The sequence below is a fragment of the Rhodnius prolixus genome, unplaced genomic scaffold, assembly GCF_049639745.1.
Source record: "Rhodnius prolixus isolate KJV_2025 unplaced genomic scaffold, Rpr scaffold_19, whole genome shotgun sequence".
NCBI classification, from domain to species: domain Eukaryota; kingdom Metazoa; phylum Arthropoda; class Insecta; order Hemiptera; family Reduviidae; genus Rhodnius; species Rhodnius prolixus.
Window position 1 is genome coordinate 2017198 of NW_027411584.1, and position 72089 is coordinate 2089286.

The 72089-nt window shown below is 32.3% G+C and overlaps 5 protein-coding genes and 1 long non-coding RNA gene across 8 annotated transcripts in view; 5 read left to right on the plus strand and 1 right to left on the minus strand.

Moving 5' to 3' along the window:
• LOC141448332 (kanadaptin) overlaps window positions 1–3166 on the plus strand; it is a 5547-nt gene extending 2381 nt beyond the window's left edge. For both annotated transcript variants that reach the window (XM_074116666.1, XM_074116665.1), the window contains 5 exons: window positions 759–919; window positions 1007–1189; window positions 1993–2239; window positions 2774–2865; window positions 2953–3166. In XM_074116666.1, the coding sequence (XP_073972767.1) occupies window positions 759–919; window positions 1007–1189; window positions 1993–2239; window positions 2774–2865; window positions 2953–3066 (797 nt within the window). In that variant the 3' untranslated portion in view covers window positions 3067–3166. The remainder of the gene's footprint in view (window positions 1–758; window positions 920–1006; window positions 1190–1992; window positions 2240–2773; window positions 2866–2952) is intronic.
• Window positions 3167–5989: 2823 nt separating this feature from the next.
• On the plus strand, window positions 5990–19276 carry LOC141448333 (homeobox protein PKNOX2-like). Of its 2 annotated transcripts, none has more exons than XM_074116668.1 (9): window positions 5990–6386; window positions 7573–7701; window positions 7793–7964; window positions 8505–8744; window positions 10145–10358; window positions 10726–10862; window positions 10953–11094; window positions 11573–11701; window positions 19140–19276. In XM_074116668.1, exons 1-9 carry the CDS (start codon window positions 6367–6369, stop codon window positions 19145–19147), a joined length of 1191 nt encoding a protein of 396 aa, XP_073972769.1. In that variant the 5' UTR covers window positions 5990–6366; the 3' UTR covers window positions 19148–19276. The 2 variants fall into 2 exon arrangements, with proteins under 2 accessions (XP_073972769.1, XP_073972768.1); XM_074116667.1 differs by lacking the exon at window positions 19140–19276 and adding an exon at window positions 12503–12738.
• A 2967-nt stretch (window positions 19277–22243) lies between these two features.
• LOC141448334 (serine/threonine-protein kinase pelle-like) lies at window positions 22244–24599 on the plus strand. Its single transcript, XM_074116669.1, has 2 exons — window positions 22244–22441; window positions 22522–24599. The coding sequence occupies exon 2, from the start codon at window positions 22545–22547 to the stop codon at window positions 24384–24386; it is 1842 nt and encodes a 613-aa protein (XP_073972770.1). The 5' UTR covers window positions 22244–22441; window positions 22522–22544; the 3' UTR covers window positions 24387–24599.
• A 1380-nt stretch (window positions 24600–25979) lies between these two features.
• PPP1R15 (Protein phosphatase 1 regulatory subunit 15) lies at window positions 25980–30300 on the plus strand. The gene is made up of 3 exons (XM_074116670.1): window positions 25980–27286; window positions 27456–27587; window positions 29625–30300. The coding sequence occupies exons 1-3, from the start codon at window positions 26513–26515 to the stop codon at window positions 29889–29891; spliced, it is 1173 nt and encodes a 390-aa protein (XP_073972771.1). The 5' UTR covers window positions 25980–26512; the 3' UTR covers window positions 29892–30300.
• An 11035-nt stretch (window positions 30301–41335) lies between these two features.
• On the minus strand, window positions 41336–51315 carry LOC141448336 (uncharacterized). Its single transcript, XM_074116671.1, has 3 exons — window positions 51154–51315; window positions 45611–45736; window positions 41336–41691 (listed from the first exon to the last, which is right to left on the minus strand). The coding sequence occupies exons 2-3, from the start codon at window positions 45732–45734 to the stop codon at window positions 41381–41383; spliced, it is 435 nt and encodes a 144-aa protein (XP_073972772.1). The 5' UTR covers window positions 45735–45736; window positions 51154–51315; the 3' UTR covers window positions 41336–41380.
• LOC141448337 (uncharacterized) lies at window positions 41691–47283 on the plus strand. The gene is made up of 2 exons (XR_012454964.1): window positions 41691–42401; window positions 44996–47283. It is a non-coding gene; the product is annotated as an uncharacterized lncRNA (long non-coding RNA).
• Window positions 51316–72089: the final 20774 nt, after the last annotated feature.

The following is a 72089-nucleotide window of genomic DNA, read 5'->3' on the forward strand; positions in this document are numbered from 1 at the left end:
ATTTAAAAATTAATTCTTAAGATAAATATAGTTTACTTGCAGTGCTCTTCTTTTATCTCCAAACTGTATCAATGTGGGACATAATATGACACTGGGACGCGATAGGCCAGAACGTATCTCCAAAGTGTGTCACCCAGGGTGGGAATCTTCCGATTTGTTCCCTACAATTTCTAAGAAAGAAATGGGAGAGAAAAGTCCCTTTAAACCATCTTGATTGCATTGCAATCCCTACCCACAATATGAGATCTTCTGTTTTTGGAGGCCAGAATGTAAACAGAGGTGCACGGTTTTATATTTTCAGTAGACAGAAAACTGAGTTAAGAATTACTACTTGGTCACAAGACTCAGCCTCCTTAGGGAACCCTGACACAGAAATGATATTGTGTGGCTCCACTTTGTCGGAAGAAGTATGAAAAGAGAAATGAAACTAGTTTAAACTTAAGGGATAAAACTTTGTTACCGAATGTTTGTTTGGTTTCGAACGAGATCACTTTAACAGACAAAGAGATCGTTATTTTTTTTGCATCAGTCTTGATGGGAATTGATGAAAGGTAAAATCAGGTTGCTCTATTGGCCCTTCGATCGAAGGCCAACAACCTTTGAAAGTTCTCAATATAAGTAGTAAGTTGATGTGTGCTATTGTTTACTAAGTTTTGTTTGAAGTTAAAACTGATCTGTGCAAAAAGAAATCGTTATTCTCAAGTTGAGTATTTTAAGGTATGACTGGCTCCGTAATAAAGAACTATTTCAAATTTCAGAAGCCAAAAAACAACAAAAACGTAACTGGGAAGAAAATGATTATTACGATAGCGATGAAGATAGTTTTCTGGATAGAACTGGTGATCTGGACAAGAAGAGGGAAAAACGAATGAGAAAAGCAGGAAAAATTCAAGATACTGTGGAAACATATGACTCTTTGGTAAAATTTCTTTTGAATTTTTTTTTTTGTTTATTATTGTTATTTAAAAAAAATTCAGTAAAGTGAAATCTAAAACTTGTTTTACAGATGGGAAAACATAAGATTGTTTTGGAAAAATTAGAAACAGCTGAAAGAAAATTAAATCATCTTCTGGAAGATATGGAAGTGGCCAATGTTGAACAATCAGAAGAAGATATGGATGAGTTAGATGCTTATATGAAGACATTGAAGCAGAAAAAACCTCAAAAAATGGATATCAAAGTTGCTAAGGTGTAGTATGCATAGATTATGTAGGATACCCAATGAAGATATTTTTATTATAACCGCATTTAAATACTATAAGAGACGAAACGCATGCACAAATTAAATGTTGATAGAAAGAAGTGGGCCAAACTTCTTGACTTCGCTGATAAACCATCTCAATAAAGTATAATATTTTTTTCTATCGTAAATTTGAAACATCCAAATTATCTAACTTACATGAAGGCTGGGATCCCCCTTTGGAGACTTCTTGCTCGAACACTTTTTCCTCACCTTAAATGTGAAGTAATAAGAGTATGGGAGAACAGTCCACTTATCGTGGATGCGCTTATCTAAGAGTTCCATTCATCCCGGATTCACCAGAAGAGTTCTAAAGCTTTGGGTCCCGAATTCCCCACTAATTTCGTCAGAGTTAAAAATTTATTATGTTAAAATTGATCTACTAATTCAATTTTAATCGAACAAGTTTTGGAAGCGTTTATTTGCATTTAAGAATTTTTGATCGAATAGTTTAAAGTTTATACTTTTAATTATACTTACGTATGATTTGAATTCAGTTACTTGGGATTTTTTGTCATAGTCAACATTTCTATACATAAACTAAAGCGTGTAATGTCTTAGTTTGGGCTTAGGAAAACCAGGCCCCCACTGTTATACAATAGATCATAATTTGAGGTCCTACACAGAAAAAATATACTCTTTTGAACCCTTAGTTAACAATACTGTAACCTCAAGTGGTAGTCCCACTTAGTGGAATTTGTAATTTCAGATATTCGCACAGTTAACCTCTCCACTTTATGTTTTAAAAACAGGACAGCGTAAATAAATTGCAAGAAGAAGAAGCACATTTAAGAAAATTGATCAACATTACGAAACCAGCAAACATTCCTGAGCTAATACTAAGAAAAAATCCCACAATTGAAGAGGTATCTTCTTCAGAAATTACTGTAGCTGAAGATGTTAGCAGTGTTGAAGAAGAAGTGAACAGAGCACAAGAGGTTAAATCTGTGAAGGAAGTTGTAAAAGAAGACCAAGCTGTTTCTAAAGAAAGCTCTAGAAGTAAGTTAATTTTATTACTTCTCTTGAAGGAAGGTTAAGCTTTGAAAGTAGGTCCTCTTGCATCTGTAAGTTAGTAATGCTTTTGACGTCCAATGGTTACGTCGCAGTAGTAGATACTGGAACTGATTAAACGCCCCTTGACGCAGTCGCACGGGGATTAGATCTGGAGCTGAAAATATAATTGAATCTTTCTTGAAAAACATCTGACTTGTAGAAATGAGTGAATAATTTGAGTGTTTAGTGAATATAAATTAACTTCATTATAACTTTTGGGCAACAAGTACATATATTCATTTTTGTCATTTCAATTTTGTATTGATTCCTACAAATCATTGTATGAACAATAATCTTTAAAAAGTGTAAAGGCTTAAAGTAGGTAATATTTACCCACATTTATATGTAACAGTAGTGATTTTTTAAAACGACCAAAATGTCGGTCTCGAAACATATAATGAAAAATGGAGAAATAAAAGAAATTTGCATCAATAGAGCTATTTCTAGTAAGAGCTATATTTATTTCTAATTCTATTTCAGTTATTGGACCAACTTTTCCTAGCAATTCGAAGTTAAAAACAGAAACAAACTCTAAAAAAAGTGAAAAATCTAAAAAGAAAAGTAAGAAAGAAGTAAGTAGAAATTTTTGTATTCATGATGTCATTGTATTAAAGCGGATATTGCTTATGTAAGTGATTCTAATTTAAAACACATTTCAGCAGGAAGATCAGAATTTCGTTGAAGATGATGTTTACAGTAATTGTGTGTGGAAACCACCGCCTGGTCAGACAGGCGACGGGCGTACTGCATTGAATGAAAAATATGGTTATTAATGAGAAAGTGTTTTGTTATTTTTGTATTTATTTGTTGGCTGTTATTATTTTAGTAATACATAGTTAAAAAAAAGGAAGTTGTTTTCAACCCAATGATATATATATTTGCTTAATTAAGCAATAATTAACCTGCTAATTTCGCAGTGTAGAATCAAGAGAATAGAGTAGTTGTAGTCAGTGTAGATTAGTTTGCAGTACTGATGGAAGAAGTCAAAATTTCGTCAATCTTTTACTCAGATTAGGAGCTGACAGATGAACTTTGCTGTAAATAGAGAAAGAAAAAAAGAAGCTATATAACAGGTGTGGCCAAACTTTTATCCCTTAGGGGCTACTTATTCTGAAAAATTTAGTCTGCGGGCGACTTTAAATATGGGCAAACTATTTTAGAATTTTTCATTGATATTTTACTAAATACGAGTAATTAACAAGAATTTCAATTAAAAAAATATGACAAATAAAGAAAACAAATATATATTTTTTTTTTTTTGAGATGAAATACTTACTAACTTAAAAAAAAAAGTAGGTACATTGTAAATAAGCAAACGAATAACAATGTTTAATTGGACGATACCTAACATTGCATAATAGCAGCAAGTTTTTCAAAATTTGGCTCATATGAACTTAAGGCAATTCTCAAACATGATTCCAAATGTTGATTTGTTAATTGCGATCGATGTTTTGTTTTGATCGCATTCATAAATGAAAATGCGGATTCACATAAATATGTTGATCCAAAGAAGGCATTAAAACGTGCAACAATTGTCCGAATATTTGGATATTTATCTTTATTTAACAGTTTACAAAAATTACAATCTGAAACCAGTGACTTAAGTTCTACATATGTCCCATTTAATATTTATTATTTCTTTTCAAAGCCTGCTAAATTTGTAGTACCGAGAAAGTTGTTTAGTTTCTGAGCTACACTTTCAACATCGATGTTGTCATTAAATGGGCAAGACAAAAAAAAAAGCAATATCTTCAAGTTCACTTAATGTTAGAACTTCTTTCAAATTCTTTTAGAAGCAGTGCAATAATATCGGCATATTTGTTATAAGTAAGATTCTTTTTATTTTTAGACTCATCAGCCAGATTTTGATAATGCTTTAAATCACGACGTTTTAATTGCATTGCAAGCATATTAAGTTTCACTTTAAATGATTTCAAAATGCTTATCATATCTGTTACTGTTTCACCTTTACCCTGTAGTTGCAGATTTAATTGGTGTAATTTTTCAGTAACATCGCAGAAAAAAGCAAGATCAAGAAGTCATTCTTCATCATTTAATTGTGGATATGAATCACCTTTAGTTCGTAAATATGAGCATATTTGTGGCAGAAGTTCTCTAAATCTTGTTAAAATTCATTTGCATTGTTCATCGGGATAAATACAAACATTATGGGTTCATTGCACAGACGGTCTATTATTGTAAGAATAAATTATCGAATTAAGGTTTTCAAACATTAATTTAAGTGAAAGCAAGTTGTTCAACTTTAGCTTCGCGGGCTACTTTAAAATGTTTTGCGGTCGACGTGTTCGCCACCCCTGCTGTATAAGATGCACTAAGTAGTATACAGATGGTACCAAGTACTGAAGCAATGCAGTAAGTGAAACATGGATAGTTCCTACCGTGATTTAAATTTGTACATTCTATAAAAAGAAAATGGGTGGTTATTGACATTTTTTTAAATCACCTTTCTCTAAAATAAAAACCTTTGTGACTGAGAATTTGAATTAATGGAGAGCAAATATGATTAGGTCTTAAGTGTTAATTTTATTCCTAAAAGATTAGGATTGTCAACGTTCAAAAACAAGTTTAAAAAAAAAAAGTCTATCTTCAGTACTTTGAACGCAAGGTGTTTTTAGAAACAAATCTTAAATGAGGAAATGTACAAAATAAAACAATGAAGAAAAATCTGACCAAGGGACAGTTTCCCTGCGTTCTTTTGGGCTGGAGGGAAACTTACAAAATACAGATCCATTCAATTAGCTTTTTACGGGTCAGGGCAAAGGCCACTCGTAATCCGTGTTGACTTATAACTTTTAATCAGCTGCTATAGGCCTCTAAATATCTTCACCTAGGAAAAGGGCCCTGTTAACATTGTGACAGAAGAGGAGTAACGGCATTTTATATCTTGTGGTCGCAAGGATACTCTGTAGGTACATGCTCTAAACATTTAAGATTTGCAAAAGAATGAGAAGTAATAATCCTTGATGAAGTTAAATTTTACATATTTTCTTCTGATGGTAATGTAAATTTAAGAAAAAATAAAGCAAATTCTAAATTTGAAAATTGATGCAACTTTTAACAAAAAGTTTGTACACTCTATGTCAAACTCTTAAATCAAAAAGTGTAATTTGGCAGAAAGGATAGCATACAAAATGGGACGAACAATGTAAACAATTTGATTATCAGGATACTTTTGTAACTCTGACAATCGGAAGCAAAATCAGAGTTGTCATAACTGAAAGTCCTCTAGTAATAGTTACGTTTATGGTAATCTGATCTTAACTTCCAGAACATTCTCGAATTGATCAAAATACAATACGAATTTAAGAGCCAAGTAAAGAGAAATATACTTTTTTGCCAGAACTTTATTACTGTAAATTAATTTATGTAAAATAAGAGTAGAAAACATATATAATTCTACATGGTTCCCTTTCCCTGCACAAACATATTAAATGGAAAATCCATAATTACCAAAAACATATTCACTTGTTAAAAGTTAACCTTATTCGTTGTTACAATATATTATTTATTTGGTTACATTTTAACAGTGGTTCAATTAATAAATTGCCCATGTTTTTGCATTATTAATTGTTATACTTAATTAAATAAGTTGTTTGGATGCCGCCAAAGATAATAACAGATGAGCCGGGGTGCATATGACGTAAGGAAGTGCACCACAGCTCTATCTGGGAGGACAGCTCCGCCATTGATTGACGTGACTTAGACTGTGGCTTGTGTGGTAGAATTAAGTATTGGTGTATTATAATTATGATTAAAGTTTACTATTGAGTTTAGTTTTTTTATCAACAACTAAACTATTTTTATCGGAGATTCCATTGTGAATTGAAAATTCTAACTATCCTCCCTTTTGATTACTGTAAGGAAACAATGCAATTATTATTTATAATAAATTGAGGGAGTTACCCACATTAGTTCACTAAATAACCAGTGCTTCGGTAATGCAGTAATTATTCACGTTGTGGTAACTTCTCTTTTTTTAATTATTAATAATTTTGTTTAAATTGGTTACTGCATAATGATTACTGGAGTACTTTTATGCACAAAAGCTCAATATGAGGGACACTAAAGTAACGTAAGTTAAATTTTTTAAACTTATAATTCAATATATCTTGAAAACTAATAAATAACCAATCTTAAAGTTGATAAGTGTACATTTGTAGTAAATTATAAAATATGCATGGACTAAACAATGCAAAACTATAGCTCTGCATGATGCAAAGTACGTAATTGACCCTTTTTCTAAAAATGATAAATAGCAGCTAATACTTTTGTTTTAATTCTTACTTTAATAATCTTTACAATGAGAATAAAAAATGAAAATCCCTTTTTTCAATTTTTATTGCTTTAATGACTTCTTATAATGAACTAACCTTTACTTTACATTAGTTAGTGCATTAACTGTTAATATTTAAAAAAATCTTTTTTACACAATTGAAGATGAGTTTTAACACTTCTTTAATAATTCCCTTTTATAAATAGTTTTAAAGTATGGTTTTCTTTCTTAATACTTTTACATGAATTTTGCCCAGTATCTGAAGCCATTGAGTGCTGATTAAGTACTAATATAAGTTAGTATGGCAGTGCCTAAGTCCAAAATGCATAATTTTTTCCAAATTAATTCTTTTGTATTAACTCTGAAAAAACAATAACTTTAAAGAAACATAGAAAAAGTTTTTTAAATTAATGACCTCATCTTATCTAGAAATAATTGAACTTTTTAAATTTCTGCAGAATTATAACTATTGAATTTTGCCCAGATTTTCACTGTCCAACTCTTCCCGACTCGTAGTCAGTTTCTTGTTACTTTTTTCTTTTTAATAGAAGAAGAAAATATGTTCTCAGAATGTGTTATATACAGTGTAGAGATGAGAATATTAATAAAGCATTCTTAATAAGGAGTTGCCATGAGTTTACCAATCGACCTCTGTGATGTAATGGATGCAAATCCGAAACCGATCAGAAATATAAAAAAAAAAACTTGCTATGACGTATTAAACCAGCGATATTATCCAGCACAGAGGATCTAACCACATTTTAAAAACAGGAGTTTTGATAATTTTTCCAAATTTATCAAAAAATTCTTATCCTTGATAAAAGTTATTTTATGTCGAAAGTTGTTTTACGTTAAAAATAAAAATAGCTTTTGTTCACTCAAAATACTGTACTCCTTGTACTTCTCACAACTTAAGAGAAATATCTGCTCTCTGCTTGGATGATAAACAAGCGTACAATAATTTTTCATCTAATCGTTTTTGCAGATGGGCTGAGATGCAGGAAAATAGCATTGCAATGGTTTCCTATCCGGACAATATTGTTGGAACGCAGGCTGGGAATAATATTGGCCAGGATCAAGCAGTGTTTGAAGCGGATAAACGAGCCGTTTATAAGTTTGTGTTCAAACTTCATTAAGTTTCATTTTAAAAATATAAATATTTCTGCATCTTACAATTGTTTTATTTTTTTTCCGTTCTGTTTTAGGCATCCTCTGTTTCCTTTGCTTGCGTTACTTTTTGAAAGATGTGAACAAGCCACACAGCTAGCAGAAACACCAAATTCTGAAAGTTTCAATATGGATATCCAAGCGTTTGTACAACACCAGGAACGAGATCGAAAACCATTTCTAGTCAACGATGCTGAAATTGACGGATTGGTAAAAACTATTCTTGCAAATATTTAATCAACTTGTAACTGATTCCTAGTTCTAATAAAAACTTCATTGTTTAATATTGTTTAATTGCATAATTGCTGAACATTCAGCCATAGTTATTCGTAGAAAAATTGGAAAGAAATTTTGTTATCAAAGTTGCGTTTGTTTGCTAAAATACTCGTACATCTAATTAATCAAGACTAATAAAAGCAATGTTTTCTTTTTACGAAAAACATTCTGGGTAGGCTCAGCTTTCATAAAGGGAAGCTAAACCCTCATGGTATTCATGCTGTACTCATGGTTGACTACTTATGGTTACTTTTATGGAATTCTAGGAAAGTCCAATAAAGGGCGATCCTGGGGAAATTCGGTGGGTAGTTTCCTCTTTAAATACATGATAGCAAAACATCCATTATTTAGTGAGAGAAAGTAAAAAAAATTAAAGTAAATTTACCTTATAGCAAATAGGCCATTAAAATATAGAACCAAAGAATATTTAATTAATGGAGAATCTATTTCTTTGATTATATTTATTTATTGCAGATGATAAAAGCTATTCAAGTATTGAGAATCCATTTATTGGAATTAGAAAAAGTACAAGAATTATGTAAAGATTTTTGTAATCGTTATATAACAGCGTTGAAAGGGAAAATGCAGAGTGAGAATTTACTAAGATCAGACTATGCAGCCGGCTATCTAGAGAACAATAACAATAACAGCAGTCATTCAAGTGATAGTAACAGTCCGACTGTCTTCACTCCTCATTCACCACATAATCTTCAGGTATGTTGGCGTTGCGTTTTGTGTTATATTATCTTAGTCACTTGACTTGGAATTAGACATTAAATTCTTCCCTTAACTGGTGTGTATTGAAAGTTCTTTAGTTACAGTGCATAGAACTTAACAGAATTTCAACTTTAACTTTTCTCTTTTTTTTAAGCATGAGGTTAAACATTTTTAAAACCTCTATTCATCTTTTCAATATATTCATCAAATTTCTGGTTAAATTGAAAAGACTTAAACGTTAAAAATTGTACACTGTTACTTACTTTTTTAGCTTTCCTTTTTTCTTCTATTATGTCTTGATTTGTTAGGTTAGGTTTTGAAAACTCGTCTTTTACTCGACCATTAGCCGTGTCATCCATCAGCGATTAATGTACTCTTACGTAGTACATCTCTGTATACGTCTGATTTAAAATTTAATAGAAAATTTTTATTGTATTAAAAAACCATTTTTAACCATTCTAAATTAATAGTTTTTGATCTTAAATTACTGTAAACGAAGTGTTTGTATTATCTATTATAGTTTTCCTTTGACAGTAAAAAAAAATAGAATAAGATATGGTATAAAGGAAGGAAAAAAGATGCTGAAATCTTGTGAGGCTTTATATGTTTTGGTTTAGAACGTAAAAGGTTAATATAATAAATAAAATAATTACATTGGACGAGAAATGCTTCGACATTTTCTAAACGTTCTATTGATTTTCAAACTTCGTGGCCGCAAGCAGCATGTGCTCAGTCAGTGGTGGAATTTTGAAAAGAGAGAAAAAAAATGAAGATACTTTCACGCCTGTAACGTTGTAAACGTTATTATCATGGTAGCGCTGCGCAGTAGGCAGACCGCAAATAATTGCAGAAGAACTTGAAGAAAAGTAGCAAACAAAATACAAGAAAGTTCCTTCGTGAAAGAGACTTTTGGTGAATGCGTTTAAATTGCTGTATATCATCCAAACTTCTTGCGCTGGTCTATGTAGTTCAGCTATACTAAAGCACTGAAGTCGAAGAAGGTTTAAAAGAAGCTGATTTGAGCTGTTAGAAACTTGTCCTGAACGTTTCTCTCAACAGTGAACAGTACAGGTCTTCGTCTTGGCCCAGATGTACAACGGAGAAAGTTCACTCTTTGATAGTTCACTCTTCAATCTTGTCTCCTATCACCAGACAGAAGTGGAAGAATGATCTCTATCTAATTTGCTGTATCTTTTGCTTACTAAATTTTAGCAATAATACCTTGTCGAAAGGTCCGCATTAAACAAGTTTCCTACTTTTTTTTCGTATCTGTATTTAATTATAATTTTAATGTAATTTTGGAGGAAGTTAAAATAGTCGTCGGGGTATTACTCAGTATGTTTTGTTTTTGAAAGAAGGTAGAAAAGAGTATGATTCTATGTGATTAGTTGTGATAGGTGTCGCCGGTGGGTTGGAGCGGTTTGATGGGTGCTGGAGGGACAACAGGAGGAACTCCTCAACAGCCAGCGATAGTGGCCGTCCAGCATCCGACTGCACCTCTGTCTCCAGTTTGTCCTCCGTCACCTGCAGCCATCCACGGCAGTACGCCACTGTCGCAGATAGGCGCCAACCCTTGTCCACCTCCCTCACACGACAGTTCCATACTACAAGGTAATAACTTGAAGAGGTAGTTAGACATTCTTTTGTTCTTCTAAGATTATCGAAGGTCCAATGCGGAATTGAGTTACACAACTCCAATTCATTATCTTCGACCTTTTTGATCTCTGGCAACTTTTTATAACTTTCCTTGTTTATCTTAGTACAACAATAAAACTCAATATAGACGATAAAGCTGCATGCTGAAGGTTAGGAAGGTATTTGAACATAGAAATTGACTTAAAATTAGCTGTATAAGAGTAAACATTGAGAAACCAAATTGCTCCATAAAAATTAGTTTACTGGAAACCATTCAGCTCCAGTTACTTAATCAAAAAAAAGTTGTTAGCATAACTTTCTTAACGTATCTTAACTTTATCAGGTTCATTATCTGCGACAAGCGGAGGTTCTTGTGATGAAGACGATGACCCACTTGGAAGTAGGAAAAAACAGAAACGAGGTGTTTTGCCAAAACAAGCCACCAGTATAATGCGTTCTTGGCTCTTTCAACATTTAGTTGTTAGTTATTCTTTTGGCTGTTTTTTTAAAATTATATCATTTATTTTAACTTTTATTGTTAAAATTTTATATAATCAAATGTTTTTGCAGCACCCATATCCAACTGAAGATGAAAAAAGACAGATAGCCGCGCAAACTGATCTAACGCTACTTCAAGTTAATAATTGGTTTATAAACGCAAGACGTAGAATATTGCAGCCTATGTTAGATGCTTCAACTCCCTCCGATTCAGGTTTGTTTATTTTATTTTTGTGCTGGAAGGATTGTATTTTTGTAAGGGAGCGGGAAAGGAGGAATAAAAACGGGTGAACACAAAATGTTAATTTAAGGAAAACTAGTTCTATTTATTTACAATAAGAAAAGAACACATACAAATAAAATAAAACAGTACAAAAGTGATAAGTAAACATAAAACAAACTCATAAAATAAATCCTCAATCATAAAATAAATTAAACGTAAATCAACTCTTTTAATTGTAATACAACTCAAAAATAATACTTTTCACTTACACGTAATCAGCTGACTCGGTAGAGTAGTGGGATTAGGAGCTACGCAAGCGACGAGATCACTCTCACACACACAACGGCACGGGCCCTACTACTGGCCCTACTCGTTCTCCGCATACCCCACTCCTCTACCTGAGCCGGCCGTCCCCACTCCTCTCTCTGACAATTTGACTAATCATTAACGTTTCTTCTCAACTTTACAGGTAATGGTGCTAATACTAAACAGAGCAATGCTAATAAAAAGAACAAATCCTGCAATGGTACTAAAACCTCAACTCATCGCTATTGGTCAGATAGTATGTCAAGAATTTCGTCTGTAGACAGTACTCAAGGTATGTGAACGTTCGGTTTTATTGTTGAATACGGTGAAGGTTTTCAAAATCGCAGTGGTCCTGTACAGTTACATCAATAATAAGATATAATTTGTTGTTTTACTTTTTAAGCTTCAGGATTTTTAGGGCTGAGGTCTTTAAAATTGACTTTCTCAGTTTGGTCAAATGTTTTGGTGCAGATACTTGCGCACTTCAGTGGACTATACGGTATGAAAAGGAAGAGTCCATTTGGATCCAAATGAAGGGCATTTCCCGCATCGTATCTGTTAGAGGTAGCTCCGTGTCGCTGAAGTTTGGTGAATAGGGAAAAGAACTAATACACTAAAGACCAAATTTCATAATATAAAGGAAATTGACCAAGCCACACTGGAAACCAGGACCCTACGATAATCTTCGCTTACTCTACTTCTGCCATCTACTCTCTCTCTCTCTCAGATTCTATTTCGGGGGAGTTTCTCAACGCATTCTATTTTCTACCTTAACCTGGTAAACAGCTTTTTTCGGATACTCGTGTTACGCGGCCACAGCTGTTGACTGATTTTTTAATCCTCTTCGTGAAGATTTTAACATAGTGTTCATATCCCCTCCCTTCTTCTCATGCTTGACACACTTTTCTTAAATACTGAATTTCCATAGATTTTTTTTCTTTGAATGATTTAATTAATTTGTCAGTTAAGCTCCAAGAGCCACAGGTTTCAAGTTGAAACGGGAAGAACACTGTAGCTTAATGAAGTCTGATTTATGTCTCTGGATTTACTTACTTTTGTGTGTGTTTCCCCCCCCCCCGCTATCTTTTCACAGATGGCAGTGGTGACGACTGGGAAAGCGGATGTGAAGCGGAAGGAAGCGATAGTACGACTGTTGTTCATCACAGTGAAGAAGAATCTCAACACTGACTAACTCTATTCCGCTACACTATTTTTAATTGATATTGCTGTTATATATTACATTTTATTTGATTAAATCTCATGTTTTTTTTATATATATATATGTTCATTATGATTAATTTTTAAATCAGAAAAAGCAATAAATGAATCTATGTCAAAGATCAGTTGATAAAAAGTCTCTTTCTCTCTCTCCCCATTTTTTGGGACCTTAGCTTTTTTGGGCTAAAATGTATTCTTTATTTTTGCCATTCAATAATAATAATCAGTATTACGTTTAAAAATAATTTGTCCGTTTCTTAAAATTAAACACCAAAATGTTTTGCGATTAAAAAACAAAAACAAATCAAAATTCCGATCAATAAAATTTGTAAATAAAATAGTAATTATAAAATTAAGTTCAGTAAAATGATTTAAAAATTAAAATAAAATGAATGAAGCAAATTCCATGACGCATTTATAAAAAAATAATTGATTGTAAATTTTTTTTTAATTGTCTTTCTTTAATATTATATGAACTAGTTATTATAAAACAAAAATATGATATATGATATAATGTGCAACAAAAAATATATTAAGAATTATAAATATATGTATAAAAATTACGTATTATTTGCCTTTAATATGTAATATTAATAACGATAAATGTTATTTTTAAGCTAATGATGATGGTGTCTTCCTCTAGTTTATTGACTGATACTTTTTTTTAATTTTATTTCTTGAGTTATTTTATTTTTAAATAAAAGAAAAATAAGTAGAGTGTAAAACAAAAAATACATCTTACATTTAACTATTATTGTGAAGTGGTTCATAGATCATCATATTATTATTAGTATTTTATTTTTATTTTTAAACTTCTCTAAAATAGGAATTTTAAAATTGAGAGAACAAATAGTGTGTTTGGAGTGTTTACAATCTGTCATTGGTCAATAAAAAAAAAAAAAAAAATGGTTACTTCACCTCTATTCAATCGTAGGGAATGGTTAAAAAATTTGTTGTAAAATTTCTGAGGTTTATCTTGAAATGTAGATAAGATGCCTGCAATAAACGGGAACATTTTACTATATGCTTAAATTGGTTAAATAATGAAATATCAACTTGAAATTATAGTTTCTATTATAAGAGAAGTTTTAAAATATCTTGCTTTATTTGACGCTCTTTCTGTAACTTGAAAAAAAGAAAATCGTATTTGAGGAAAATAGAGAAGAAAATATTTCGCAATAGTAGATTGCTAATTATTGCCTTATTAAAGAAAAAGAAATAAAATAATAAACATTTTTAGAGCAAAAAAAAAAAAATTAATTATTTATAAAGTAATTTGCAAAACATATTTGGAATGTTGCAATTTTTATGTCCGCTATTTAAACATTAAGGAAAGTAAAAAAATTTAAAAAAATAATTTTCTAAAGATTAAGACAAAAAAAAATTGGGAAATTTATGTAAAAGTAATATTTATTCGTATTTAATGGCTTTTTAATTAAGGGAACATACATAGGGTGCGTTCCACTAAACGACCACAACGACCAAAACATCAGGCGTTCCAACTTGGCAACCGCGGTCGTTGTGGTCGTGGCGAAAACGTCACTAATTACGTCACTATTTTCGCTCACACGAAGCCCACAACGCCCCATCTATAGAAGCTGGGTCGAAGTGGTCGTTCAGAAATATGGCGCAATTTTTAAAACAAAATATGGCGACCGAAAAAAATTATCTCATGTAAATAATAGAATGTGTTTCTCGAAAGTCTACAAAAATAAATAAATAAATAAATAATTACTTATCCCTTTACACATTAAATCACTGAATAACACAAAATCATTTACCTGAAATAACTTTTAAATTCTTCATCTGAATAAAGATCAATTACACTGATAGCTAATAATACGTGGCCTAAGTTTTCGCTTTTTATCATTGCGATTTTGTAAAATTGCATTCCACTCTTCATCGGAACTATATAAAGAACTTTCTAAAGCATTATTAATAAATACCCAACTGTTGCCACAGACATTTTAATTTTATTTAAACGTAAATTTTATAAATACTCCACTAAAATGTAATATAAAAAATTGAATTATACAGGGTGTCCCAAGCTATATGGATAACGACTTTTTCTCGGAAACTAAGATAGCTAGAAAAAAAACTAAAAAATACGTGTTCCCTTAGTTTTTTTGTTAGGAATCCAAATTTACTTTGTAAATTTTTTTCGGTGCCTCCAGAAGCGAGATACAGGCACCAACTTCATTTTTTTAAAGAAAAATTTACTCGAACGGTTTTTTTCTGTGAGCGATATTTTACAAGTTATAAATGAAAACATGATTCTTATAAGAAATGTCAACATGATAATATTTTAACGGTTTTTTGATTAAATAAGATGAAAAGTACTATTTTATTATACATTTTACTCCTCATTAATATTACAGATCATACTCGAAATGACTTCCACCATTAGAGATGCATAGACACGCTCTTTCCTGCCAATTGCCCCTTACTGCCAAAGAAATAGATTCGGCTTTAACCGAGTAACAGGCATCTATTATTCTCTGCTTTAGTTCATCTACAGATGCAATCCCGGCTTGATTTTGATACACCCAGATTTAGAAATGCTTTTAGATAAGCAGAAATAAGGAAAGAAAGAAAAAAGTTATGAATAATCACCTTGTTTTTCAGGTATCCCCAAAGGAAGTAGTCCATAGGTGTCTAATTCGGTGAACGAGGTGGCCACTGAATTCTTCCCGTGTCGATATAACACTATCAGGCATGTAAAGAGCTATCTCGATAGGCAATTTGATGGGCGTGTTATATCGACACGGGGGGCGATTCAGTGGCCACCTCGTTCACTGGATTTGACACCTATGGACTATATTTCCTTTGGGGATACCTGAAAAACAAGGTGATTATTCATAACTGCTTACCTAAAAGCATTTCTAAATCTGGGTGTATCAAAATCAAGCCGGGATTGCATCTGTAGATGAACTAAAGCAGAGAATAATAGATGCCTGTAACTCGGTTAAAGCCGAATCTATTTCTTTGGCAGTAAGGGACAATTGGCAGGAAATAGCATGTCTATGCATCTCTAATGGTGGAGGCCATTTCGAGCATGATCTGTAATATTAATGAGGAGTAAAATTTATAATAAAATAGTACTTTTCTTCTTATTCTATCAAAAAACCGTTATAATATTATCATTTTGACATTTCTTATAAGAATCATGTTTTCATTCATAACTTGCAAAATATCGTTCACAGAAAAAAACCGTTCAAGTAAATTTTTCTTTAAAAAAACAGAGGAATCTATTTCTGAAATAAAAACCGCACCTCCCCATTTGAAAAAATGAAGTTGGTGCCTGTATCTCGCTTCTGGAAGCACCGAAAAAAATTTACAAATTAAATTTGGATTTCTAACAAAAAACTAAGGGAACACGTATTTTTTAGTTTTTTTCTAGCTATCTTAGTTTCCGAGAAAAAGTCGTTACCCATATAGCTTGGGACACCCTGTATATATTCTTTTAATATAAGTCAACTTTACCAATAATTAATAAAGTTTATTATAACTGCTTATAAACGGGGTTAAAATTAAAAAACAGCCTCTTCTAGCTTCTTGACTTATTTTCGAGGCCGCCATATGTAATGTTTACATGAACGGTTAAAACGCCCACAGTCCATTCCACTTGGGTTTTCGATCGCAACGCTCGCAAGCAAATGGAACGGGCAAAATCGCGGTCGTGAGCGTGGTCGTTGTGGTCGCTTAGTGGAACGCACCCATAGTTGACTAATCCATTTATATAAATACTTCTTTTTTTTTATGTTTATTTAATTTTTGTTTTTCTCTTTGCATTTTTCAAAATGGTTTAATAAAAAAATAGTTATAATAAAATAGTGAACATTAATTGGAAAAGATCTGAAAAATCATTTTTAGATTGAAATCTCACTGAAAAGGTTTGAGTTTTTGAACCTTGGATATCAAATAAATAAATAAATAAATAAAAAAGTCAGGAAACACATCTGACGGTAGGCTAAGTTGGAGAGTATTTGCCAAATACATTTTTTTCCCGTCATAATTTTGGTCGCTTTGTACTTTTTTCCCCTGTTACAATTAAAAGTTTTTCTAAAATCTTTTTTCGAGGTTATTAGATTCTTAAGTGTAGGAACTTATACTTAATTTTCTGAAATGGAAATCAGAGATGGATTCTTCATTGATAGCTGAATTTAAATTCTATTAATGTTCCTTTTCCCAAGAATTATCTTGTATAAATGTTTCAAAACTTATTGGAAACCAAAGATAAGTTTTTTGAAATACTTATTAACCAGTTTTGTTAAAATAGTACTCTTTTAATAAACATGTTTTAAGATTTCTTATAAATATTACAATAGTTTTAAGTGTTATTTATTACTGATAAAATTGGATTTTCAAAATATTAATAAGTAATTCTAATCAAGTTTTAGTAATTCTCTCCAACTGCCCATAAATTCAATAGAATACATAAAAAATAGTTTAGGATCAATTATTTTAATATTTTTTTAAACTTTAAATAGTACAAGATTTAATACAAATAATGAAGTTTGCTCTATTTATGACGAAATAACTCAATAGTTTCTCAATTTTTGCTAAATATCTATTGTTTAAATTTTTAAACCCATCAGCCTTAAATTTTGCTTACTTATTTCCCATTATACAATATAAATGTAGGGGAAGATGGCGATGAAGTTGAAGGATACTTTCACTATTTCACAGGCTGCATTTTGAAACTTGAGGGAAGAAAAAAGTTTTGAAACGGGAGTTTGTAGGGGTTGTGTAAGGTATTTTTTTTTTTTTTGTATCTCGCTAAGCCGAGCCATGTAGGGTAGGTTATCAGGGATGAAAAAGGGAAGAGAGGTATTCTGCAATGGAGGTCCATCGATTAATCTTAAAAGGATCGAATGGTTTTTCTGTTTTTTTTTTAACGCTTTATTTAAAGATGCTTTGGAACTGTTCCACTGCTCCGTAACACGACCTGATCCATGACTGTCTCGTCTGGACCCTATTGTAACTTTTCAAGGTTTCCCCAAAAACAGTAGTCAAACAGTAGTTGCCGTGCAGAACTCCCTGAGCCTAGGTGTGGGAACTTGGAGGTTTCACTAAGGATTCCTGAGGATTGTGAAATTGACTTGTTCGCATGCCTCCATAACTAGTTCTACTAGTTAATACGCTATAAATCATGAATCATCCCTCGGTTTTCCCGAAATCTCGTATAAAGAAAAATGACTTCCTTCCCTTTTCGCACTGTAAATTTAGTTTGTTTATATACAGGAGTGAGTTGTTAATTTGAACTTCAAAAGTGCTATTACCTTCCCTTAACCTGCAATCTATAGAATTTTGCTCATTTTTCTTTTTCCATTACTTGTAGAAACTTTTACAATATTCATATATATTTTATATTTTTTACGATATTACGTGCAATCTTTTAATTAATGTCATTTAAAAATTCTCCAATGTTAGTTTTTAAGAAACAAAAAGAAAATTGTCGCTAAAAATTTTTCTTAACTGGTGATTATTAAAAAAAAACAAAGAAAACTGTGTATTAAAGACTTTTCTTGCAATAATAGCTTAAATAATTTAGTGTTATATAAAGTAAAGCCATAATGTTTTTTTAAAAAAGTCATTAATAAATTAAAATGAACTGCTGCGTCAGTCAATCGCGAGTCATTTCTAAGATATTATAAAGATACATTTCGAAAAAAATATATTATATATGTAGACATATAATAAACTTTGTTCGCAATCTTTCTAGTCGGGTTTTTCAGAAAAAAATTTCCCTCTCCGTGCTCTGCCCCATTTTATTATAGATGTATTTACATATAATAAATATATTTGCTCAAATATTTTGCTTTTTATTTTAATTAGAGTTGTGTGATTTTTCTTGAATTTAAATAAAAGGTTATCATGTTATTAAAAGATTGCTATTTTTAATTTCTGTAATAATTTTTTTTTTTTTTTAAAAAAACGACCTTGTAAGGCGGAAAAATTGTTATTATTAATTTTGGATTATTATTAGAGAATAATTTAGCTTTTTTTTTCCCGCTCGAGATTCTTGTTTAATTGAAACTAAAAATAAAAATTATTTTAAGACCAGTCTTTTAATTGTGCAGCTTAAACTTGGAGCTAAGTAAAATCACATGTTAGAGGCGAAAATTGCCAGTAACTCGTAAAATCTTACATCCTTTATTGTTAAGACATTTTAATTATTCCTCTTGTCATCTCGTAGTCCGCCAGAAATATATATTAGCGACCCCTGGCAAATGAAGTTACAAGTCCCAGGAGTACCCGAATTTCAGAGAAAATCGCGGAGAAAAAAAAACGCTCCTATAAAGTCGAAACTATTAGTTGGCCAATTTTGATCAAAACTTGTGTAGCAAAAGCAGTAAAAGTGTAATCAAAACTGAATAAAAGTTTATGCAATGCTTTTTTTTTTATTCTACGGAAAAAATAATTTTGATTTTTCTACAGCTAGACTATATCTATGCTTAACTATACTATGAATTTCAGTTTCGTTTTTTTTCTTCTTAATCCATATTCAGGAACTTGAAAAAGATTAGGATCTGTTCTAAGCAGAAGAGGATCTGAGGGAGAAAGAAAATATCTGCGTCGACATTCGCTTTAAACGTCCGTGACAAAATGGATTTTTTCCTTCATTAGGATTATACTTAGTTTAAGCTTAACTAAAAAGACTGGACGTTTATATAATCCTCATTTACGCTTTAATCTTTTATTCCAAGAAGTAATTTCTTATAGTTTCAGTAATTAAAGTCGATCTTTATAATGTTATTTTGTTTTTCAAAAACTAATGTAATAAAATATTTAATTTAAAAAAAAAATATGTTCGAAAGCCATTACCTAGATACGCTTTTTGTTTTTTTAAAGTAGCTTAATAAAATCTTTTATTAAATCTCATTAAAAATAAAATGTAGCTTGCTAAATGTTTATTTTCTATTCATTTTATGAAATATAATAGAATATTTTTAATTTTATCTTATATTGTTATTGAACGTTTTTTAATATTACAGCTTTTATACTGATTTCAAATTTTAACTATATAATTGGAGTGGTTAGGGATACTTTGCTTTTTGAAATCATTATTCCTGATGAATATCTGGAAGTATGGCCCAATAACTGGCCTATAACAAAGTCTAGATCCATTATCTTTGATCCATTATAAGTCACTAACCCATATTTCTTAGAAACAGTCTCCAAAAATCGTTTTCAATGGCCCGAAGAATACAAATAGTACACAATATTATAGTTCCTTATCCTGTATCAAATAACTTTAATTTTATCTTATTGAAATTTCACGAAGTCTAAATTGATGTCATTGATCACAAAAAAAAAAAAGGCTTGGAATCGCCCAGTGCTCAAATTTTTCAATGACCACCCAAAAAAAGCCAGTCATCATTGACCCAAACTTATAGATAGCCAGACATCCTGTTCCAGAAATCGAGCTCTAGAAATTCTTACGTGGATAGCTCATTCCCACCAAGGGCTAAGGCTTAGTTTCCCTTACATCCTAACCACTCCAGTATTTAACATATATTCAGGACAAATTTTCCATTAAAAGAAAATGCAGCATGAAATACTATATTTTCAGAGTACCCGGAACAATTTTTCAATAAATATGGTTAAAAAAATATGTGATTTCAATTTAAGTGTATTATATTTATAAATATTTAAAATATGGATGTTAATTTTTGTATTTTGAGATTTACAAAATAACGAAAAGGAAATTGTGATCAATAAAAGAAATTGTAGAAGAGAAAAAAAAAATTATACAACCAATTTTTCTTTTTTCATGAACTTAAAATAGTCTTAAATAACTTCTTCTTCTTTTTTTTTAAATTCAATATATATTTTTTAAAATAGCTTTAAATAGTTGTGTCAAATTTAATAAAATAAGAACAAAAACTGTTCAAATTGCTTCCTTAAATACAATGAAATGAAATTTATATCCGACTTTTTAGAGCAGCCAATTATATGCATTCATTTTGAATTATTATTTTAAATAGTTGTGACTTTAATTTTGGTGATTTCAAATGTGACGGATTTTTTTATTATTATTATTTTAAGATGGAAGGTAAATAAAAATAAACTATTTCTCTCTACTTAAGTTATAGTGCATTTTTGTTTTTTAAATTTTGTTTTGACAATTTTTGAATAAATATTATTTTCACGATATGGAATTTTTAAAATCTTAAAACAGAATTAGTTTATTATTTTTTGAAATACCTAATTTTCATCCTCTTGTATTGAAGAGTCGGCAAAAAAATGACTACACTCATGTGATGAGGGGTTTAAGTGACCCTTAGAAGAAAATGACAGTGGTTTTTAGTTGAATATCCTCTAAGACTTAATCGTAGAAGTAATTGAGTACTGTGATGCTTTGTAATGGTTCAAGACTGGGGCAGACTTACCTCTTAGAAGTCGAACGTAATATGGTTTGAAAAGAGGCTTAGAAAAAGCATTTTCTAGGTTTAGATCACTGAATATCTACTACCGTCTGTTAAAAGAGAACTGAGAGTTTGGTATAAGGTTTAAGGCCTAGTGTCTTACCTTAGAACATGTCCGGATTGAAGGTAATGAGAGAGCGGACGAATTGGCTAGAATGAAGTAATTGTCTCAATATTCCAAAACAAGCGATGAAACTTTGCAAATCGGTGGGACTAACAAAGTACCAAGATCGTTGGCGAAGAGAAAGTTTTAAGTTCAAGAACTTGACGTCAAGTTAAAGAAACCATGCTTTCTCTCTCTCTCTCTCTCTCTCAATAACTCTTTAAAATTGAGAAACAAACTATTAAATTTTGCAGTTTGAAAGGAAGAACTAATGATTGACGTGGAAAATTAAGAAAAAAAATGAACAGTGGCATTTTGAACTTGACGTCAAATTTGGGCAACCACTTTTATTTCGTGAATAACTTGTACAATTTTGAGGAAAGATCGCTGAAATTGTACATATTAATATAGTTTTTAAATTCGATCGTGGCCATTCCAACACGTTCATTTTATTATAGTAAATTTTTTGTAAAATTGAATTCAACTAAGTTTTTAGTATAAATTCTAAATATCAAGAAGATTTAGGTAGGTGTATCGCAGAAAGAGGAAACGATGTTAGGATTAATAAATAAGTATAAAATTTCACTAAATGTTCATTATTAGATCGAATCTTCTTACACATAGAATCTTACGAAGTCCTAAGTAACCCTGCCTTATGTCTTATTGTAAAGAGGCAATGGTATCTTCCAAAAGCAACATGTGCCTTTGATTTTTTATTATCATTAAGATAACAATAATTCTGGAATGAACTGAACCCCAAGAAAAGTTTCTGATTTTCTAAATTCTTGCTTTTTTTAATTCTTATTATTTCAAAAATCAAGAAAATCGCAGGGACATTCAATTTTTTTGTTTCTAAGAAGTAAAAGATCACAAATTATGATTATTCCTTGAAATTATCATTACTTTATGATTAATCTGAGGAGCCCCCAAATTAGAATTTTTTTATCAACATATTTCTTGTTCACTACAATTACGTAAAAAAACTTTTTTGTTTTGTTTTGTTTAAATATATTAATTATTGGTTCTTTGATGGAATATTTTTCAATTGTAATGAGGAATAGGGTTGTTATCTATATACGACAATTCTCTAAGAAGATGAAGCATGACTGTAACAAGTAAATGTTTTTGTTTAGTTTTATTTTACACGGTAAATGTTAAGTGGTAAATGTTTTGTTGCTTGACTAAAGAATTTATTGGTGTTTCCCTTAAGTTATTGCGGATTTGAATTTTTGAAGATGTAATTTTAATTGGATAAGTTTAAATCTACTTAAATTGAAAGGTTAGTTTTGTAATTTTTTGTTTGTTTTTATTGATAATGAGAATAAGATGCTGATCAAAATTCATTTCTACCTTTTGCAGATTTAAATATATGCACCAAAACAATGACTACTCATGATCCATACCATGTGTACATATACAATCTACCCTACGCAGAGAGAAAGAAACTTTGCAGAATATTGGATTATAATAATGTCTGGGAAGAACTGGGTGGTATGCAAATGAAATTTGATGTAGCCAGCCTACAACAGGTTGGTGCTGCGAGATTTAGAGGCCAATCTCCGTCCGATGAACTACTCTCACTTTGGGGCACACAGAATCATACCGTCTTACAATTGTTTGTACTTCTGTCGAAAATGCACCATTATCAAGCGATGATGGTGTTGAAACCATTAGTAGATCCAAAATACCATCGACTTATCTATGAAGGTGAGGAGAATTTCAGTCAAATACTGCCAGCTAAAGGTCCTCTCAAACAGCCGCAAGAATCATCAATTGGGTCCAGTACTAACAAAACCACACAAGTGAAAGCTAATAACAATCTACTTGAAGAGGATAACAATATGCTATGTAAAAGAAAAGAATGGAATAAAGATAAATTGGCGTTGAAAATTCCATGTAATCAAAATGAGACAACTGTTGCGGATGGCCTAAGCCCAATGATCTCATATGTTGAACTGGAAATCGCTACAGGTGGCTGGGATGACAGATATCTTTTAGGAAGAGGCGGTTTTGGCACTGTCTATAAAGGTTCGTGGAAGAACACTCTGGTTGCCATAAAACGGCTTCAGGTGCAGAAAGGAGACGAAGGTGAAATGTGGAAAACTCACCGAGAACAATCGCTGAAAGAACTAAGGTATCTTAACTCTTGTAAACATGACAACATACTTGCATTGTATGGCTATTCTTTTGGTGGTCCGCATGATTGTCTAGTGTATCAGTACATGCCAAACGGGTCTCTTGAAGATAGGCTTCTCTGCAGAGAAGGAAGCAAACCTCTTGGCTGGATCCAACGGCATTCCATTGCCAAAGGAACTGCCAGAGGATTACAATTTCTGCACACCATTGGCACAAAACCACTTGTCCATGGTGACATTAAAAGTGCTAACATACTTCTAGATTCCTACTTAGAGCCGAAAATTGGTGATTTTGGTTTAGCCCGTGAAGGGCCATTACAACAATACACACATGTAAAAGTGAGTAGAGTTCATGGTACACGTCCATATCTACCAGATGAATTTCTTCGGGCGAAAAAATTCTCTACTAAAGTTGATACTTATTCTTTTGGAATTGTTCTGTTTGAATTAGCCACAGGCCTCAGAGCTTATGATGAATATAGAAAGCATAAGTTTCTTAAAGATCATGTATTATCAGTTGAGGAAAGCCAGATCTGTGAAACGCTCAGAGATACGCGAGGTGGACCTGATGACCACCATGTTGCTGGCTCGTTGGTCAAACTCGGGAAATGGTGTATATCGGCAAGAGCACGTGAACGTCCAGAAATGGTACTAGTTTTGCATACGCTTGAAAACGGAAATGCAACTACTGACATTCAAGCGCAGTTCCTTCAGCCAACCAGACAGAATGATCAAATACCAAGAAGTGATCCACAAAGTGTGGAGAAGAGAACTAATCAACCTTTGAAATTAAGTATAAGCAATAGTCCGGATGGAAACACTGGTGGGCTGAGCCCAACTAGAGCTTACAGGACGATGCAGAGATCACCAGTAGGCTTTTCTCCTCAGCCAACCAATTCTGGTAGCCCCGTCTTTCAAAATGCAGTAGCAGAATCGCCGCCGATCTTAATTTATCCGCCGTCTAATGAAAACCGTTCACCATCTGCAGAACTGGATGCAGAATTAAGTGGAGCTTTGCCACTGATATCTGCGTTAGGTATAAAAACAGAAATCGAAAGCGAATCTCTTTCAATTAATGAACATAGTTAAGTCTCAAACGAAAAGGAAACGAGGAAAGTACTAACCCAGATCTGTGATGATTATTTAAAACTTAATCAAAATACTTATTATTTGCACATAAAACACAAATATCGTATATATTTTTAACGTATAAATATTTTTTATTTTTAAAGGGAAAAATTATGAATTTTATTGATGTTACTTAAATTTATAATGTGCCAATAAACATATGTTTTAGAAATACTTAAATTTTTATTCAATTACCAGTCCACTATTAACACAACATAAATTTTTGATGTAACAAAAAATGTAATGGAAAAGATGGCTTAAAAACTATTTTTTTTATAAAACCTTTTTTTTTTGTTTTATTTTGAAAAATGCTTAGCGATACTAGTGTTACAATATTATTAAAACTGAACGTCACTTGAAGATTTATGAAGTAAGAATTTCAGTAAATCGTTATTAAAATGAGGCAGACTTTCATCACAGAAGTTATGGTTAAAAATTATGTTTTGAAGTACATATGGATGATAAAGGTATTTTAAAGATATTCTAAAATTGAAATGATTGATTGCTTGATTATCTATTTTTAATAGATTTAGTTAAATTAATCGCTTGGAATATCTTACTTTTCATAGCAAATCATAATTATTTCTTAGTTCACTGGAAGTGACTACTCTTAACGTTAAGTGAACAATGGAACTACATTATTCTTTGTTAATGAATAACAGCAACGGTATTAACGCATATAAACGAGTGATCTCCCTGTAATGTTAGTAGTTGAGTCGAAATCCTAAAATATAGTTTCACATACCTTAATGCAAGTTCAGAAAAAGATATACTTACCTAAAAATATACTTTTTTACATAAAAAAGTATGACATAAACAAATTACGGACGTAAATACAAGTTTCTAACGCATAAACTCGAGCTTAGTAATAATGGGATCGAAATATTTCAAGTATTTCTTGAAGAATAAGGATTGGTAATTGATAAAAAAGGAAATAAAATAAAATACTCTCATCAGTAACTTCCGTCAATATTAATATTCTATTATTTGTATATCAAATACTAAATCAGTAACTATTCCAAATGAAATTTTTAAGAAAAACGAATGATTAAATGTCATGTTTTTAAAAAAAATAATTTGAATTATATCTCTTCCTATTTAATTGTTACTAAAATTCTGAAACCTTAAAGTTAATTTTATTTCAATATAACATATTGTAATTGTGAAACACAATTATCCTTTATCCTCTTTATCCTACCTTTATCTTCACGACTTGCTCGATTCAGAAGTCGTAATTTAAGGAGCTCACTTTTTGGTTTAAATTGGAAATGTTTTTAAATTAATTGTTTATCAAGAGAATAATACTCTTGATGGAGGTCATACAAAATGTATTTTGCAATATTTAATCATATTTGAATGAGACGTAATTGGAATTCAAAGGCAGCCAATGACTAACTTGCAATAATTCGTATTTCAATTTGGCGCTTGTACAGCAGATTATGACGGTGCAAATTAAAAAAAAAAAAGTTATTGATTCAATTAAAACTTTGATATTTTTAAATGTCTAGTTGTAAAAATTGTAATAAAATTGACAACTTCTCTTTGATTGTTTTGTTTATGACAATCATAATACTAAGAAATTACTTTAATTAATAACGAAGGTGAATATATAAAGAAGGCTATGGACTTACACTGCAGACCCCTCATTCGTTTCTATAAAATGGCTGTGTAAACTGTGCAATTTTTATTTGTGTGACTTAACTTTCAAAATGTATCTTAAAAGTGCTTCTTTAGTGAAAAACTTAAACCTTGAAAATTATTCTCCTTTATTATTTGAAGAAGGTGATCAATTTATTAAGGGTAAAGTTCTTACCAAAGTAGAATTTACAATTAACGTAACATCTTGTGCGGAAAGTATATTGCAGGAAAATTGTAAGTCTAAAAGAATATTTTGCTACATAATTAGATACACACAAGGACTGTGGGACCAACACTGTATGTGTTGTATGTTGATGTGTTTAATTTCATAAGAATTTAAGTATATTGAGAGCTATTTTATCAAATAAAGCACTCCTGCTACAGTAGTTCACCAGGAATTTCCTGCTCATTATTGTTTGTAGAAACCATTTTTTTTCTTTTTTCTATATATGCCTTACATGGCAGATATGGTTTGGCACGGTTGGCCTCATAAATCTTCTACCAAAGATTATAATTTTATACCACAAATGCCGAGTAAATTTGTGGAAAGGGCCTTCCTTGTTGGAGGTTTCGTTGGCAGTAAGAGTCAAGCTGGAAGTTCACCGTCAAGAGCTCAAATCACATTAAATGATGTCATTTTAGAACAGCTTTTACATCTAGGACTGAACCTATATACTGATATCATATCTAGAACACATTGCGATTCACGTAACAAAATGATTTCTGAAAAAGTTCCAGTGCAGAATTTCAATAATTGGCGAAGTAATATGATTTGTAACAATAAGACAATGAATAATACATCCAATTATTATAAACATTATCCAGGACCAAGAAAATATTGCGGATACACCAACCATACAAATGAAACTTCTGTAACAACACCCCATTTACCATTAACAAAACATAGTCAAGAAGAACTTGTATACGAAGATAAAGATGAAGGTGGAAATAGTATTTTTGTCTATCAAGAAGTTCAGAAAAGTACCTGCGAAGTTACCAAAACATCTATGTTTCATATAAGAAGTCGTACCATATCAGATTGTTCCATAGAAAGTGATGATAGTTTTATAATCTTTGAAAGTAATGAAGATAACGTTGATGAAGTTATTGGTCATGAAGACTTGGATGTTGATGAAGATGAAGAGGACGAGGAAGATGAGGAAGAAGATGAATCCGATGTATTGGCAAAAGTTGAATTTGAAGATAGTTCGTCCGATGAAGAGGTTAGTCTATTTTCATTTTTTAAAAGTAATTTTACTTATCTTTCTACTGGGTTCGAGAAAGTGTGTAATCGTGATAAATTTCACGTTTTTTCTTGAGATAACATATGTATGTAGCTTATCATTGATTTAGTAAGTTTCATTCTAATTTGTTTTTATTTTCCAAATATAGTGTGATGAAGTTGATTACCTTGGTCGATTGGATTGCCCTTCCCTAATTGACTCTCCTCGCATAACTGAAGCAAACAAGAAATGGAATCATAATTACAATTCTGATCTTACATCACCTACATCACCCAAAAAGGTATTTTTGTTTTTCTTCATACTTATTAATGGAATACAAGTGATACGGTTCTTCATTCTTATCATAATATCAACACTGGATGATTGATTTTATCAATGAATCTGGTATGACCTTCTTCAAATTAGCCCTCTTATGGATTTTCCACTGTGATAAATCGCATTTTCTGCGCAAAGTAATAAACTACAAACATTTATAATGATATAAAAGAAATCTGCAGTGTTGTTTCATGGTTTCTTGTTCATGTTTTATTTTGCTTTCCTTGATTGAGGTTTTATAAGAATTGCGGGTGGTTTTGCTTTTCATGGTAGTTTCAATTTAAGGTATGTGCCCAAGGTTTTTTTTTTTTAGTAATAAAATTCTTCCTTGAGGAGAACCTCAAACCTTAGTCACTACTTTTAGTCACTTCAAGTATTAGACGGTGACTAAAGTGATGCACATTCACATAATGATACGCAACTCTTTTTTTTTTTGCTCACTGTTTCCTCATTTTTATCAAGTTGGCTGTGGCAATCAATGCACTCCATTTTATCCATGTGAACTAAATTATACTCATTCGGTACTTGGATAGCCTTATCGAAGGCATGACTTCCTATGTTGGAGTTTATTTTTAATTGGAAAATGTTTTAAGAATGGAAGAGTATGAAACCTTAGTTCACTTGTTACTACTGCAAGCGACGAATACATTCCACCAGAACTGTTAACATCTTGGGGTATAACTAGAACATTCTTGTGAAAGAACCAAAAAACAAAAAATTCGCCTTATTTTTTTTTATCGAAGTGGGTTCAGTATTTAATGCTGGGAACTCCTTGTTATTTGTAAAGTAAATTACGTATTCCTTAAGGATCTGTTTTTTTAAAGCCTGATTTCAGTAGAGGAGGCTGATTTAGTTACACACTTTTAACATTTTTAATTCCTTACCAATCACGGCCTACATATATATTATATATATAAAACTAGATTAGTCTTGTATGTGTTATGGTTTTTCCCGAAGAAACTGCTTACTTTTGATGCTGTCTTTCCTTATTCACAGAAGTTTGTCGACAATACCAGGAGAATTACTTCATTTTTTTTTTCGTTCTTCTGGACGTTTTCTCTTCAATATAATCTTCCAACTGGATTCAAGACCTAATAACCGTCGTACTATTTCCGGCACATACCTATAATCAGGCCTATGCTGGCCCTCTTGTCAGATGGAAACATCCAGTTATCGCACGATAGATTGTCTGGGGAATGAGGAAATTTAGTTTGGGATCTTAGATCTAACCTGTTTTCCGTTAAGGATATCTGCCATTTTGTTGCTACTATTTAGCATTTTGGGATACTAGGATATTTCTTCAGTTGTTAATATTTGGAGTAGTTATATCGTCTGCTTTCAATAGTGGAGTTCTTGATCCTTCTCCAAGGACTATTAGTAATAGTGATTGCCTCCCATTGAGCCTGTCGTCTCTTATCCATCTGACGCTTACTGTATCTGTCTTCAGCCTTTTTTTTTCCCAGCCTATTTCGTTTTTATACAGGAATTATTTCTTCTCTTGCTTGATTGTTTCTTCTTCTTTAGGTACCACTTTTGTGGTGTTAAATGTAAGGAAATCATCTTACCTATTGTCTCTAGTTCCTTTCCAAGAATCTCTCCAGCCTTCTGCTTTCCTCTCCCGATTTTACCGTAAGACAACTATCTGCCTAGCCTAAAATCTCTTAAGTCGCTTTTCATTCTCTTTATTATTCAGTGTCTCCGATATTAGCTATTTACTGAGATCTCTTACAACATTTTTAAGGCAGATCTATCTCTTGTTTTTGGATTAATTTTCTCAAGGCGACGCATCTTCACAGCCGAAACTGTTACTGGTTACTAATTTCCGATCCTAAATCTATGGAATATTAGCATTCTCCAGTTCTATTCAGGACTTCGTTCCAGTGGAAGGATTGGAATTTTTCTTTCAAAAGTCCCATTTTTTTTTAAATATATATTTTTTAGCTTGACCTAAACTTACTTTCTCTTTTTTTTTTTTTTTTTTTTTTTACTTTTGCTTTCACAGGTTTCATTTGCTAATGGAAAGAATTTTGTACAAATACGTAAAATGGTTGTGTGGGATTTTGCACTACGCGCTGCGCGAAAAGGACCTTGGGAAATGATTGCGCTTGATAGATCTCGTTTTAAAACAAAAATACAACAATTATCTAATATTATTAGTCCAATATTAGAACAGAAACATCGTCGAAGAATATTTCATCAACGTTTCACCAACCAGCGAGAAGAGTGTAAAGAGAACAAGGAGAGCAAAATAGTACTAAGAGATATATAGTTTAAATAAAGTTTTTCCTGAATTTCAGCCAATAATAAAAATATTACCATTTTATAAAAATATATATTATTTTTTTATACATCATGAAAAAACATAATTTATTGAAAAAGTAAGTCCTTTTAAGTTTTTTCTTTTGTTAGTATCTTTTATTTTCTAAATTGTACATTTCTGTAAATAAAAATAAGCCAAGGTTTTGTTGAATTCACATAGTTTATAAAAAATATAATAAAAATTTAAATGTAATTAATAAAAAAAAAAGTTTTGGATATAAATATTTTTGACTTCCGGTAAATATCTTGCCGTTGCACTGCCTTAATTTAAATTTTAAATTTACAAAAAATAAAATAATGTAAAAAAAACACCTTTATCAACTGTAAAGATAAAATGCAATAAATGAATGGAACCATTATTAACCGTAGCCTCTCATAAAACTACATTAATAAATAAAAATAATTTTCATTTATGCTGGCTTAAGATATTGACCTTAAATTTCTAGGAGTGGCACCATTTTTGATGAAGAAATTATAGTTCTAATTATTAATGGAAATTCTTTCAAACTAGGCCTAACAAATAATGGCTAATGCTGTTTTTGATGGTACTATTAAAATAAAATATCGATTTATTAACACGATAAATGATTCTAATGCAGCTTTATCACAGTTTTATAAGAAAGTTGGTACTGATTTGGGTTAATCTTTTAATGTTGAACTTGCTTATAAAATAGTTTGGTACTCATTTAGAGATTTCGACCTTTAGAGCTACTTGAATTACGGCTGTCCAAACAGTATAGTCCAAATCAATTATAAAGAAAGAAAACTTAATAAAATTGTTGACAAATATTTTGACAGTCCGCATTGAATATATCGCCACGAATTGTGTGCATAGCTAGAACCTTTACTTTTACCATTGTCTGTACGATTCTTGAGGATCATCTTTGGCCTTTGGCAGTAGAATTTGGTGCCCAGAAGTTAATAGTGCTTCTTTCATTTGGCGATTTCGTAACCATGACTCTTTTACTGTATAAGGGAGGATGGTCTTACGCCTAACCCCTAGGCGAGTTGTCTCCACCACGATTAAAGAAGCTGGCCTGGATTTGATTTCGGAGTAACCTTCTCCCTGGCCTTTGAGTGTCTAAAACACTTCTACATGCAAGGCAACACTGGTGTCCTTTTAGTCGCCTTCTACGACACCCAGGACAAGGGGCAGGCCTATTCGTTCCCCCAAAACCTGCAGGGGCATTCAAATTCAATCTGAAATCTTGACCAGATAGCTTTCTCAAATTGTACTATGTAGAGAGCATAGCACATACCCTTCGTTAAATTGTTAAATCTTCTATTTCATTCAGCCTAATTTTCTTACATAATTATCCTTCTTTAATCAATTTAGATAAGTGATTCTGAGAAGTAAAAAGAAAAAACATTTGTATTTTTTAAAAGCACTTTTTCTTAAACTGTAACATTATAGTTTGTTTTCATCATTTAGGTTTGATTTTCTTGCAACTTTAGCGGTATTGGTTCATTCACTTTTTGATTCGAGGATTGATTATTGTATAATAAAGATTATTAAAATTTAGTTTCAGTTCATAGATAAAAAGAATAGTACTTTAAAAGTTTTGAAAAAATAAATAAATCGGCTAGATTTTAAATTTACCTCTAAAGAGAAAAAACCCTCTAAATGACAAATCTGGCAGGAAAAATCCACTCAGTATCATCAACATACGTTCTGCTGCTTTGAATAACACTCAGAAACAGAAAATGAAGCAAACTTTTCAGAATTTGTAGATAGATTTATTAGAATTGAAACAGTGGTTTGTTCGTAGCATGACAGTGAAAGATAACTGTTCCAACAGATCGTTCATTGGCCAGCTGCTGTAGGAAGGTTATAAAAAATCGACAAAATTTTGTGGGCATGCGCAAATGTAATTAAAGCGTTCCAATAATACTAAAAAAAATTAAAAATTTAAAACCAGTGAGGGGGGGGGGGTACAAAAACCATTTGAAAACTAAGAAATCACAAAATTATTGGAACAAATCCTAAATTCAGTCGTACCTGAGTAACACGTAGTTCAATGAGCATGGAAGTAAATCCGAAGCATAATAATGGTAGAACAGAAATTTTAGTTACAACAAAATCTGATAAAAATTGTTTAAATTTATATATTTTATTTTTTTAAAAAGTATATACAAACTAAGAATGGCCAATAAATGAAAAAGCCGGCTTTATAGTACAAATAAAATTATTTATAATATAAAAATAAAGGATAATTAAGCTTATAAATAAATTTAGGGGGGAGGGGTATTTGTTTTTACCTTATCTAATCAATATTAAATTTGGTTACAAAATAGCTTTTAAGCAATCCAGCCAAATAAAAGCAATGGTTTTTATTTTAAATTTGGAGAGGGAGACTTGCTTATTTTGCACAGCTAAAAAGGCATTAAAAATTTAACTTGAGTAAGTATGCTAGGTCATTAAAAGAAAAAGCAATATTTTCTGTAATCTTGTAACAAGGTCACGTTCATCGATTGGCTGTTTTGCTACTTTTGTTTTTTTTTTTGCCATATCTAAATTTCTGGGTGACCGTAAAAATTGTGTAAATATAAGAAATAAATAAATGAGGCTAAACAATGATAATTCACCTTTTTTAAAGAAGCGTTTTATATTTTCCTTTCTGTCTGCACATAAATCTCTTTTCAGTTGGTATAGCGATCTTGCGGATTATGGCATTTTAAAGTCCCCAGTAGAAGGGAAGAAAGTAAGTTTTCTTTGCATGATCTTGGAATATGTATTTGATAAGGAATATTTCAAAAACTGAAAGCCCTAAAAAGCCTTAAACTTGATCTAGAAGGAAGAGATTAAGATTAAGATAGTAGATGGGACGGGACCTATGCCCCAAGGCACCGCAGCCACAGAAGGCTTATTGTGCCAGTCCCTTCTTAGTTCTAGTAGGCGAACCCTCCCCTCCTAAAGAGGTCAAGGACTTTACCTACTAGTTCTTTTTGCGCTACTATCTCCTTCGGCCTCAACGTTCCAAAGGTTTCATAGCGCAATGATCTAGAAGGAAGAAAGAATAATGCCTATTTCAGTCATTGTTTCTTTATTTTGGCCGAGCTTTCCTCTTAGGACTAGATCATCTTCAGGGCTTATTCTTATTGGCAATTACAATATGTTTTCAAAGCGTGAAAGCCCTAAACTTGATCTAGAAGGAAGAAAGAATAATGCCTATTTCAGTCATTGTTTCTTTATTTTTGCCGAGCTTTCTTCTTAGGACTAGATCATCTTCAGGGCTTATTCTTATTGGCAATTACAATATGTTTTCAAAACGTGAAATTTCGTGCCAAACTTTCCTCTTAGAGACTATTATAATGTTTTACATTGTTATTTTGTAAGGTTGGTGTATCTCCTGTGCTCTCCGTGCTTGTGGTTCTAGTCCATAGGTTGAAAGCTCAGCTGAAACTGGCATTCTGCTTTCTTACTTCTGGATTAATGGATCAAGAACTCAAGTCGTTTGTTTTTTGGCACTCGTTATCGCTTCCAAGTCGTAAGATTTTGGCTGAAAGCCATCAATGGAAGTGGGATTTCATGGGATGAGAATTTTCTGTTTGTTCTAACTGCAGGTACATGTGAAAACTTTTTGGATTATTTTTTTTCCCCAGGAAAATTTAAAATGCAAAATTTTTAAAGTTTTCAGGTAAGTGCAGGTCCTTAGGCACTTCTCTAACGTGTCATATCAAAACAATGTACAGTTTTATGAAGTGCATAAACATTAATAATAAATAGCATTTTAAAATTGTCAAGAAATTAAATTTAACTTTAAAGAGTGGAGGGCTTACAAAAGCCCTAAAATGATTTAAAAGTTAATTAGTGGTGATTAAAAGTTCAATTTTTGGCCTTACCAAATGTGTTAGCGCTTGTCTGTAGGCGTCTTTAAAGTTAATCATGGAGAAGGTAATGATGTGATGAGCTAAAGTGTTTGCCTTTGGGTTGGGTACTTCCATCATCTCTGCAAGCCCCTATCTAAATACTATGTGAGTATTAGGAGTGTCAGGGTTGTATTTTTTTTGGCTGGAATACCCTCAGGGATGTTGAGATCCCTGAAGAAGTGGATAGTTTTAACTGTCACATTTTACTTGACAGCTGATAAATTTATGGCATGCCCAAACAGCTGATACGTCCAGCAAAATCAGTATTACAGAGTTTTTTTTTTTTCAAATTTAATTATTAATAGTAAGGTGATGTTCGTGTTAGTGGCAAAAATTAAAAATGTGAAGACAAATTTTCTGTATAGTTAAATAAGGAGTACTAGTTACACGGGGAAAAATGTAGATTATACAATATTTATGAAAGCCAATATGTTTTCCTTAATTTTTGACCAGTTTTGAACTGGCGTCTATTATTAGAAGATGATTAAACAATAGTTGTGAAGTACGCCTTCCATTTGGAAAGCATCATCACCTCATATTTGCTGCCTAACTCAGGGTGGTAACACTGTGTAATTGCAGAATGTAAACAAAAACAAATGCGTAAACACTTTTGTAGAAATAATAAAATTAAAGTATACTGCATTTTTGAGTGTGCAAATAATTTGTGGTGGGGTCCCAAATTCGAATTCTCTTCATTTTTTTTTTTATTTTATTTGTACAGAGGGGGGGTCAGGCGATAATTGGTGTTCGCTAAAGATTCACTACACTCAAGTTATGAAATGTATGATGAAGCTTTATAAGTGGAAGCCAAAGGAATTGATGAATCTAATGCTGATGTTGGGTGAAACTGGACAAAACTAAGGAAAACTTACATTTAATGATAATATATAATCAAATCTAGACAATAAAGTTCTAAGGGAAAATCTGAAAAAACCATAGACGATGTTCTGGAAAACGGAATGTAATTATTTCTTCGACTCACATTAAATGGACGCAAGCTTTCATTACAAACATTCATGCAACAGACACAATTTAATGTAATTTCTTTTTCCCCACAAATAATTCTCTTAATGTGATGAACTGTTGCCAACTTTTGAGCAACAATTTTAGCCGGCTGATGTAGCAATTTTTCCGAACTAGACTAACTAACATTGAAAGTTACCTGATGAGTCACGAGTAATGAGATGGCCGTAATCTCACATAGATGTGACTGACGTTAACGCTCTGATGGTCATTCTTTGAATCTGTCTAACTACTAAATACGTAAGAATGTTTATTTACATTTAATATAATTCTTTGGCCAGTAAAAAACTGTTTATTTGATGGAAAAACGTTGACCTTGAGCGCGACTATAACGCAATATGCATGTCAATGTTGCTTTTCCCTCTCAATGAAGACAACTGATTTCAGAAGAATTAAGATTTTTATCTCTGATATTCTTAAAAAAAAATAACGTAGGAAGCTTCTCAAATCTTGCATTACTACCATAGCAACCAAAGATAATGGTGCTGCAACTTTGAATCTTTCCGTCCCTGTAACAAGAAATACCATCAGTGAACATAATTTTCAATAAAAGTACGGAAGTTGTCCGCTTAGGACCTTTCTGTTTCTGACTTGAAAAAAGTAATTTATTTATTTTTTCTAGTAACTAAAAAGCAATTAATGAAAATGTTTTAAACATTACACACACGGGCATTTTATTCTCACTGTTATCGCGAGTCATTTGGACAGTAGTTGCAATTTAGCTAGTTATATTGCTAAATTGAGTTAAGTAAACGTTTACGTTTGTAAACTTAGTGATTTATTTTTATATCCTTATTTATTGCTGCAGAGGATACTACAAATCCAGGAGGATTTTACTACAAAGGAGAAGAAAACAGTCAAAAGACTGATGAAGTTCTTACTATGTATTATAGAATACAACAAATTGTAATGTAATGTTACTTAAAATAAGACTTTAGTTACTTTTGCATTATTTTTTAAACACAAATTGCTTACTTAATTAACTTTTTAGTTTACACCTTTATTTTTTGAACCCGGTTTTGTTTTGCTCTTTTTTCTTGGGGTGTAGGCCCTAAAAACTCGTCTTTCTTCTTAGTCTAGTTCAGGGATCGCGAACCTTTTTGAGACGAGGATCAAATTTTGTTCATTTTTTTTGTTTAACTAGCTCTTGGGTCACTAATGCCCATTTGCACAAGAGTTAAGTTTAAAAATTTTAAACTGAATATTTTCAAAACTAAACATCTTTAAAATTCAGTTGGCTTAACCGGGTAAAACGGGACGAAACAAGTGCTATGGAAATCTCTTTTTACAAACATAACTGAACAAAACCTTACAAAAGTGTGTTTTATCTGAAGAAAAATCTAAATATGGTTATTTGCTTTGGGTTGTCGATTTTTTTTAACAAACAAAATATGAGCAAAAATTATACATTTTATTTGATATTTTGTAAACACTTTTTGTTTTATTTCAAATACTACAAAAGCATTTGTCGTCATTTGCATTTTTAGAACTGTAATGATCAAACTAAAGGTTGTAGATAGCAATTTAAATTGCTTTTTTTGTCAATGCACACAATTAGAAAATCTAAATCAACACGCGTAAACAAACAAATGGTTGGCTAGCAATTGTGGGTCAGTGACAAAGCTTGCGCGGGTCATAGGTTCCCTATCACTAGTCTAGTTCTAAACTAATTCCTTTTAAACGTTCTTGTCCATTTACGAGGTGTGTTCAAAAAGTAACGGGAATTTTTAAATTTCGCGGGTTTGGAGAGTCTTGATTGTAAATTTTTTTTTTTATTATGTTGGTACACATGCCCCTGAAGTACGATAAAATTTTCAGTAATATTCATTGTTTACTTCTTAAGTGGCAGCCGTTTAGGTTAGACGTGTTTTTCGAGCTTGGCGATTTTTGTTTGTTAAAAAAAATGGATCAAAGAATTTGTATTAAATTTTGCGTAAAAAATGAAATAAAGTGTGTGAAATGTTAATAAAGGCACATGGTGAGTCTGCTATGAGTAAAACAAGGATTTACGAGTGGTATAAGCGTTTCCAAGATGGCCGCGAAAACGTTGAAGATGACGAACGACCTGGACGTCCAAGCACATCAACAACCGATGAAAACGTGAAAAAAGTGAAAGAAATGGTTATGAACGATCGCCGAATCACAATCAGAGAAGTCGCTGATGATGTTGCCATATCAATTGGCTCATGCCATGAAATTTTTTCGGATGTTTTGGGTATGAAACGTGTGGCAGCAAAATTTGTTCCAAAATTGTTGAATTTCGAACAAAAACAGCGGAGAATGGAAGTTGCTCAAGAGTCACTCAATGAAGTCGACAACGATGCGGATCTACTGAAACGTGTTATAATAGGTGACGAAACATGGGTTTACGGATATGATGTCGAAACTAAGGCTCAATCGTCCCAGTGGAGGCATTCTGGATCGCCAAGACCGAAAAAGGCTCGACAAGTGCGGTCGAATGTGAAGGTTATGCTCACTGTGTTCTTCGATTTTATTGGCATAGTGCATCATGAATTCTTGCCACAAGGTCAAACAATCAATAAGGAGTACTACCTACAAGTTCAACGCCGTTTGCGTGAAGCAATCCGAAAAAAACGCCCGGATTTGTGGCAAAACAATTCATGGATTTTGCACCACGATAATGCACCTGCTCACACTTCATTGCTTGTTCGTGAATTTTTGGCCAAAAACAAAACTTTAACGATGCCCCAGCCTCCATATTCGCCAGACATGGCTCCATGTGACTTTTTTCTATTTCCAAACATAAAGAGAACATTAAAAGGCCTTCGTTTTACAAGCATAGATGACATTAAAAGCGAATCGCTGAAAGCTATCACAAAGATCGAGTTTCAGAAGTGATTCGAGGATTGGAAAAAGCGCTGGCACAAGTGTATTGTATGCGAAGGGGACTACTTTGAAGGCGACAATATTAATGTAGATGAATAAATAAATATTTTTTTCAAAAAACTAACACACCTCGTACTTTCCTTCGGGAGGTTACACTCTGCAGTGGTTACAATTAGATGTCTGTAACAACGACTGTGATACGTGTGATTAAGAGTTCTTTTTTTAATTTATTATGTCAGTGTAATTTATGGCCAAATGATGTTTAAAAGATGAAATTAATTTATAAAATGACAAATTTGCAGAAAATTTACTTTACCTAACAGTACAATTAGTTGAAATTTAGAATAGTTCCCATAGGCTACCGCTCCCGGTGGACGTTTTTGTAACTTTTTTCCGTTAATAGTTTATAACGGATTTTTTTTATTAACAATATTCCTCTCTACACACATTTTTAATGCGTTCCACAATAAGTTTCAACAATTTGAAAGAATTTGAGTATTATGACCAAGAAAATTATTTTTCCCACTAATCTTTTGTTAATTTTTCTTTGTAGTAACTTACAAATTATGTTTGGCAAGCAGAAGAAAGAAAGTACTTTTAAGTATTTGTACGAATGATATGAAAATAAATGAAGGAAAAAACTCGTATCTGTCAAGAAATAATAATCATCCTGAGTGTGTTCAGGAAAAGCCAAGGGGACTACTCGGGATAATAATATATTGGCGGAGGTTGATATGGGGCGATGCTCCCATCAGACTCTACAATTACATTTTCACTATGAGATTTCCTCAGAAATAACTCTAAACTATATTATTCATATGTATTTATTTTATTTGTTAAATTTTTGATAAAAATGTAACAAAATATTCACTAAGAATTTAATCAATAATTTTCGAGTTTAAAACGCTGAATTTTAAGATTTATAGCAAGGAAAGTCGATGTTTGTAAAAATTCTTTTTTTTTTTTATCTTTTTCTGTAAATTGCGCACCAAGGTCTTCTAACAATAATGTAAGTAGGTGCACTTTTAAGGTTTCTTAACGTTATGTTGCCTTTCCCTTATGCAATACGAAACTAGTTGCAGTGTATGATGCAACTGAAGTTTTGTTTCGTATTTGTCCATCTAATGACATCTTTTTATAGAGAATTTTATGGCGATATGTGTGGGAAAATAGATTAAAAGAGGTATTCTAGTAAAAAAAAAAAAATACTTTTAAGTTACACAAGATTGTGTGATTAGTAAATATAATATCTAGTTCTAATGGATATGTTGATACAAAAATATTTTTTTACCACAAATTCTTTAGCTTTCACAGCTAGGAAATATATTTAAGATTTATAAAAGCCCAGTTCCTTCATCATAGAAAGATGACTTAATTGTAACTCCCTGAAATGAAAAATTTAAACAATACTTAATTTCACAACTTACTTTGCCTTAATCTTAAATAAATGTTTGCTGAAAATGTTTAGTTTACTACGTACTAATGGTAAATAGTAACATACCTTTACGTCGTGGCTGCTTCTCTGACAACACTTAAGTTATTCTATTTGAAGATTTTCTCCTTACCTTGAATGTACGTTTTGATGCACCTATTTCCTAATTAATGTGATCCTACCATAAATTATTGACGACAGAATTTTGTTTAAAATTAAATTAAGTTAAAAAAAAGTTAACCGAGTCTTATCTGGTCTTTAAACTTAAAACTTGTTTAAGAAATGTTGACTTTCAGCTTTCTAATTGGATGATCTCACACTACTTTCTGTAACCACAATTTACGTAATAGAATTTTCTTGAAAAAATGTATGAAAAATGAAAAAAAAAAAAAAAATCGTGATACACTAAAAAGAAATTATTCAATAAGTTCAACTGATTTACTTCAGATTTAGGGAACGTTATTTTCATACTAAAATCATCACTGAATATTATCACTTAGGTAATTGATCCTACATTACCCTTGTTGACACATTAGAGTTAAACTTAACCTCACCTATTCTTCAGAACTGCCGCCTTAAGAAGCCTTTTCTTGGTAGGTTTCAAATAACCTTTATAGAGAACTACAAGCTTGCAATTAGCATATGTAATTTGAAAGATTTCACTTGATATATTTTGTTTTTGAGGCCCCCCAAATAATTGTTTTTATTTTTTTAAATTGTGTTGGAACACTCTAAATTTTAAAATGAAAATTCCCTGCTAGCTTAGACTTCAATTTTTTTTTTATATAGAGTACCCCAAGTTACTCAACTAGGTTTTTTTCCTTACAAAGGATACGAGTTTAACTCTATAATTAAACTCTATGACGAAGCTCAACATTTTTCTAACCTCCAGCATTCATTTCGTTTCTTTGGTAAGTATAATGGATTTTCCAACCATATGAGACCACAGATTTTGTAAAAACTGAGGTTGCTGATATACGTATATGCTAAACATCAACAGTTTCAGAAGACCGAATCTTCTCTTAGCACTCTCTTGGCTTAAATTTCTGTGGCGAGGGCTCCCAAATATATGAACTAGCTGTTTACTTCACACATTTCACAATTCCAAGAAAATGCTACGAAATACCAACACTTGTTTTTTCCAATTTATTCCAAACAAATCGTGTCCTAGGCAAGATTTAATTTTTTCTCCACAGCTCAAATGATTTCAACATGTGCTGGGAAATTTCAGGTTGTTGCTACCACTAAATTAAAATATACGATAATTACTAATTTTTTTTTGTACCCTGTTTTCAAAATGGCGATCCACAGTGAATTTAGTTCGGATCATTTCAGCATGTTTAAAGAGATGATTATATTTTTTTGTGACGACATTTGTAGTTTGTTTATAGTTGATCTAATTTAGATTTAAGGCCACGTTGGCTGGAAGAAGCTATTCACTCCTGGCTGGAATTTTCTTGACTGTTTTAATGGAACAAGTTCTTGGTTTCTACTTAAATTTTGGGTCGAAATGAGAAGCCACTTGGACAATAACTAGTTGTCTTTTTTGGCCCAACTTTTTTTTTTTTTAGGTGACTTCTAAATCATCTTTGGGCAAAGAAAAATTAAAAAAAGGACATTTTTACTCAAACTCGCCTCAGATATTTTAATGTTATTCAGACAAATCTTGCTTAAATTTGTGATCGTTAACAAAGTGGTGTTGACTTCGAGGGGTAAATAATTATGGACCAACATTAAAGTAGTTTTCATCAGATTTAGACTCCATTGAAAACACCTAATAACGAATTGAGGATTCAGGATTCAAAAAGCTGAAATAGTAAACAAAGGATGATATTAAGGAAAACAGAGAAAGGGTTAGTAATTTGTGTTATTATTGATTTTTACCCAAATTCATATGAATATATTTCTTTTTGTTGTTTATAAACTTGAATAAAAACGAAAAAAAAATCTTAAACTAATTAGCCAATTAAAAATTGAAAACAATAAAAAGACTATTATATAGTTTTTTTTTTAAAATTTACATATTAATTTGACCTAATTTTTTCCTAATTTCTGTAAAAAAAGATAATAATAAAAATAAGAAATGAAGGAAGATAATGTAATGTACAAGAGAGACGTAGCAGAGATAGATAATGAGGACAGTGAAGGAAGGAAGAAGACAGATTAGGACAGAGAAAGTAGGAAATTTAAGGAAGAAGGACTTTTTCTTTTTGAATGAAGGGAAGGGAATTAGAATATATCACAGGAACATGTGTTTCGTTAACTATCTATGCACGTTTCTTTTCAGCGGCTGCTGGTGGAGGAGTTGGTATCTCTGGGTATTCCAATTTTACACCGGGTTCACATTCAAAAACCGGACAACAGTGCGGGAATGGAGCTGTCTTGTTGGTCTTCTCGGAGAGTTTACATTTTGGATTGGTCTTTGGCAATGGTCCACAATCCTCGACCAATTCTAGTAGACGGCCATCTTCTTCAGCTTTTACACAGGTGGATTTACCACAGAATGGACTCAATTCCCATGAAGCACCTGGAGCAATGGTTGCACATCTGGTCGAAGCGAAACACATGTTCGGGAAATCTGTAACAAAGGAAGCGACACATTTTTTTTTTTTAACGCCAGGAAATTGATTCGAGTGAATCGGGCGGCCCATTTTGATCAAAACTTTATAGTAAAGTAAAGTAAAGTAATCGCCTATTTTTTCAGGCGGGGCTTAACGTCCAACTACCATTTACTAGGTGTCGTGGACGGAGGCGAATAGCAAACGTACTTTACTTTTTCTCATTTAACCATTAAATAAAATCCAAGGCCAAGACCAGGAATCGAACCCAGTACCACAATGCATATTAGCTTTGCAGGTCTCATCAAAACTTTATTGTGACATCTTTGCGACTTTTGTTAATGAGTTAACGTGGATCTCACAGAGAAAGAGAATTCAAGGAGGTTCTTCTTGTGTTAACACAAAATCGAAAATGAGCACGATTACAATACTTTCTCTCACTTAGTAGATTAAGAGAGAGAAATTAATATGGCAGTTCGGTTTTCAACTAAATTCACCCGATTTGGTTCATGATGCTGCACCGTAGATTCTTTAATGTCTTGAGTCCGAAATGGACTTCTCAATAGCTTTGAATCTCTTTTCCTCCAATAGTCTGCAACATTTAATTCCATTCCATTGGACCTGAGCCTGGAAGCCTTGAAGAGTCGCTGAAGTTTCTCTGAAATCGAGCTCCATCTGCAGACCTCTTAACTAGCGTTTTCATCGACCACTCCCCGCAAAATATTTACAGGTATGTTTTTCCTTTTTCTTTAGCCTAATAAATCGCATTAGGAGGAACTAATAATCGTACAAGACGATTGCAAAGTGAAAAACACATTATAAAACGCGCATTTTTTTTTTTTTTTGTATAAACATGGAATTTAGAGTATGTGAGATGGTAATTAAATGGGCGGAGCTCCCATAGCTAAGTGTTAGCGTTGCATTACAATAGCATTACTATGCCTAGAAAGTAATACTGTCATTGTTACACCATCACAATTGACTTTTATCTACCTATTTACTATTTCATTTAAAAAGAGAATGATGTAATCTCTGATCGATTACAAACACTATTGTCAGAAAGGTCGATTACACTTGATTAATTTATTTAAAAAGCCCATTCCTCGTACACTCTACTCTCTACTACACACTATTATTAATGTTTCAAAAAGCAAAGGCTAGGGGATCCTTATTTTCTACGCTTCTTTAAAAACAGCTGCACTTTCAACACTCTAGTCATAGTTATGACCAAGATACATTTAGAATGTGTTTATAAACACAAAAATTTTAGCGAAATATTTAATTCCTAATAAGACTAATTTTTTTTTTTTTTTGTATTTTCTCTTATCCCAATCAAGTGGAGACATTGTTATCGTACAGATTTTTAGTTTGCAAAGGAAGTCTCCTGTGATCTGAAAAGTGGATTTTACAAATTTATCTCCTCTCTTGTTTTTTGACAAAAAGCTGTACGGAGCCGGAAAGAGGATACAATTAAAAATACGCTGAACTTTCAAAGTTCTTATCTGATTTACGTACTTTTGACTATAAACACAAGAGCCACCCGAACACCGGACTTGGCAGTAAGCTTCAAGACAAAATAAGTCATGAGAAAGTGAACCTTTTTACTACCTAACCTAACCTAACCTGCTTATTTTTGTATAAACATGGAATTTAGAGTATGGAAGATGTGGTAATTAATTAAGGGGCTGAGTTCTCCAGCAAAATGCGCTTCTTAATGTAATCCTAGAAGAGAAGGAGTTAAGCTTCCCTCAAAAGTGGTCATGTAAGTGTAATAGGCGGCCTCATCATCTTGTAATTAATATTAATTAAATATCCCAAGTAAAATATCAAAATTGGGCGCAAGTTTCACATTACGTAATAAACTTAAGTGTGCTAATTGTTACAAGAAAAATATTCTTTCCTAAATACAGTAAGAGAAAGTTGTGGTTAAATGTTCATTCCAGAGCTTGGTATTGGTGGATAATGAGCGGTAAAATAAAAAGTGAAAATATAAGATGCAAAAAAAATTTATCGCAAAGTGGTTCGTCCAGTTTTGGTTTTATGAAACATGGTCTTAAAGAAAAAACCGGTTTAATATTTTTTTAAGTTGGTAGTGGCAAAGGCCATCCACCCTACGTCATCTTTAGAAAGTGAAAAATCCTGAATAGGAAATTTCAGTACGATTTTTTTTTTACTTAATTATCTTGGTTTATCAAGATTAGGTTGGTAGCCTTGATTTTTTTCCCCCCACTTTTATTAAACGTAAAGTGAACGTAACAAGATATAATAAAACTTACGGATGATTTGAAAGGGACATTTTCAAAATGGCTGAAAAAAGTAAAGGTTATTCAATAATAATAATAATAAAAAAAATAGTGTCAACAGAAGCCTTGGAGGTTTTTTTTTTAAACTTTCGTTAAATGAAAGTGCCCATAAGCTGGACAGAAGCCAAGCGTAACGGGGACAAATAACCTTCGTTATAATTCCCTTTCCTTCCCTAACCTGGACTCGACTAAACAGCCTTATAAACACGCATGCGTAAAAATTGAAAAGAAAATAAGAAAACGAATGTAATACGATGTAAACGTATGTATATACGCGCTCTAATTCATTCGTTCTTTTGAAGCTAGCAGTATTGTAGTCATTGGTATTGTAGGGTGCCATGTAATTTATATCGTAATGAAGTCGAGTTTATTTGATAGTGATGGGGGGGGGGGGGGGTTAGACAAGAATCGAAGGACTTCTTCAAATGGATTTTTAGAAAATAAAATTTAAAGTACTTTTACCATTTTTTTTGTGGGGGGCCTCCAGCCCAAATCTCAATTATAAAACCCCCCATTTTTACATGGGGAAAAAACCACTTCGTTGGAGAAAACTTGTGGCAACATATTCGTGATCATCTTGTCGGAAAAGTGGGTAGAAAACTATTCAGCAAAAATGGTGCTTCTGGCTGAGAGATTTTCGAAGCTAAGCTTACTGTGGAGGGGGGGTCTCCAAAAGAGACAGGTAAAAATGAACTAAAAAAAATTCGTGCGCTTGCTGTGCGCTTATTTTCGAGTTAAGCTAGAGTAAGCGCATGCGTGGTAGGTTTAAATGAAAGGTTTGGAACTGTTCTGTCGCAGGAGGAGCACCTACATTAAACTTGAAGGCACCTTGAAGAGAGACGCTTGATAATCCAAATCTTGAACTGCTTTAACTTGAATTTCCTTTACGAATATGTTCGAAAGAAAAATTGTGTATTTACTCTGAATCTTTTCGAATAAAAAAAAATAAAAAAAATTAAAGTAAATTGTGTGGGGGGCAATTTAGGTGGAAATTAAAGGATAAAAAAAATATCTTTTCCAGGAAAGAGGCGCCACCCCCCGAGTAATCCAAGTAATTTCAGGAGCGGAAATGTGAACTAACTACTTTACCATGTAAATCCATCCTCCTTGGCTACAAAACTAGTGTATGGCCCCCATTAAGGGACAGAAAAGGTCTTGTTGCAGCCCTATTAAACAGCTCTATATCTGCTTAATATACAATTGAAGAAAATTATTTGCCTTATTGAAGTAAAAGTTTTAAGAGCTCACTGGATCAGGATTGTATACTCTGGTTCATCATGAAGCCTTCAATCTCTAATAGGAGCTAGTTCTTTGCGAGACTTAGCTAATCTTGTTTACAAAACAAAAAGAATGTTAAATTCAAAAACTGGACTTATTTAAGTCACTTTCTCTCTTTATTTAATTTCTAAATACCCCTCCATGTATTTTTGCAATCTTGAACATTATCTTTCGAAATATAACCTTAAAAACATGAGAACTGTTTTTTTTTAAAGGGGGGGGGCTTTCATCTTAAAAAATTAGCAAATATCTTCCTGAACTTTTATTATTACGTAAACTGAGAAAACTATTCATTGCACTGTTACTTTCACATACACTCATAAAACTTTTTAAATAAAAATTACTAAAATAGTTATACCTCTTAGAACATCAGCTGGGATTAATCTTGTGAACGTTTTAGACCGTTCGCCATCTTTCTTTTTGTCAGCAGCCCAGGCTGTGCACAGCAGTGCCACGCCAGTCAGTACAATGAGGGCGCGCATTTCTATAAACATAAACAAATTGGTACATCATTTATTTTAGTCAATATTTTAGTTAATAAAAATAATTTTAGGCTATTTTAGGTATTTATTATTTTCTCCCCAATAAAAATAAAGGTTTTTTTTTTGTCCTTTTGAACAGTGTAGCCACACTGTTTATTACCAAATGTCACCAAATTTACCAGCTGCTACTGGCCATTCAAATAATAATTTTTGGTAGTTATTTTTAGTTCATCTTGTGGATCATGTAACCTAGAGGCAGATAAAAAAACATCTATCCTTTACAGTTAAGCTCCAATATGTTGGGTTTAAGGCCTTGATAACTCCACTTTATCTACTTGGCAAACGTTTCTGTACACGAATCCTGTACGCTCATCAGCGGCTGTCCAGCTAAATGAAAGAAGATGCATTCTGATGTGCTTTCTGCCAGATGATTGCAATAGCCTTCATGATTGATTTTATTGGAACATGGTTATAGGCGAGGCGTGCTAAGCTAAATTACATTGCGGTACTGGAGTTCGATTCCCCGTCTTGACTTTCGACTTTTATTGATTAGTTAATTTACAGTAAATTAATTTTTAGACCCCCTCTGTTCAACCGCCTAAAACTAATATCCTTTTTTGATGCCTCCAGTTTAGATCTTTATCCAGGATAGCTCACAGGAACATCACTGCTTACTCTGTTTTAGATGTTTATTACTGGACATTTTATTTTTAGATTTCTTGCTGATTTTGCTGCTAATTGATTTTTGGATAATTATTCAATTCTGTAATCCTGATCAACATGCTTATCTCTGGATATCAGAGTAATTTTTGTTTTTTTAAATGATTTAAGGCACGTCAACATCCAAAGTTATTGGCGCCCGGAGCCTTTTTTCAGTGCACTGCCGGCCTCCGGACAGTGTTCTCTTGTTACAGACAACACTGTCCATCACCGGGACAGTGGGCTGAAAGAAGCTCCTAGGTGAGAGAAAATCTAATTAGCCCCAGCAGCTGGTTTCGAACCCGGGGACCTCCGCGTGGGAATCCAATCCCTTCCCTATCAGAATAAATGATTCGCTGTAACCCCCTAAAACCGAATTTTGCTGCAAAATCTCTTTCAATTTCTCCCATTTTGGATCTTTGATCCTCCATAGAAGACGTAACATGTTCATCAACCCATCAAGTTACTTCTGGAATAAATTCCAGGCCAACAAATCTTCACAACCTTAGTTTTGTAAATTTGATTAAGCAAGAGGAATGCTCCTTTCTTGAGTATTATCCCTCAGGATCACCTAGCACATCCAGGAGCCACTGATCAGGGCACACAGAAGTAAAACTCACTTTAAGTTACCCTTGAAAGTTTTACTACCAAGATTTTTCCTAATTTCCCAGGATGGGTATTTTCATATTCCTGGATTTTTCCTTCTAGTTTTCTCCAAGTAAACACAATCAGATGTTTTTTAAATTTTGAGCGGTAATCTGCCAGCATAAATTTGTCCGCGGTGTACTACTATTATCATGTTGAGTCCTTTTTTATAAAAAAAATAAAAATTTAAATTGAGAGAAAAAAATTACAAATAATGGACTCATTTCGTAATTAATTATGAATAAATAAAACAAGTTCTAGTTGGCTGTTAATTACGAAGATAGAAAGTGAATTAATTTAAATATAATGTAGTTTAGAAAAATAATATTGTTAATAATAATAATTACTTTACTCTAAACATATGTTTAAGTCATGTGACAAACGTAATTTTCCCGCCTATTTTATAAATTATAAATAACGTAAAGGCGTGGCTAAATAGTAAATTAACATATACATAAGTAGTTTAATGTATTTCCTGTATTTTGTAACGTGTATATTTTAACTGGCAGTGGTGCTTTGATTATTAAGTAAACGTTTTATTTAATAGTGTTTTTTTTAAAATAAAACTTAATACATATTATTTGCATGCAACGCTCGCTTTAGGAGGACTGCTTAGAAGTGAAGTTGGTTTCTAGAGCACTTAAACAGATGGGGGACGAGGGGGGCGTAGCCTTTCGTTCCAGACGTGTTATATAACCATCAAACTGGTTTCTAAAAGATCGAGAACTAGTTTTGTTCCCTCCACATACACATACATACACACACACTCTCGAAGTGTCCTATATTTATTTACTTCGTATGTATTAAATTACCTCCTTCTGTCTTAATGTGGTATTTTATAACATTAACCATCTGTAGATAGTGCAGCTGGTTTTTTACTGTTCAATTTTCTTTTTCTATTTTATTTAAATCGCTATTTCCTCAAAATTTTGCAAAGAAAATCGATTACGTTGAAGCGTAATGTATTCGTCAGCGGAAAGTGGAAAAGCTCCTCTGAGACTAGACCGCTACCCCAAAGCGTGGGTAAGCTTGAAAAGCGCACAAGAAAATGCTGATTGATTGGAAAAAGCTAAAAAACAAAAACCCAGCTGGGTTACCTACTGCTTGTGAACTTATTTTTTTCCTGAAGAGGGTGGCTTTTTAAGGAGATACTTCAAGATTTTTCCTTGCCTCTCCTTCCTAAGTCCTCAAAATGGAATGGAAGTTGAACTCAGGAGGAAGATAACGAATAAATTGTCTCTCAAGGCAGAAATGCTGATATAACAGGATTAATCTAAAGTAATGTAAAATAACTGCCTATTTTTTTCAAGCGAGGTTTAACGTCCAACTACCAAATTAAGTGTTGTGGACGGAGGCGACTAGCAAACATACTTTACTGTAAATTTCTTTTATTAACCATTAAATAAAATCCAAGGCACAGAACGGGGGAATCGAACCCACTAAACCAACAATACATCTTTGCTTTGCGGGTCTAGCCTATAACCGCCTAACATACTTTACTGCAAATTTCTTTTATTAACCATTAAATAAAATCCAAGGCACAGAACGGGGGAATCGAACCCACTAAACCAACAATACATCTTAGCTTTGCGGGTCTAACCTATAACCGCCTAACATACTTTACTGCAAATTTCTCATATTAACCATTAAATAAAATACAAGGCCTAGAGACCGGGGGAATCGAACCCACTAAACCAACAGTACATCTTAGCTTTGCGGGTCTAGTATCATAACCGCTCGGCTATCGTGGCGCCTATGAACTATCATGACTTCATAATTACTATAATTCGTAAAACTAGAAAAAAAAAAAAATCGATTTGGCTATGCGCTATTTCCGCTGAATCGATTCTGACCAACTAAATGCATCTAAATAAAATAAAATCACCGTTTAAAATTTGGAAATTGCAAATTTCTGGGCGAATGCAATTCTTCTATTTAAAGGATTAGTTAAAGTAACAATATATTCAATCTTATTGACAATTAAGTAAATATTTTTAGTTCAGTGTTATTAAGTATTTTGACGAAAATGTTTACATCAAACATAGAAATCGAAATCGAAATGTTTCCGTTTTTTTAAAGGAACCCTAAAAAACATTCCTTCCTGGTGAAATTGAAATTCTGTTGCTGATCTCTTGTTTCTAAAATAAAAATGAAAAGGAATAGAATTTAATTTGCACAGCCTTCTATATATATTAATGAAACCAGCGTGTTAAACTTGAGGAAGAACAGCTGACTTTTAAAAGGTTAAATGAAAGGTTAGTATGCCTTTTGAAAGGGAAAGTTTTGTGCAGTGAAAGTGAATACTGCACTTAGTGTGACAGACTTAAACAGACACATGAACCGAATAAAATGCAGGGCGAAAGTTTGATGACATTAATTTATTGTGTAACGATTAATTTATTGTCATAGTTCTTATTGTTTCAACTTCAGATCATTTATAGTGTATAAAAAGTGTGAAATTTTAACGAATCTATGAATGGGGTATTGTTTTCTTTTTCACGATTAATTTCTCTTAATTTTCCTATTAAGAGAAAATATTGGAAAATTTTCGGAAATTCAATTAGTACAGGAAATACATCATTTGCAATATTCTGAACTAAATTTTATTCAAAAAAAAAGAGCGCAAAAAATTGCACAAAATAAAATCGGAAAATAGAACTTCCCGAAATAGCCGTTGAAGTATTTTCTTTGGCGAAAATTCAGGATAATATTGCATTTCTCTGGGCAGTATTACTAATATATTTTGAAGCTTTTTCCGCGGTCAGTACGATTAAGGTAATATTTAAAAATATTGTCGTAATACTACACCAAATTTGTGGGAAAACTGGTTAACAGAAAGGGCATTTTCATTTTTTGAAATACGACTTTTCACCGTTAATATCCGGTTTTTTGAGATTATCCCTCAAATTAATACAAAGACACGCGATTTCCTTTAAACGTACGTACGTTTCCCTTCTTAAGGTGGCTCTAAGTGAAGCTGTCGGCGGGACGGGGTTCCCACTTATTACAGATCTCGTGTTGTTGACATAACGGGAAACTTTCGATTAAAACACTTTAAAAAATGACCTTTAATTTTCTCAAGAAAATTATTTGAATAACTTTTTTTTTATACAAAATTAGATCGAATTTCGGGAAAATATGAAAAATCTATTACTTATTAATAGGATTCTCCAGTAATTTTGAAATTTTTCTTATTTAAACTTTAAATTATTTTAAATAAAATAACTAGAGTCGAAAATTACACTGAAATGGTACTTTAGAGGGAAGAATACCCACTTTCTTTCTAATTATCCCGGAAAACATTTATCAAAAAAAAAAAAAAAAGTTTGTAGACCAACTCTAGTGCAACGAAAATGAATAGAAGTTTTAAAGGAAATAGTTGAAGCTAATTTTTGAAGGGTACTTCCGTTTTTTTGGAGGAGATTTCGTCATACCTCGGGTGTTTTAGTAACACATATAACAACCCTTCTTTATAATTATTTACGACACAAAAAAATCTTACAAATACATTCAGCAGGTCCTTTAAAGGAAAAACTCTATCCGACCCTCTCCGGAAATCCCTTAATCGAATTTCCCAAGGAAAATAATTGCACTAAATGTTTGAAGACCCACGATAAATGGGCAATATATATTAGTTTAAAGAAAATCGGAGCTATTTTTTGAAAGAAAATTTCAAGAAAAAGTGAAAAATAGATTTAGAAATGGTGGTACTTCCGGTTGGGGGAGGATTTAGATTACAATCAGGAGGAGTCCCTTAAGGGCCAAAATCAGCTTCCTGAAAGATAATTTTGTTCACACACCCACATGTATAGCCCATTTTTGGAAACCACTTTTTTTTTCTGGACTTTAGGGGACCTGAAAATGGTTACTTCCGGTAAAAAGCACGAAAATGAAAGTTTTTGACAGAATCGCAATGATTTCTTTACTTTGTAAGAAAAAAAAAAAGTGGGAAGAACTGTGCATTAATATTAAAAAAAAAAATTACAATAATATGGATGATGTCACTGATGATGGCATTAATTTTTAAAAAATAATTACAATAATTAATGATGATTATGATGATGAAGGTACTTACCTGTGTTAATATATATATATTTTTTTTTTTTGAGTAATGAAAAGCGAGATAGATCTCTCACGGCACAAAACTAAGCGGAGACTTCACTGCCAGCTGTATTTATGTATGCCCCTCTCCGGGGCCCGTTGTAAGGATAGACTTCCTCTGCAGCGGCCCCCGCCGTAAAGTCATGCCCCCTTGGTAGAATTTTTTTTTAGTTAGCATTGGTTTGGAGGCGCCGGATAGAAGTGGTGGTGGTGGTACTTTACCTGTTGCTCTTTGTCCACTATCTCTCTCTCTCTCTCCTCTCTCCCTCACTCTCTCGATCTCCCCAAAATGTCTGAGTGAATATGGTTACCTCAATTACTGAGCCACCAACCGTTAACCAATTTATCTTCTGTTTCATTTCCAGAAAGCCAACAACAAAAAGAAGAAACAAGGAGATTCGTTTCGTCGCTTTGGATGTGGCCTTCATGATATTTCTCCTATACCTAATCATTCTCTAAAGATTAATTATCTTAATGTTTAGCAACTGATCGAAAATAATTGGTATTGGGAAATGCGATCTGTCGGCGGAGTTTCATTAGCTAAAAGGTTTTCCATTAATGGGTCACTGAATAGGCTTTTTCCATTTCCTCGAAAGTTTTTAGTTTTCTATTCAAACTGGATTTATCCCGTATATCCACTCTTTTCTCCTACTTCCCACTCTTCTTTTCATCCTCTCCTGATATCCTTTTTTTTTTTATTCTCGAAGATTTTCGTGGACACCTTGCACCACTATTCTTTAGGTCGGTCTTCTTCTGCTTCTGGTTCTTTCTTCTGATCTCCTTCGCCTTTCTCCTACTTCCCATTCTTCTTATGTATTTTCTTCTTTTCATCCTCTCCTGATATCCTTTTCTTGAGTCTCGAAGATTTTCATGGACACCTTGCACCACTATTCTTTAGTTCTTTCTTCTGATCTCCTTCGCCTTTCTCCTCCATTCCATTCTTCTTAGGGGTTTTTATTTTGATCCTTTTTCTGAATTATCTTCTTCTTGACTCTATAAAAAGACTTTCTCGGACACCATGCATTCTTTGGGTCGATCTTTTCTACTGCTTCTTTACTTCTCCGTCTAGGAACTCTCCTCAGTCTTTCTCCTACTTTCCATTCTACCAATGAGTTCTTCTTTGGTTTTGTTACCAAATAAGTTATCGATAGCGGTAAGAAGCATCTGGTGAGTTGGTGCGTAAAAGTGACTGATAGGAACATCCTGAACGGTGTATACATACGAAATGAGAGTACTTCTCCCACAAGACCTAACAATGGTGAGCACAATAACCCATTTTTTCCTACTTTTAGAGCTACATACTCCCACAAAAGATTTAATATCCAGAAAGACTCACTAGTTTATCTAGAAGGAACAGATTTTTTACCCTTTTAAGGGTTGAATGTGTCCAAAGGGTTCGACAAATCTGTAAATGTTCTAATGGTGTTGGAAAGAGAGATACGTTGGTGAATTTAGAGTTTTCCAAGTACTTTGTAAAATACTTCAAACTTAAACCATAAGTCCGTTTAGAAGAAAAAAAGTATAAAAAAGATAAGCGCGAATTCAAGGACTCAGTTTCCGTATCTTTCTTCAAAAATGAAATTAGTCAAACCAATAAAAATATAAGATAAAGAAAAAGACATTTCATAATTATGGAAATTCATTAAATTAGTACTAATGAAAGTGACGTCATTGAAACAAAGATAACTTTTTCTTTTTCGTCGTAAGGTTAATTTAGTGCTTTCGTAAGAATCTTAAATTGTTTGTTAATAAAATTAGAAGGTATGATTCATATCTAGAAGAGACTGAGTTAAAAACTTAAAGGGAGAGTTAAAAATGGAAATCACTAAGTTATAAGCTATAGTTATTTTGAGTACAGATTCATAAATTGAGAAGATATTAAGAGTAGAAATTTTTTTGGGTCATGAGTTGCTCTGAAATTGCGGCCGCTATATCTCCCTTTATAACTAACATATTAGTATGATATTTTGTTCCATTATAAACTCAGTTATAAGCTGTAGTTATTTTGAGTACAGATCCATTAGTTGTGAAGATATTGAAAGTTACAATTTTTTGGGTCATGAGTTGCTCTGAAATTACGCCCGCTATATCTCCCTTTATAATCAACGTATCAGTTTGAAATTTTGTTCCCTTATAAACTATACTTTACTCAGTTATAAGCTATAGTTATTTTGAGTACAGATCCATAAATTGAGAAGATATTAAGAGTAGAAATTTTTTTGGGTCATGAGTTGCTCTGAAATTGCGGCCGCTATATCTCCCTTTATAACTAACATATTAGTATGATATTTTGTTCCATTATAAACTCAGTTATAAGCTGTAGTTATTTTGAGTACAGATCCATTAGTTGTGAAGATATTGAGAGTTACAATTTTTTGGGTCATGAGTTGCTCTGAAATTACGCCCGCTATATCTCCCTTTATAATCAACGTATCAGTTTGAAATTTTGTTCCCTTATAAACTATTTTTTACTCAGTTACAAGCTATAGTTTTTCTGTGTTCAGGTCATAACAACAAGATATACTTTAGAATATGACGTCAGTGAGTAGGCGTTTTTCCACTGTAATCTAAATTACGAAAATTTGATGCTTTTTAAATAATTTTACTTGCTGAAATATCCTTTGTCAGTCAATTAATTTGAAGTACTTAGTTCCAATATTCTAGTGTCTTCCAAGTTCGTGAAAGTGTTAAAACAAAATGGAGCAGAACTAGAGAGTCGTAACTAATTCAATGTAAACAGAAATTGATTTATTACTTTAAACTGGATTCTGCAATCATCAGATGAGTCAGTGACCTACAGAAGAAGTGAAGTAGAACAGTAAATGTACTGTGAAACGTCAGATGGGGCTCTCTTTTAAATGCAGCCAATGAAATGATAAGAATTTCTTGAGTATTGGTTTGCCTAAATAGTGTGTATTGTAAGTCCCTAGTTGGAGATATTGGGTGGTAGCCAATTCTATACTCCGGAAAACTCATCTTTTGTCTTTTTTTAAAGTTTGTTCCAATATTTGAAAGAGATTTTTGAATATTAGAGGGGAACACCATTGCCTTCCCCTTTTTTGGGTGCGAGAGCAGATCCCTTACGAATATAATTTAAAGAAAAATTAGGGCGATAGTCGTGGGGTTATTTCGACGTCACACACATAGGATCTTGAACATAAATGAGTTTTATCTACTTAGTAATCTTCCTACAGAAGAGTCATTTCCGGTTAGAGTTCGTGGCTTCTAAAAAAAACAAGGAACAAAACTATTTTTCAAGATTTATTTCAGATTCCATTTATATCCATATACGAGTATACAAAACATAAACCCATAAATTTAGTTTTACTTCCCCAACATTATACATCCTATCTCCAGGAAGTCTTAGCGATGATAGAGGAAGAGTAGGGCATAACTAATGCAGCAGATCTAACTTGAAAATAAAGCCTGACAAAAAGGTTAAGTGGAAAGTTCTAGGAACGTGTCCTTGACTGTAAAACATATGAAAATATCAGGGTCATCTTATAAAACATATGATATATGTTTTATATGCAAGTGTGTTTGTGTGTGTAAGCAGGTACATCCAGCGGTGACTTGATATTACCTTCTTTTTTTTTAGCTTTCAAATTAAAAAAAAAAATGATTCTTCTAAGTTTCCGTTACAATTCCCTTCCCCCCCCCCCATCAAATCTTGTTATTTCAAAATATCCTGGAGTATTCTAATAAAAATGGAGCAAAAAATATATGATTCATGCAAATTTTTGGTTGATTATTTCGTTATTCTTCAGCATGAAGTTTCAGATTAAGGCCAAAGTTCATCCTTAAGGAAACAGTCAGGGAGTGTTATAAGTTAATAAGCACTGAGTTTCAACGGGTACGGCCATTTTGTTACGGACATAACAGAATAACGTGTTACCATTAAGTTCGGCTTTCGTTTAGAGAACAAATAAAATAAGAAAAGCTGTAAGAATATCAGTCAGTGGTTAAATATCAGCCGAAGATGAGAACTACAAAACGATTTCCAATAGTCAATATGGTTATTTTAAACTACACTGTGTACGAAGTCGCCACTGTAGCCGAGTGGTAAAGAGACTAGACCCGCAACGCTGAGATGTATTGTTGGTTAGCAGGTTCGATTCCCGGGTCTAGGCCTTGCATTTTATTTAATGGTTAATATGAAAAATTTACAGTAAAGTAAGTTTGCTAGTCGCCTTCGTATAGGACACCTAATTGGTAGTTGGAATAATGCAATAAAAATTGATATTATAAAAATGTCCAAAATAAACATGTTTTGGACATTATATTTCCGGTTTCATACTTCTAGTGTACTGCAGAATCAAAAAAGTTAATGTAATATTTTCCTTAAGTAAAAGAAAGTAAAATCTAGATCATTGAATGAAAGTGAAAGAGCACCATTTTATGTACTGGATAACTGTGCTTTGATTGGTGAGGGCGTGGCTTACGGTGTAAAACGTCATCAGCTAGAGCCCGCCTACTTCACAAATCCCGTTCGCCAATGAGATTAGCTAATCGTTTTTGGTAATTATTTCTAGAAAAAATACGATTTAAATTTTTTTTACCAATTTTTCCCCCATAGGTATTTGATAAATTATCGAATAATGCAATAAAAATTGATATTATTAAAATGTCCAAAATAAACATGTTTTTGACATTATATTTCCGGTTTCATACTTCTAGTGTAATGCAGAATCAAAAAAGTTAATATAATATTTTCCTGAAGTAAAAGAAAGTAAAATCTAGACCATTGAATGAAAGTGAAAGAGCACCATTTTATGTACTGGATAACTGTGCTTTGATTGGTGAGGGCGTGGCTTACGGTGTAATACGTCATCAGCTAGAGCCCGCCTACTTCACACATCCCGTTCGCCAATGAGATTAGCCAATCGTTTTTGGTAATTATTTCTAAGAAAAATACGATTTAAATTTTTTTTACCAATTTTTCCCCCATAGGTATTTGATAAATTATCGAATAATGTAATAAAAAATGATATAGTAAAAATATCCAAAATAAACATGTTTTGGACATTATATTTCCGTTTTCATACTTCTAGTGTAATGCAGAATCAAAAAAGTTAATGTAATATTTTCCTGAAGTAAAAGAAAGTAAAATCTAGACCATTGAATGAAAGTGAAAGTGCACCATTTTATGTACTGGATAACTGTGCTTTGATTGGTGAGGGCGTGGCTTACGGTGTAATACGTCATCAGCTAGAGCCCGCCTACTTCACACATCCCGTTCGCCAATGAGATTAGCCAATCGTTTTTGGTAATTATTTCTAAGAAAAATACGATTTAAATTTTTTTTACCAATTTTTCCCCCATAGGTATTTGATAAATTATCGAATAATGCAATAAAAATTGATATTATAAAAATGTCCAAAATAAACATGTTTTTGACATTATATTTCCGGTTTCATACTTCTAGTGTAATGCAGAATCAAAAAAGTTAATTTTATATTTTCCTGAAGTAAAAGAAAGTAAAATCTAGATCATTGAATGAAAGTGAAAGAGCACCATTTTATGTACTGGATAACTGTGCTTTGATTGGTGAGGGCGTGGCTTACGGTGTAAAACGTCATCAGCTAGAGCCCGCCTACTTCACAAATCCCGTTCGCCAATGAGATTAGCTAATCGTTTTTGGTAATTATTTCTAAGAAAAATACGATTTAAATTTTTTTTACCAATTTTTCCCCCATAGGTATTTGATAAATTATCGAATAATGCAATAAAAATTGATATTATAAAAATGTCCAAAATAAACATGTTTTTGACATTATATTTCCGGTTTCATACTTCTAGTGTAATGCAGAATCAAAAAAGTTAATTTTATATTTTCCTGAAGTAAAAGAAAGTAAAATCTAGATCATTGAATGAAAGTGAAAGAGCACCATTTTATGTACTGGATAACTGTGCTTTGATTGGTGAGGGCGTGGCTTACGGTGTAATACGTCATCAGCTAGAGCCCGCCTACTTCACACATCCCGTTCGCCAATGAGATTAGCCAATCGTTTTTGGTAATTATTTCTAAGAAAAATAAGATTTAATTTTTTTTTACCAATTTTTCCCCCATAGGTATTTGATAAATTATCGAATAATGCAATAAAAATTGATATTATAAAAATGTCCAAAATAAACATGTTTTGGACATTATTTTTCCGGTTTCATACTTCTAGTGTAATGCAGAATCAAAAAAGTTAATTTTATATTTTCCTGAAGTAAAAGAAAGTAAAATCTAGATCATTGAATGAAAGTGAAAGAGCACCATTTTATGTACTGGATAACTGTGCTTTGATTGGTGAGGGCGTGGCTTACGGTGTAAAACGTCATCAGCTAGAGCCCGCCTACTTCACAAATCCCGTTCGCCAATGAGATTAGCTAATCGTTTTTGGTAATTATTTCTAGAAAAAATACGATTTAAATTTTTTTTACGAATTTTTCCCCCATAGGTATTTGATAAATTATCGAATAATGCAATAAAAAATGATATTATAAAAATGTCCAAAATAAATATGTTTTTGACATTATATTTCCGGTTTCATACTTCTAGTGTAATGCAGAATCAAAAAAGTTAATGTAATATTTTCCTGAAGTAAAAGAAAGTAAAATCTAGACCATTGAATGAAAGTGAAAGAGCACCATTTTATGTACTGAATAACTGTGCTTTGATTGGTGAGGGAGTGGCTTACGGTGTAATACGTCATCAGCTACTGACCGCCTACTACACACATCCCGTTCGCCAATGAGATTAGCCAATCGTTTTTGGTAATTATTTCTAAGAAAAATACGATTTAAATTTTTTTTACCAATTTTTCCCCATAGGTATTTGATAAATTATCGAATAATGCAATAAAAATTGATATTATAAAAATGTCCAAAATAAACATGTTTTTGACATTATATTTCCGGTTTCATACTTCTAGTGTAATGCAGAATCAAAAAAGTTAATGTAATATTTTCCTGAAGTAAAAGAAAGTAAAATCTAGACCATTGAATGAAAGTGAAAGTGCACCATTTTATGTACTGGATAACTGTGCTTTGATTGGTGAGGGCGTGGCTTACGGTGTAATACGTCATCAGCTAGAGCCCGCCTACTTCACACATCCCGTTCGCCAATGAGATTAGCCAATCGTTTTTGGTAATTATTTCTAAGAAAAATACGATTTAAATTTTTTTTACCAATTTTTCCCCCATAGGTATTTGATAAATTATCGAATAATGCAATAAAAATTGATATTATAAAAATGTCCAAGATAAACATGTTTTGGACATTATATTTCCGGTTTCATACTTCTAGTGTAAGGCAGAATCAAAAAAGTTAATATAATATTTTCCTGAAGTAAAAGAAAGTAAAATCTAGATCATTGAATGAAAGTGAAAGAGCACCATTTTATGTACTGGATAGCTGTGCTTTTATTGGTGAGGGAGTGGCTTACGGTGTAATACGTCATCAGCTACTGACCGCCTACTACACACATCCCGTTCGCCAATGAGATTTGCCAATCGTTTTTGGTAATTATTTCTAAGAAAAATACGATTTAAATTTTTTTTACCAATTTTTCCCCCATAGGTATTTGATAAATTATCGAATAATGTAATAAAAAATGATATAGTAAAAATATCCAAAATAAACATGTTTTGGACATTATTTTTCCGGTTTCATACTTCTAGTGTAATGCAGAATCAAAAAAGTTAATTTAATATTTTCCTGAAGTAAAAGAAAGTAAAATCTAGATCATTGAATGAAAGTGAAAGAGCACCATTTTATGTACTGGATAACTGTGCTTTGATTGGTGAGGGCGTGGCTTACGGTGTAAAACGTCATCAGCTAGAGCCCGCCTACTTCACAAATCCCGTTCGCCAATGAGATTAGCTAATCGTTTTTGGTAATTATTTCTAGAAAAAATACGATTTAAATTTTTTTTACCAATTTTTCCCCCATAGGTATTTGATAAATTATCGAATAATGTAATAAAAAATGATATAGTAAAAATATCCAAAATAAACATGTTTTGGACATTATTTTTCCGGTTTCATACTTCTAGTGTAATGCAGAATCAAAAAAGTTAATTTAATATTTTCCTGAAGTAAAAGAAAGTAAAATCTAGATCATTGAATGAAAGTGAAAGAGCACCATTTTATGTACTGGATAGCTGTGCTTTTATTGGTGAGGGAGTGGCTTACGGTGTAATACGTCATCAGCTACTGACCGCCTACTACACACATCCCGTTCGCCAATGAGATTAGCCAATCGTTTTTGGTAATTATTTCTAAGAAAAATACGATTTAAATTTTTTTTACCAATTTTTCCCCCATAGGTATTTGATAAATTATCGAATAATGCAATAAAAATTGATATTATTAAAATGTCCAAAATAAACATGTTTTTGACATTATATTTCCGGTTTCATACTTCTAGTGTAATGCAGAATCAAAAAAGTTAATATAATATTTTCCTGAAGTAAAAGAAAGTAAAATCTAGACCATTGAATGAAAGTGAAAGAGCACCATTTTATGTACTGGATAACTGTGCTTTGATTGGTGAGGGCGTGGCTTACGGTGTAATACGTCATCAGCTAGAGCCCGCCTACTTCACACATCCCGTTCGCCAATGAGATTAGCCAATCGTTTTTGGTAATTATTTCTAAGAAAAATACGATTTAAATTTTTTTTACCAATTTTTCCCCCATAGGTATTTGATAAATTATCGAATAATGTAATAAAAAATGATATAGTAAAAATATCCAAAATAAACATGTTTTGGACATTATATTTCCGTTTTCATACTTCTAGTGTAATGCAGAATCAAAAAAGTTAATGTAATATTTTCCTGAAGTAAAAGAAAGTAAAATCTAGACCATTGAATGAAAGTGAAAGTGCACCATTTTATGTACTGGATAACTGTGCTTTGATTGGTGAGGGCGTGGCTTACGGTGTAATACGTCATCAGCTAGAGCCCGCCTACTTCACACATCCCGTTCGCCAATGAGATTAGCCAATCGTTTTTGGTAATTATTTCTAAGAAAAATACGATTTAAATTTTTTTTACCAATTTTTCCCCCATAGGTATTTGATAAATTATCGAATAATGCAATAAAAATTGATATTATAAAAATGTCCAAAATAAACATGTTTTTGACATTATATTTCCGGTTTCATACTTCTAGTGTAATGCAGAATCAAAAAAGTTAATTTTATATTTTCCTGAAGTAAAAGAAAGTAAAATCTAGATCATTGAATGAAAGTGAAAGAGCACCATTTTATGTACTGGATAACTGTGCTTTGATTGGTGAGGGCGTGGCTTACGGTGTAAAACGTCATCAGCTAGAGCCCGCCTACTTCACAAATCCCGTTCGCCAATGAGATTAGCTAATCGTTTTTGGTAATTATTTCTAAGAAAAATACGATTTAAATTTTTTTTACCAATTTTTCCCCCATAGGTATTTGATAAATTATCGAATAATGCAATAAAAATTGATATTATAAAAATGTCCAAAATAAACATGTTTTTGACATTATATTTCCGGTTTCATACTTCTAGTGTAATGCAGAATCAAAAAAGTTAATTTTATATTTTCCTGAAGTAAAAGAAAGTAAAATCTAGATCATTGAATGAAAGTGAAAGAGCACCATTTTATGTACTGGATAACTGTGCTTTGATTGGTGAGGGCGTGGCTTACGGTGTAATACGTCATCAGCTAGAGCCCGCCTACTTCACACATCCCGTTCGCCAATGAGATTAGCCAATCGTTTTTGGTAATTATTTCTAAGAAAAATACGATTTAAATTTTTTTTACCAATTTTTCCCCCATAGGTATTTGATAAATTATCGAATAATGCAATAAAAATTGATATTATAAAAATGTCCAAAATAAACATGTTTTGGACATTATTTTTCCGGTTTCATACTTCTAGTGTAATGCAGAATCAAAAAAGTTAATTTTATATTTTCCTGAAGTAAAAGAAAGTAAAATCTAGATCATTGAATGAAAGTGAAAGAGCACCATTTTATGTACTGGATAACTGTGCTTTGATTGGTGAGGGCGTGGCTTACGGTGTAAAACGTCATCAGCTAGAGCCCGCCTACTTCACAAATCCCGTTCGCCAATGAGATTAGCTAATCGTTTTTGGTAATTATTTCTAGAAAAAATACGATTTAAATTTTTTTTACGAATTTTTCCCCCATAGGTATTTGATAAATTATCGAATAATGCAATAAAAAATGATATTATAAAAATGTCCAAAATAAATATGTTTTTGACATTATATTTCCGGTTTCATACTTCTAGTGTAATGCAGAATCAAAAAAGTTAATGTAATATTTTCCTGAAGTAAAAGAAAGTAAAATCTAGACCATTGAATGAAAGTGAAAGAGCACCATTTTATGTACTGAATAACTGTGCTTTGATTGGTGAGGGAGTGGCTTACGGTGTAATACGTCATCAGCTACTGACCGCCTACTACACACATCCCGTTCGCCAATGAGATTAGCCAATCGTTTTTGGTAATTATTTCTAAGAAAAATACGATTTAAATTTTTTTTACCAATTTTTCCCCATAGGTATTTGATAAATTATCGAATAATGCAATAAAAATTGATATTATAAAAATGTCCAAAATAAACATGTTTTTGACATTATATTTCCGGTTTCATACTTCTAGTGTAATGCAGAATCAAAAAAGTTAATGTAATATTTTCCTGAAGTAAAAGAAAGTAAAATCTAGACCATTGAATGAAAGTGAAAGTGCACCATTTTATGTACTGGATAACTGTGCTTTGATTGGTGAGGGCGTGGCTTACGGTGTAATACGTCATCAGCTAGAGCCCGCCTACTTCACACATCCCGTTCGCCAATGAGATTAGCCAATCGTTTTTGGTAATTATTTCTAAGAAAAATACGATTTAAATTTTTTTTACCAATTTTTCCCCCATAGGTATTTGATAAATTATCGAATAATGCAATAAAAATTGATATTATAAAAATGTCCAAGATAAACATGTTTTGGACATTATATTTCCGGTTTCATACTTCTAGTGTAAGGCAGAATCAAAAAAGTTAATGTAATATTTTCCTGAAGTAAAAGAAAGTAAAATCTAGATCATTGAATGAAAGTGAAAGAGCACCATTTTATGTACTGGATAGCTGTGCTTTTATTGGTGAGGGAGTGGCTTACGGTGTAATACGTCATCAGCTACTGACCGCCTACTACACACATCCCGTTCGCCAATGAGATTTGCCAATCGTTTTTGGTAATTATTTCTAAGAAAAATACGATTTAAATTTTTTTTACCAATTTTTCCCCCATAGGTATTTGATAAATTATCGAATAATGTAATAAAAAATGATATAGTAAAAATATCCAAAATAAACATGTTTTGGACATTATTTTTCCGGTTTCATACTTCTAGTGTAATGCAGAATCAAAAAAGTTAATTTAATATTTTCCTGAAGTAAAAGAAAGTAAAATCTAGATCATTGAATGAAAGTGAAAGAGCACCATTTTATGTACTGGATAACTGTGCTTTGATTGGTGAGGGCGTGGCTTACGGTGTAAAACGTCATCAGCTAGAGCCCGCCTACTTCACAAATCCCGTTCGCCAATGAGATTAGCTAATCGTTTTTGGTAATTATTTCTAGAAAAAATACGATTTAAATTTTTTTTACCAATTTTTCCCCCATAGGTATTTGATAAATTATCGAATAATGTAATAAAAAATGATATAGTAAAAATATCCAAAATAAACATGTTTTGGACATTATTTTTCCGGTTTCATACTTCTAGTGTAATGCAGAATCAAAAAAGTTAATTTAATATTTTCCTGAAGTAAAAGAAAGTAAAATCTAGATCATTGAATGAAAGTGAAAGAGCACCATTTTATGTACTGGATAGCTGTGCTTTTATTGGTGAGGGAGTGGCTTACGGTGTAATACGTCATCAGCTACTGACCGCCTACTACACACATCCCGTTCGCCAATGAGATTAGCCAATCGTTTTTGGTAATTATTTCTAAGAAAAATACGATTTAAATTTTTTTTACCAATTTTTCCCCCATAGGTATTTGATAAATTATCGAATAATGCAATAAAAATTGATATCGTAAAAATGTCCAAAATAAATATGTTTTTGACATTATATTTCCGGTTTCATACTTCTAGTGTAATGCAGAATCAAAAAAGTTAATGTAATATTTTCCTGAAGTAAAAGAAAGTAGAATCTAGACCATTGAAAGAAAGTGAAAGGGCACCATTTTATGTACTGAATAACTGTGCTTTGATTGGTGAGGGAGTGGCTTACGGTGTAATACGTCATCAGCTACTGACCGCCTACTACACTCATCCTGTTCGCCAATGAGATTAGCCAATCGTTTTTGGTAATTATTTCTAGAAAAAATACGATTTAAATTTTTTTTACCAATTTTTCCCCCATAGGTATTTGATAAATTATCGAATAATGCAATAAAAAATGATATTATAAAAATGTCCAAAATAAATATGTTTTTGACATTATATTTCCGGTTTCATACTTCTAGTGTAATGCAGAATCAAAAAAGTTAATGTAATATTTGCCTGAAGTAAAAGAAAGTAGAATCTAGACCATTGAAAGAAAGTGAAAGGGCACCATTTTATGTACTGGATAGCTGTGCTTTGATTGGTGAGGGAGTGGCTTACGGTGTAATACGTCATCAGCTACTGACCGCCTACTACACTCATCCTGTTCGCCAATGAGATTAGCCAATCGTTTTTGGTAATTATTTCTAAGAAAAATACGATTTAAATTTTTTTTACCAATTTTTCCCCCATAGGTATTTGATAAATTATCGAATAATGCAATAAAAATTGATATCGTAAAAATGTCCAAAATAAATATGTTTTTGACATTATATTTCCGGTTTCATACTTCTAGTGTAATGCAGAATCAAAAAAGTTAATGTAATATTTTCCTGAAGTAAAAGAAAGTAAAATCTAGATCATTGAATGAAAGTGAAAGAGCACCATTTTATGTACTGGATAGCTGTGCTTTTATTGGTGAGGGAGTGGCTTACGGTGTAATACGTCATCAGCTACTGACCGCCTACTACACACATCCCGTTCGCCAATGAGATTAGCCAATCGTTTTTGGTAATTATTTCTAAGAAAAATACGATTTAAATTTTTTTTACCAATTTTTCCCCCATAGGTATTTGATAAATTATCGAATAATGCAATAAAAATTGATATCGTAAAAATGTCCAAAATAAATATGTTTTTGACATTATATTTCCGGTTTCATACTTCTAGTGTAATGCAGAATCAAAAAAGTTAATGTAATATTTTCCTGAAGTAAAAGAAAGTAGAATCTAGACCATTGAAAGAAAGTGAAAGGGCACCATTTTATGTACTGAATAACTGTGCTTTTATTGGTGAGGGAGTGGCTTACGGTGTAATACGTCATCAGCTACTGACCGCCTACTACACTCATCCTGTTCGCCAATGAGATTAGCCAATCGTTTTTGGTAATTATTTCTAAGAAAAATACGATTTAAATTTTTTTTACCAATTTTTCCCCCATAGGTATTTGATAAATTATCGAATAATGCAATAAAAAATGATATTATAAAAATGTCCAAAATAAATATGTTTTTGACATTATATTTCCGGTTTCATACTTCTAGTGTAATGCAGAATCAAAAAAGTTAATGTAATATTTGCCTGAAGTAAAAGAAAGTAGAATCTAGACCATTGAAAGAAAGTGAAAGGGCACCATTTTATGTACTGGATAGCTGTGCTTTGATTGGTGAGGGAGTGGCTTACGGTGTAATACGTCATCAGCTACTGACCGCCTACTACACTCATCCTGTTCGCCAATGAGATTAGCCAATCGTTTTTGGTAATTATTTCTAAGAAAAATACGATTTAAATTTTTTTTACCAATTTTTCCCCCATAGGTATTTGATAAATTATCGAATAATGCAATAAAAATTGATATCGTAAAAATGTCCAAAATAAATATGTTTTTGACATTATATTTCCGGTTTCATACTTCTAGTGTAATGCAGAATCAAAAAAGTTAATGTAATATTTTCCTGAAGTAAAAGAAAGTAAAATCTAGATCATTGAATGAAAGTGAAAGAGCACCATTTTATGTACTGGATAGCTGTGCTTTTATTGGTGAGGGAGTGGCTTACGGTGTAATACGTCATCAGCTACTGACCGCCTACTACACACATCCCGTTCGCCAATGAGATTAGCCAATCGTTTTTGGTAATTATTTCTAAGAAAAATACGATTTAAATTTTTTTTACCAATTTTTCCCCCATAGGTATTTGATAAATTATCGAATAATGCAATAAAAATTGATATCGTAAAAATGTCCAAAATAAATATGTTTTTGACATTATATTTCCGGTTTCATACTTCTAGTGTAATGCAGAATCAAAAAAGTTAATGTAATATTTTCCTGAAGTAAAAGAAAGTAGAATCTTGACCATTGAAAGAAAGTGAAAGGGCACCATTTTATGTACTGGATAGCTGTGCTTTTATTGGTGAGGGAGTGGCTTACGGTGTAATACGTCATCAGCTACTGACCGCCTACTACACTCATCCTGTTCGCCAATGAGATTAGCCAATCGTTTTTGGTAATTATTTCTAAGAAAAATACGATTTAAATTTTTTTTACCAATTTTTCCCCCATAGGTATTTGATAAATTATCGAATAATGCAATAAAAATTGATATCGTAAAAATGTCCAAAATAAATATGTTTTTGACATTATATTTCCGGTTTCATACTTCTAGTGTAATGCAGAATCAAAAAAGTTAATGTAATATTTTCCTGAAGTAAAAGAAAGTAGAATCTAGACCATTGAAAGAAAGTGAAAGGGCACCATTTTATGTACTGGATAGCTGTGCTTTGATTGGTGAGGGAGTGGCTTACGGTGTAATACGTCATCAGCTACTGACCGCCTACTACACACATCCCGTTCGCCAATGAGATTTGCCAATCGTTTTTGGTAATTATTTCTAAGAAAAATACGATTTAAATTTTTTTTACCAATTTTTCCCCCATAGGTATTTGATAAATTATCGAATAATGCAATAAAAATTTATATCGTAAAAATGTCCAAAATAAATATGTTTTTGACATTATATTTCCGGTTTCATACTTCTAGTGTAATGCAGAATCAAAAAAGTTAATGTAATATTTTCCTGAAGTAAAAGAAAGTAGAATCTAGACCATTGAAAGAAAGTGAAAGGGCACTATTTTATGTACTGGATAACTGTGCTTTGATTGGTGAGGGAGTGGCTTACGGTGTAATACGTCATCAGCTACTGACCGCCTACTACACACATCCCGTTCGCCAATGAGATTAGCCAATCGTTTTTGGTAATTATTTCTAAGAAAAATACGATTTAAATTTTTTTTACCAATTTTTCCCCCATAGGTATTTGATAAATTATCGAATAATGCAATAAAAATTGATATCGTAAAAATGTCCAAAATAAATATGTTTTTGACATTATATTTCCGGTTTCATACTTCTAGTGTAATGCAGAATCAAAAAAGTTAATGTAATATTTTCCTGAAGTAAAAGAAAGTAGAATCTAGACCATTGAAAGAAAGTGAAAGGGCACCATTTTATGTACTGGATAACTGTGCTTTGATTGGTGAGGGAGTGGCTTACGGTGTAATACGTCATCAGCTACTGACCGCCTACTACACACATCCCGTTCGCCAATGAGATTTGCCAATCGTTTTTGGTAATTATTTCTAAGAAAAATACGATTTAAATTTTTTTTACCAATTTTTCCCCCATAGGTATTTGATAAATTATCGAATAATGCAATAAAAATTGATATCGTAAAAATGTCCAAAATAAATATGTTTTTGACATTATATTTCCGGTTTCATACTTCTAGTGTAATGCAGAATCAAAAAAGTTAATGTAATATTTTCCTGAAGTAAAAGAAAGTAGAATCTAGACCATTGAAAGAAAGTGAAAGGGCACCATTTTATGTACTGAATAACTGTGCTTTTATTGGTGAGGGAGTGGCTTACGGTGTAATACGTCATCAGCTACTGACCGCCTACTACACTCATCCTGTTCGCCAATGAGATTAGCCAATCGTTTTTGGTAATTATTTCTAAGACAAATACGATTTAAATTTTTTTTACCAATTTTTCCCCCATAGGTATTTGATAAATTATCGAATAATGTAATAAAAAATGATATAGTAAAAATATCCAAAATAAACATGTTTTGGACATTATTTTTCCGGTTTCATACTTCTAGTGTAATGCAGAATCAAAAAAGTTAATTTAATATTTTCCTGAAGTAAAAGAAAGTAAAATCTAGATCATTGAATGAAAGTGAAAGAGCACCATTTTATGTACTGGATAACTGTGCTTTGATTGGTGAGGGAGTGGCTTACGGTGTAAAACGTCATCAGCTAGAGCCCGCCTACTTCACAAATCCCGTTCGCCAATGAGATTAGCTAATCGTTTTTGGTAATTATTTCTAGAAAAAATACGATTTAAATTTTTTTTACCAATTTTTCCCCCATAGGTATTTGATAAATTATCGAATAATGCAATAAAAATTGATATCGTAAAAATGTCCAAAATAAATATGTTTTTGACATTATATTTCCGGTTTCATACTTCTAGTGTAATGCAGAATCAAAAAAGTTAATGTAATATTTTCCTGAAGTAAAAGAAAGTAAAATCTAGATCATTGAATGAAAGTGAAAGAGCACCATTTTATGTACTGGATAGCTGTGCTTTTATTGGTGAGGGAGTGGCTTACGGTGTAATACGTCATCAGCTACTGACCGCCTACTACACACATCCCGTTCGCCAATGAGATTTGCCAATCGTTTTTGGTAATTATTTCTAAGAAAAATACGATTTAAATTTTTTTTACCAATTTTTCCCCCATAGGTATTTGATAAATTATCGAATAATGTAATAAAAAATGATATAGTAAAAATATCCAAAATAAACATGTTTTGGACATTATTTTTCCGGTTTCATACTTCTAGTGTAATGCAGAATCAAAAAAGTTAATTTAATATTTTCCTGAAGTAAAAGAAAGTAAAATCTAGATCATTGAATGAAAGTGAAAGAGCACCATTTTATGTACTGGATAACTGTGCTTTGATTGGTGAGGGAGTGGCTTACGGTGTAAAACGTCATCAGCTAGAGCCCGCCTACTTCACAAATCCCGTTCGCCAATGAGATTAGCTAATCGTTTTTGGTAATTATTTCTAGAAAAAATACGATTTAAATTTTTTTTACCAATTTTTCCCCCATAGGTATTTGATAAATTATCGAATAATGCAATAAAAATTGATATCGTAAAAATGTCCAAAATAAATATGTTTTTGACATTATATTTCCGGTTTCATACTTCTAGTGTAATGCAGAATCAAAAAAGTTAATGTAATATTTGCCTGAAGTAAAAGAAAGTAGAATCTAGACCATTGAAAGAAAGTGAAAGGGCACCATTTTATGTACTGAATAACTGTGCTTTGATTGGTGAGGGAGTGGCTTACGGTGTAATACGTCATCAGCTACTGACCGCCTACTACACTCATCCTGTTCGCCAATGAGATTAGCCAATCGTTTTTGGTAATTATTTCTAAGAAAAATACGATTTAAATTTTTTTTACCAATTTTTCCCCCATAGGTATTTGATAAATTATCGAATAATGCAATAAAAATTGATATCGTAAAAATGTCCAAAATAAACATATTTTGAACATTATATTTCTAGTTTCATACTTCTAGTGTAATGCAGAATCAAAAAAGTTGAAAAGAATCAAAAACTAAGGGAACACGTATTTTTTTATTTTTTTTCTAGCTACCTTAGTTTCCGAGAAAAAGTCGTTATCCATATAGCTTGGGACACCCTGTATATATCGTAAAACATACACTACAGGAATTAATTTTTTTTAAAATAAAATTAGGTCAGCAGAGGCTGTATTCACGCAACATCTCTGTGTGTGTGCGTATTTTCCTTCTATTTAATTCTATTTCTATTGTAATGTTCTAGCCTAGATTTCATTGTTCACTTTATGTAGTGTTTATGTATTGTTAAAGTTGACAAAAGTAGGGAATAATAGAATAAATCTACTCTAATTACGCTTTCATTTCCTAATCTGATAAAGTAACATGCATTTAGGACAGAAACGTTAATGTAGTTCAGTTTTTTCTTTTGTTACAATTAAAATAACTGGTTAAAAGTAAGATGACTTAATGATGTGGTTTTTAAAAATTATTTTTTGTAAAATGTGAAAATCAGGTCGGAAGGATTTTTCTTTTTTACTTCCTCTTACACTAAGCAATGTTATCATGACCGTATCAAATTTTCCAAATTGTGTTTTTACCGGAAATACTTTTTTTTTTTTGAGGAAAATTGAATTGTGTTTGGGGGGGGGGCAAACATTTTAAGCAATTAATTTACCACCCCATTTTTATGTACATTACAGAACCAAATACAGTTTCAATGCCCTTACAATTTTAATATGGAAGATGAAGATGGAAATAAAGAAAATTTAGAATTATAAGGTATTGCAGTGAACAAACCATTGCAGTGAACAAACCATTGCAGTGAACAATCCATTGAAGTGTACAATACATTGTAGTGAACAATACATTGTAGTGAACAATACATTGCAGTGTACAATCTATTTTAGTGAACAGTCCATTGCAGTAAACAATCCATTGCAGGGTACAATCCATTGCAGTGAACAGTCTATTGTAGTGAACTGTTCATTGAAGTAAACAGTACATTGTAATGAACAATCCATTGCAGTGTACAATCCATTGTACTGAACAATCCATTGCAGTGAACAAACCATTTTAGTGAACAATTCATTGTACTGTACAATCCATTGTAGTGAACAATAATTGCACTGAACAATACATTGCATGACTGAAATTGGCAGTTATTTTCTCATCCTAATGAAACTATAAAATAGTCACCAAAAATAATGAACATTATTTTTAAAGTTGTTCATATTGCTATAAAAATATTAGCAAATTGGCGTGCCGCAGAATTTTCTAAACAATATACTAGGATGCTGTGATTGAAGAACAAACAGAAGATGGAATCTGAAATAAACATTACAAAATATTTAGAGGTGAACAAAAACTATTTACGTAATTTGAGATAGTTAGGGGTAAGGGAATCGTCTAATTAACCCCAGGGTGGCAGCAGTTATTTCCAAGTTTGTCTATTTGTTCACCTGTGTGAGGGTTCTGGAGCTCGTATGTGTGGAGGGGGGGGCCACAGTACTTATGAAAAGTTAATGGCGTCGTCCCACAATGGGCTAGACGCCCCGACTTCTTGCTCCTTCTATCTCTCTCTCTGAACTCAATGACTCACCTCTGCCGTGGTCACTCCGCGCCTTGCCCACCGTTATTACTAGCACTAAGTCAACAGTAGTTACTCACTAATTTCACTTTTTTTGCTGTTATTTTCTCCATTAAACTACAAACAACAGATATTATCCTTTCATTTTCAACATTAACTTCAAATTTTATTTGAAGAATTCTTTTCATATTCCTGACCTTAATTAAGTAGAAGATCTTTTACTAAATCGCTTTCGAACTTTCACGATTAAAGAAATTATTTATTTAACAAGTGAGATGACAAGTTTACATTCAAGTTCACGTTGAAAAGTAAGGCTCAACCACATTAAAAGCACAAAAATTCTGCTGAACATATCAAGTAAAAATAAAGCGGATGTTAGGCGCCACGATAGCCGAGCGGTTAAGATACTAGACCCGCAAAGCTAAGATGTATTGTTGGTTTAGTAGGTTCGATTCCCTGTCACTAGCCTTTGGATTTTATTTAATGGTTAATAAAAGAAATTTACAGTAAAGTATGTTTGCTAGTCGCCTCCGTCCACGACACCTAATTTGGTAGTTGGACGTTAAGCCCCGCCTAAAAAAATAGGCGATTACTTTACCTTTTTTTCCATAGCGGATGTTGATTCCTGAGAAACATGAACAGGAAGTTGCCAAAGAAATATCCTCCTTCTATACGTCACATTCAGCCCGCCTTCCCCTACGACGAGTCATATGGTCATCCCATCTTAGGCTCAAAAACAAACTGGACCCAGAAAGTCGGACGGAGAGCTTTGCAGCAATTATTTAAATACAGCTCTGCCATTTAAATCATTATATAGCGTCAAGGAATCAAGATGTGGGAATGCTGTGATGCAATGTGTGTGTGTGAGCGAGAGAGAGAAAAAGAAAGAGAATGAAGCAAAGGAGGGAAAGACTAATTCGTAAAAACTGCTCTTTTTTTCGGGACTCAGAGGACCTGAAAACGGATATTTTCAGGGTCAAACTCAGTTTCATAAACTAGACACGATCACAAGACTTAGACATAGTAAATCTACATAAAATTCCTGTTCGAATGGTACCTCATTCATGAAAATCGGTTCGCGCCTTTTGGTGCTACGTTGTTTACAAAAAAGGTAACAAGAACAATTTCTGAAAATGCCGTTTTTGCTCATTTTCAGCAACTTTTTTTTCTCGAAATCTATCAGATCTGGGTTGTTGCACAAAAAATTACAGTTATAAAGGAGGATTTTCCCTATATTTTAAAGAAAATTTGAGAATTTTATCTTTTATAGAAATAAGAGAAAAAAAAAATTATTGAAGTCGAGTGTTTTTCAACGTTATGCTTTTCCGTACAGGCTACAGGAAACTGAGAAGAGTTGTGGGAGTTTCAGTAATGAAGAAATGCCAACATCCTGTACTTATTTCTTCGGAAGTAAACGGAAGTGGTATTGTCGTACACAACAATGAAAATTCTTCAACATTAGATCTGTAATAAAAGATGAATTGCCTCACTTGTGTAGTTTGGTAATAGATTTCATAAGGTACGTAAATAGATAACAAAAAAAACTGAGAATTACCT

Coding starts and splice junctions, on each gene's coding strand:
- LOC141448336 (XM_074116671.1), bottom strand. CDS start 45,734: ATGCGCGCCCTCATTGTACTGACTGGCGTGGCACTGCTGTGCACAGCC. Junction 41,692..45,610: donor CCCAGCTGATGTTCTAAGAG/GTATAACTATTT, acceptor CCTTTGTTACAG/ATTTCCCGAACATGTGTTTC.
- LOC141448334 (XM_074116669.1), top strand. CDS start 22,545: ATGACTACTCATGATCCATACCATGTGTACATATACAATCTACCCTAC.
- LOC141448333 (XM_074116667.1), top strand. CDS start 6,367: ATGAGGGACACTAAAGTAAC. Junction 10,863..10,952: donor GGCTCTTTCAACATTTAGTT/GTTAGTTATTCT, acceptor ATGTTTTTGCAG/CACCCATATCCAACTGAAGA. Junction 11,702..12,502: donor GTCTGTAGACAGTACTCAAG/GTATGTGAACGT, acceptor ATCTTTTCACAG/ATGGCAGTGGTGACGACTGG.
- PPP1R15 (XM_074116670.1), top strand. CDS start 26,513: ATGCCTTACATGGCAGATATGGTTTGGCACGGTTGGCCTCATAAATCT. Junction 27,287..27,455: donor ATAGTTCGTCCGATGAAGAG/GTTAGTCTATTT, acceptor TTCCAAATATAG/TGTGATGAAGTTGATTACCT. Junction 27,588..29,624: donor CACCTACATCACCCAAAAAG/GTATTTTTGTTT, acceptor TTGCTTTCACAG/GTTTCATTTGCTAATGGAAA.